Source organism: Schistocerca nitens, chromosome 6 (genome assembly GCF_023898315.1).
Source record: "Schistocerca nitens isolate TAMUIC-IGC-003100 chromosome 6, iqSchNite1.1, whole genome shotgun sequence".
NCBI classification, from domain to species: Eukaryota; Metazoa; Arthropoda; class Insecta; order Orthoptera; family Acrididae; genus Schistocerca; species Schistocerca nitens.
The window spans coordinates 57,479,862-57,551,950 of NC_064619.1; the positions used below are offsets into that span (position 1 = coordinate 57,479,862).

At 42.1% G+C, this 72,089-nt stretch overlaps 1 pseudogene; it reads right to left on the reverse strand.

Moving 5' to 3' along the window:
* Positions 1 to 42,313: 42,313 nt before the first annotated feature.
* LOC126191900 (5S ribosomal RNA) lies at positions 42,314 to 42,431 on the reverse strand (annotated as a pseudogene).
* Between the last annotated feature and the right edge of the window lie 29,658 nt (positions 42,432 to 72,089).

The window sequence follows — 72,089 nt, forward strand, 5'->3', positions numbered from 1 at the left end:
TGTATTATCTTATAGATATGTAACATATTTTTATGCAGTAAATGCACTGCAGACAATTATTGTAAATTACTTTAAATATTAATTTCTTGTTACCTTAAAGATATATAACACATTCTTTATGCAGCAAATGTCCACTGCATACAGTTCTTGTATATTATTTTAAATATTAATTTCTTGTTAAATTAAATGTAGATAACACATTTTGCAGTAAATGTCCACTGCCTATTGTATATTGCTTTTAATATTATAACAGCGACTGAATTGTCACCTGAAAGACTACTAGATGTAAGTTTAAGAGAATAAGACAAAAGCCAGTGTGGGCTACCTGTTTATGTCAAATGTCTACTATAAGTAATTGAAGTTAACGATGTTAAGAGTACGTCAGCGTGGACTGCCACCTGACATAACATGCCTTCTATGACTGATAATTGTAACTGAATGTCAGTAGGTGTTGTCATCTGACTTGATATATATATCACACTCGATACTACCATGGCTCAGTGTTTGTAAGCACCTGAGACTTCTGTTACAGGGTGAGTTATCCCCTGATTTAACAGGCAATCGGTTGCTCAGTGTGTCCCATCACCTGAAGTCTTTTATTCTTCACATTTCTTGTACTACAGCTCACTATTGGGATCAGTGTGTTACATCACCTGATGTGACATGCTGTGTACATGGACCTAATCGGTTGCTCAGTGTGTCCCATCCCCTGAGGCCAAATATTTCTATTTTCTTGCTCTACAGCTCAATAGTAAGTCAGTGTGGTCTCCCACCTGATGTGACCTGTCTTGTACAATTGACCTAATTTAGGGCTCAGGGTGTGTGATCTCCCGAGGCCATTTATTCACTTTTATCAAAGACAGTCGACATGTATCTGAGGTTTACTCCAAGATAATGATGGTAACTGAAAGTGAGTTTATACTCTCACGTAACATGACAAAGATGTAATAGTTAGCCTACTATTAATTAAAGTATCTTATTGCATATTTTATGTATTTTTTCTCATATTCTATATAGCTATCAGGTAAATTTGGATATGATTTGAGGTATTTTTTCCTCATATTTCTATGCTTATAAGTGGTAACACTCAAGTTTATATGATGTAACTATTAGGTAAACTTTGATATTTTTCGATGTATTTTTCCTTATATTTCTATGTTTCCATTTTGTAACACTTAGTATTGTGTGACATTGATGATTCACTTGTATTTCGCTATTTTACGTATTTTTTCTCACATTCTACATAACTGTTAGGTAGAGATTCATGTTATATGAGGTATGTTCCCTCATTTTTATCTGCTTGTATTTGGTAACATTTGGTATTGTGTAACAGGTATTTCAGTTTTGTACATTTCGATGTTCTTTGAGCCACTGTGACTTGCAAACCTGGACTGTTGGTAAAGTTTGATTTGATACACCTCACTTAATACCCAATTTGTCTGATGTTTTTGTCCTATATAGAGATGTTTTGGTTTAATACATTTTGATTTTCTTTGTTTCACTGTGAATAGCAAATCTGATGGTATTATACATTTTACTTAACATCCTAGGTTTATTGATCAATGTCATTGCTCTGTAACACTCTTTTCATGAGAATACTATGTATATTTTACATTGTATCTTCTATTGTAATTTTTTTTACGAATTTCGTGGGGACATCTGTGCTAACTGCACAGATCCCCCGCCAGAAAATTCTGGTCCATCGGACCAGAGGGTTGTGAAAGGTATGTGCAGAGATTCAATCAGGATATAGCCAGTGAAAAATGTCGATATTTCCCAACTGCAAGGTTGGACGAGTAGTACATCTTCGAGTAGTAAGATCTTTGACAGCTAGCAGAGCTAGGTGCATGCTGTAAAAGTTTGAGTAGAGCTAATAATTTCATTTGTCAGAGCAAAATAATCTATATGCCATTGCACAGTTGGCAAATTATTCAGAGCAGGACAGAATTTTTATTAATTAACAAACAGGGCCAAAATGAGTAAAGTTATATAGAATGAAAATTTTATGTCATTGCACTACAGCTGAGTTAAATATATGTTTTATTATCGGCTAAACGGGAAGGAGTGCACGAGCTAAGTCCACAGACGCAGTCAGATGCAGGTTGGTGACTTTCATTTATTTTTACTACTAAACTTTCATGCTATTAGATGTGTATTTTGAGTATTAATTTTCCAACAATATTTTCATGCAGTCAGATAAAGTTCAGTTCAGTTAAATACGCAGTCAGATGCAAGTTTTATTAAAGACTAAAACAGTCACATGCAGTGCAGTCTAGTTTAAATAGAAATTTTTTATTAACAACAATTTCACTTAACAACACTTTCAACATCAACTACTACTGTCGGCGTTGTTTGTTGTTGATTTTGAGGGGAAGAAACCTATCACTGAACTCTTCAGAGCAACACAGTCTTTGCCCTACCTTCCTATTCGTAACGAATCCTAATCCAGTTATACCATTTTCTACTGCTGTTGGTATTACCCTGTACTCATTTGGCCAAAAAGGCATCTCTCCTTTTCATTTCACTTCACTGACACCACTATATATGTACTGAGTCTTAGGATTCCACTTTTCAGATTTTCTACTTTCCCTACTGTGGGGCAGCGGGTGGAATCATTGTATATAAAAATGTTTTTTATTTATTTATTGCTGTTGTTTGCCGTTCTCAACACTGGCTCTCTAACCTCAATACTGGCAACCAGAAAGGGATTAGCAAAACGTGAAGCCTGTAATTAGAATTCCTAGTGCCCACTTCATCTGAGAAATACATTTATAGCTACAGCTTATAGCTCTGAGGAATTAGGAGATTGTCTGGGATTCATAATTAAAAACCATTCTCTCTAAAATGTTCACTATATTCTGAAAGTCACAGACCAAAAAGAATCCACACAATCTAACTACCAGAGCAGTTCAGAGTCTAATGCGCTGATGCAACTATAACTGTTGAAATTAAATGTTTAAGTGAATGCTCGCCATAATTTGATGATAATGTTCATCAAACGCCACGCTAAATAGTGGTAGAATGTCTGTCCCGCAACGGCACGTGAAAATACGACATACGCACACTGAAGATAAATCATTAGAGTCATCCCAGAATTAACACTTCACTCGAAAATGATTTCATGGTTACGCGCATCCCGAGTAACTTATTACGGCTTCCGAGGCTGTTTATAGCAATGATACCGACGCCACGTGACTCCCAGCACAGGTGGTGGGCTCATCAGCGTCTGGAGAGAACTGGGGCCTTACTTTCTCGTGCAGCGTTCTTATATATAAAGCCGCGGTGCGGATGGCTAAGGGAACGCCTGATCAAATCCGCTCTCCCGACTAGCTGCTGGGCTAGTAATGCACCACTTTAAGTTATTGAATAAATCATTGCTTCCTTTGCTGATGGCTGATGAAGCTCTCAATTTAAATATGCAATCAGCACACAGGTAAGTAATCATAATAAAAGTATGACGTGGGTAATTCAAATATTTTGGGCGAGAGAATTCATTTAATTACACTACACGCGGTAGACGAGCTCTGAACTTGCCCTTTGGAGATACGCTATCGCTATAGTTTTGTAGTTATTCATTTGAAACTTCTCACATAATTATGATTATGGCGGGTCTCCTTTCTACTTAAATTTAAACATCCTAGCCTTATTTATTCGCCTACATAATCTATCTTGCTTCCTTAATTTCTAAGACGAAAACCAGAAAATCATGAATTTCAACTAAAATTTTAATTTGAGAGATCTAGAATACTGTTTCTATTAAATTATTATGCAAAAGGAATCTAAATATAAATTTTTAAGTTTCTAGCCCTTTTCTGTCGCGCCAATAATTTTTACAGGAAAACGTCCAAATTTCGAAAATGGTTAAAGTTATTGAACTGATATTCAACACATATTGATTTAGTATTACTCCTGACACGCTAGAAACGTTTCAGGTTATTTACTTGATTTTTAAAGTATTGCGGAACATTTATGACGTCAGAGCTAGTTACAGCGGACTGGCTGGCACACAATGGAAAGACTGATGTGAATCTTATACGGCGTGAGTAGGCTGCTTCCCTACATCACCCTCTCCTTAATTTTTTTAACGTAAATGGGAAAAAAATTAATTACAAAAAAGGAAGCAAGAGTACAGCTTAATTCCCTATGAAAATTAAAATTGAAATGTAAACATATAGAAATATTAAAAGAAAACCGATTACCTACTTCAAGTATTGAAATTGCTGGCATGTTCACTGCCTCTTAAGCAACATTATCACTTAAAATTTAAGCAAAATCAATGAAACATTATGGCATACATATTGCCTTAGACAGACAAACACATGAAATATGTAAAATTATGAAAATCTTGAATCCATTAAATACATTTTTACATACACAAATTCAAAGAAAATAACACAGTAATTCATGATACATAAACAGATAATTATATATTAGCTGTCTTTTCTAAACCTGAAAGAGAATTTCACAAATCATGAAAATTTCATTTTAACACACATGGTTGTAGCCGCTTTGGCTGGCGTTCTACACTTCCATTCACAAGGGTAGAGGAGGGGAAGTTGCTATGGAGTGCGTCCTTCACGTTCACTCTAAATTACATGGGGAAAGGGGAGGGGTCACTGTGAGTTGTGTCCAAGTCACTCCACGCTTTCACACAGCTACCAGGCTGCCATTATCTGGTTTGTCCTGTAGAACAAACAAAAAGAGTGCCTCAGACTCTGTTCACTTAATATCTAAGGGTGGGTCACAATGAAATGGGGATATATACATTTTATCCTTTAATATGTTACTGGAGCAAAGTTAACAGAACTTTATCAATTTTACTCACGCAGTTACTTAACTGTCATAAAATCGGTAAACAAATGGCTCAAAATGCCGTTAGTCACGTACTAGAGAAAATTTATGCTCAAGGCATACAATCATAAATCCTATTTAATTTCAGTTTATCATTTCTGGGCCGGAACACTGAACCAATGCTCGGTACATTCCTGATACATTTGTATTTTATTTACATGGCTGACTCATCATCGAATACCTTATTCTTAGAGTTAGTATGAGTATATTTGATTAGCAGTTGTCTTCTCAGCTTCTTTGTACATGTGAGTAACTTGTGGTAATAGTACAGTTCTCAGTGTTCAAAACACATTACGTTTAGTTGACTACTAAATCCACTTATTGGTCCTCTGCTGCTGTGTCAGTTCCACATCTGCAATTATGTACTTACTTACTTTGAAGTGTATTTATGCTGAGCTATCAATAATGTTTCACGTCTGCCATTATGTTACTCAATTATGTTGCTAGTGTATGTACTTATTTAACACTCACTCTATTAACATTTTAAAGCATAGGATAGCACATTTATTCCATATCTATAGTGTATTGCAGCTGATCAGTTTGCTCACGTGGCAATCCATTTCCACTCGATCGGACGCTGAAACCACAGGTAGTCTCTCTCGACCTACCACTAAAGTGCATTAAGTAATTATGGACAAGCGTAATGCTAAATTCCTTAAACCTATAGGACTCCATGAGTTGCTCTGTCTCATCTAACGTAAGGGTACCTATGGTCGCATTCGCGCCTCCAACTCATAACCTCAATACGTGTAGGTGTGTTCTGTCACACACTACACCAAATAACGGCCAGCTCCAACCTTATAAATATTTCAAGGACGTATCCTTCACGTCTCAACCACAAACACTGTTCAATTCTATTACACTGCCATTCCTTGCTACACAAGATGAGTTCATTCTTACAACTTATCTGCATATTTTTCATAACACTAAGCAATCTCTTTTACTATTAATTAGTTAGCTCTAATGCATGCACTAGGTTTCATTGCCACTTCAGATCCTGCTTATAAACGAATTTATATATCTTTTTAAATTACTTTTGGTGGACCATTTCCAACAAACAACAATTTTGTGCTTATAATATTACCAGGGTTCTATACATACTTGTTACTCAAATACCTTTGTATCTTAATAACATCATACTTCTCTGTTGTTTATGTCCTGTTAGATTTGTCACATTAGGTATTTTCGTCACTAATCGGTGGATAGAATGGTTACAGAACTCATGGCTTGATAGCCATGACGGAAAATTTTTGTATTGCAAAGAAGGAGCCGAAATTTTGGTGGATAGGAAAGATGAAGAATGAGTGGGACCTGAAAAAGGAAAGAAGATCTCACACAGCTGGGACTGCACAGCTGCCACACTGTGTAGAGGTTACAGAACGACCTCCTCCCTACAGAATTCATTTGTTTATTATTGGCTTGATAACCATAACGGAAAATTTAATGTGTTGGAAAGAAGAGGTCGAAAATTTAGGTGGACAGAAAAGATGAAGAGTGAGTGAGACCTGAAATGGAAAGAAGATCTCACACAGCTCGGACTGCACAGCTGCCACACTATGCAGAGGTTACAGAACAACCTCCTCCCTACAGAATTCATTCACTACCTATGAACTTCTTTAGGTCGATCACGTTCCTGAGACCTAATAGCTTTTTACTCTTAGGGTACTCTAGCCTATATACATTGGCATGTGGTTTTCCTATGATCCTGAAAGGTCCTTGGTATACGAACATGAATTTCTTTGTTCCTGCATTTATTTTCTTTGATTTTTCCTTGGTTTTGACAAGGATTAACTGACCTATTTCAAAACTGGTGGGTACAGCTTTTGCGTCATGACGCTTCTTTCTTTCTTCTTCTGTGTTTAGCTTACTTTTACTAAGATAAACGCCTTCGTCCCAATATCTCCTATATTTGAGAACTCGTATAGGCAGCTCCCAAGTCTCATCATTAGTTACTACATGTTTATCAATAAAAGGTACCGTAATTTCTCTGGTTATCGACAAGACCATTTTTAACTGGCTTCTTTCAAAGTCAACAACACTCTGATATTTTGACAAGAAATCTATGCCAATGAAAACCTCAATACTGAGATTATTTACAATTAAGCATGGATGATCAATTAAATTACCATTAATATCCAAGGGCAGCAAAGCTTCTTACTTTACCGTTTTTGACACCTTGCCAGTAGCACCAATTATTCTTAGTCCTGATACCCTCATTACTGTAAGCTTGCCTTTACCAGGTAATGCTTCAAAGAAGGACTGAGATATCGCACTCACCTCACTTCCACTGTCTAAGAGACAACGTACATTGATACCCAACATATTCACTATTATTATAGGGTGGCTTATTCTAGTTTGTACAGGTGGTTCCTCAAACTCATCCAATAGTTCCTTTTGGATTTGTCTCCAACTAAAGTGATCGACATCTGTCTTCATTACATTTAGGTCAACGTGTGTAGGGGTTTCCTGAATTACATTTTCAGCTGCCTTTTCCAGTCGGTCTATTAATTTTAAATCGAAACACCGCACGACTTCGTTACCCTTAGTTGGCTGAACATGACCCAAATTACTGTAGTCTGAGCGATTCTGCGCCTCCAGACCGGGCATAACACTAGTTACAGCTAAACCACTTTCACTATTATCGTCGGATTCCTTCTCAAGTGACAACTGTTCACAGCTACTGGTTTGCCGGCCGCGGTGGTCTAGCGGTTCTAGGCGCTCAGTCCGGAACCGCGCGACTGCTACGGTCGCAGGTTCGAATCCTGCCCCGGGCATGGATGGATGTGATGTCCTTAGGTTAGTTCGGTTTAAGTAGTTCTACGTTCTAGGGGACTGATGACCACAGATGTTTAGTCCCATAGTGCTCAGAGCCATTTGAACCATTTTTTGAACTACTGGGTTCATCGACCCCCAACAGGTTAACCTCTACATTCTCACTTACCGCCTGTCCAAAATCTATTAGTAAAGTATCAACATCCTGCACAGGCACTTAAGATAAGAGTACATCATCCTCATCGTAAATGTAAGCATGAATTTCTTCTGCTTCTTCACCTGACAATTCAATATTTTGTAGCTCTTCCCTACCGTTACACTACGGCGCCTTCTCTTTCTCTTCCCACTTAGAAAGCGTCTCTAACACGGTATCTATCAAATACTGTGAGTGATCTAATATTTCTGTTGTATCCTTAGATGCTACCGACCTCTCATCCACATGTTCAGTCTGAGTATTATGATCTGTCTTACCAATTACTGTAATTACTGGCTTAGGAAAAGTAACCGCCTGGTGAGCGCCAGTGTCCTCATAGACGGGAACTAGTTTTCCTGCCTCGGCCTACTACTGTTTCCTTTATTTCCATTATAGTTAACTGGCACAGCATTGCTTTCCGCACTATTGTTTACCTGCATAATTTTGTTCGGAACAAAATTACTATCATTTGGATGCCATTGTTGGTTCTGATAATTATTTCTCCAATTCCTACCTCTCTTAGGATGGCGAACACCTACTGTTCTGATGTTTACATTGCCATTCTGCTCGTTCTTAAAATTACTACTAGTGTTATTAGCATTTCTGTTATTACGTGCTTGCTCCTCATTGGCAGCAACACGCTCTACACGTTCCAAATATTCAATGAAACGATCCAGATTGGCTCTAGGGGCAGATAAAATTCTAGTTTGCCAATAACATGGCAGTTTGGCTCCAAGACCTAGTATTATCATTTCAGGTTTTTGCTTTTCCGCCAAATGTGACAAATGTGAGATCCATGACTTAGCAAACTCTTTAATAGATTCCTTGCCTACATTGAAGCGTTTTCTACTCCAAAATTCTATCAACACTGAATTTTGCTTATTACTAGACCAATACTCATTAATGAAAGCTGTTTTAAATTCCGCTAATGTTTTACACTTCACCATAACATCAGCTGACCAACGCATGGCGTCACCTGCTAAATGGCTTCTAATAAATGAGATTTTCTCTCATTCAGACCAAGTTGGTGGAAACACATCTTCAAAATCGTTCCAGAAATCTAGTGGGTGGATATTTTTATCTGGATCGAACCGCAAGAACTGCCGACATCCGATAAATGCGGCGTTTGCAGCTACAACTTGTTGTATGCTACCATTACCAGAAGTTACTGAAGCTACATTACTCTCAATGTTAGCAATGTTAGTACTAATATTTTATTCTCTCATTTCAACATTATCTACTCTTTGCACAATATGAGTAGTATCAGTTTTGATTGCCTCTACTTCTGCTTGACATATATTTACTTTTATATTAACATCTTTAAACCTATCTGAGCACAGTTCAGATTCCGCCTCGATTTTTCTGTTAACTTGTGCTCCAGCTTCGCATCTTCCATTTGGAAGTCTTTGCGAACCTCAGAAACTTCGGATTTTACTGTTTTATACATTTCAGGAAATTGTTGAGCAACCTTTTTCTTTATATCCTCATGGCTGTAAGCAAGTGTAAAAATTAAACTGTCCAGATCCTCTTTCAACTTATTGCAGGCAGTCTTGAAGAAAGTTTCTAATTCAGCTTTATTGGATTCTAATTTATTGTCCATTACCTCAAACCGTTTATTAAAATTAGTTTGGCTAGCCACAATCTCGTACTTTAATTCAGCATTACTGGTAGCTATTGCTTGTAATATAGCATTTAAATCAATAGCCCCAGTATCTTTGGGTTGCTCACTAGCGAGTTTTTTATCATACTCAGGTGACAAAAAACTAGCTCCAATACCAGAATCATCAAAACGAAATGAAACATCTGATTGATCGGTCATATCTAACTTATCCTTTTTAAACTCTACCACCTCTGATGACTTTCGTTTTTAACTCATCAGATAAACTATCATCCAATAAATTAACAATCTCTGATATCTGCTTTACTACTCTATTATTTAATCATCGCCCCTTCTCACACTACTGTCAGGAGACAATACTTCGTATTTCACTTAAACATTACTATCTTCATACATTTTTACACTTGAACCGTTGTCTGGATTTACAGTTCCCTCAACAGACATAGGTTCTGATTTAAGTTTAACCTCAGTTTCTTCTGGCGGTTCCATCGCCGACAGTCTTTTAGTGCAGGTTAGTAAAAATTTTAACAGCTTTTCACTTAACTTAGTTCCTTCTGCATGACGTATGGCGTTGCCGGCGCGGCGTACCAGGATTACTAATGCGACGCGGCTCGTTGAACTGCAGACGGCACTTCGACGGCTGCTGTGTGTTTGCGTGGCACGCAACTGCAGGCACGGAACCAGTTACTCCGGCGGACGACTGCGGTGAGGCGAAACTGGCTTCTCGCGATGCCGGCAGCGCCGCTTGACTCAGCGCCAGCTCTGTCAATCCAGCTGTGTTGTTAATCCAACTGCGTCGTCCACACACACACGTAACACTATCACTGTTCTATTACTCAGTTGCGAGTCGCATTTCACTCCCGAATCCGAATATTAAAAAATCACTTTCACTTTCACTCAGTTTCTTCCCAGCCGATGCACCATATGTGGGGCGGCGGGTGGAAATAATTGTCATATCTGTTCCTATTATTTATTTATTTAATGCAGTTGTTTGCCGTTCTCAACACTGGCTCTCTAACTACAATATTGGCAACCAGAAAGGGATTAGCAAAACGTGAAGCCTGTAATTGGAATTCCTAGTGCCCACTTCATCTGAGAAACACATTTATAGCTACAGCTTATAGCTCTGGGGAATTGGGAGGTTGTCTGGGATTCATAATTAAAAACCATTCTCTCTAAAATGTTCACTATATTCTGAAAGTCACAGACCAAAAAGAATTCACACAATCTAACTACCAGAGCAGTTCAGAGTCTAATGCACTGATGCCACTATAACTGTTGGAATTAAATGTTTAAGTGAATGCTCGCCATAATTTGATGATAATGTTCATCAAACGCCAAGCTAAATAGTTTTAGAATGTCTGTCCCGCAACGGCACGTGAAAATACGACATACACCCACTGAAGATAAATCATTAGAGTCATCTCAGAATTAACACTTCACTCGATAATGATTTCATGGTTATGCATATCCCGAGTAACTTATTATGGCTTCCGAGGCTGTTTATAGCAATGATACCGACGCCACGTGACTCCCAGCACAGGTGGTGCGCTAATAATCGTCTGGAGAGAACAGGGGCCTTACTTTCTCATGCAGCGTTCTTATGTATAAAGCCGCGGTGCGGATGGCTAAAGGAACGCCTGATCAAATCTGCTCTCCCGACTAGCTGCTGGGCTAGTAATGCACCACTTTAAGTTATTGAATAAATCATTGCTTCCTTTGCTGATGGCCGATGAAGCTCTCAATTTAAATATGCAATCAGCACACAGATAAGTAATCATAATAAAAGTCTGACGTGGCTAAGTCAAATATTTTGGGCGAGAGAATTAATTTAATTACACTGCACGCGGTAGACGAGCTCTGAACTTGCCCTTTGGAGATACGCTATCGCTATAGTTTTGTAGTTATTCATTTGAAACTTCTCACATAATTATGATTATGGAGGGTCTCCTTTCTACTTAAATTTAAACATCCTAGCCTTATTTATTCGCCTACATAATCTATCTTGCTTCCTTAATTTCTAAGACGAAAACCAGAAAATCATGAATTTCAACTAAAATTTTAATTTGAGAGATCCAGAATACTGTTTCTATTAAATTATTATGCAAAAGGAATCTAAATATAAATTTTTAAGTTTCTAGCTCTTTTCTGTTGCGCCAATGATTTTTACAGAAAAACGTCCAAATTTCGAAAATGGTTAAAGTTATTGAACTGATATTCAACACATAATGTTTTAGTATTACTCCTGAGACGCTAGAAACGTTTCAGGTTATTTACTTGATTTTTAAAGTATTGCGGAACATTTATGACGTCAGAGCTAGTTACAGCGGACTGGCTGGCACACAATGGAAAGACTGATGTGAATTTTATACGGCGTGAGTAGGCTGCCTCCCTACACTACCACGTTTATATTTCTGACATTGGTCACTCTGACTTGTAGACCGTTATTCATTCGTTGGTTATCAAATCTTTAACTCATGATATAATCCCCCCTGGCAGTGCCCTCCCGGTTATCAGAATGGGGGACTAATGCGAAATGTAGAGATCATCATGACACTTTTTCATCTACAGCCTACATGTCCGGTAGATACACATAATGGGTCATTAATGCAGTGGATTCCATTGCCTTCTGGATCCTCATGCCGTTGATCATTGCTGATTCTTCCGCGTTTAGAAGCAGTTTCCCAACCCATATGCAAGAGCCCTTACATACGGAAATCTTCAGACCAGGCTATTGTTTACCAGTTGTCTAGCTTCCCATCAATGTGGTCACGAGCCCAGGAGAGGCACTGCAGGCAATGTCGTGCTGTTTAGCAAAGGTACTCGCGTCGGTCGTTTGCTGCAATATTAATGGGAAATTTCGCCGCACTGTGCTATCGGATACTTGTGTCGTAAGTCCCTCATAGATTTCTGCGCTTATTTCAGGCAGTACTGCTTGTCTGTTAGTACCGACAACTCTACTGAAACGCCGCTGCTCTCGGTCGCCAGGTGAAGGACGTATGGGGGACGTCGGCCACTGCGTTGTAGGTGGTGAGAGGCACTGCCTGATATTTGGTATTCTCGGCACACTCTTGACACTGTGGATCTAGGAATATTCAATTCCCTAACGATTTACGGAACAGAATGATCCATGCGAATGGCTCCAACTACCATTCCATGTTGAAAGTGTGTTAATTCTATTCGTGCGGCCATAATAACGCTGGATATCGTTTCACATCAATCACCTTGTAACACTTATATCGATTAGGAGTAGGTTTATTTTACGTAATTGTGTGTCTGAAATTTTAGAAGTGTGCATTCTGTGTTGTTTGAACTCCTTGAAGTATGGCAAGAAAGTTAGAGTTTTCTAACGTATACACTCCTGGAAATGGAAAAAAGAACACATTGACACCGGTGTGTCAGACCCACCATACTTGCTCCGGACACTGCGAGAGGGCTGTACAAGCAATGATCACACGCACGGCACAGCGGACACACCAGGAACCGCGGTGTTGGCCGTCGAATGGCGCTAGCTGCGCAGCATTTGTGCACCGCCGCCGTCAGTGTCAGCCAGTTTGCCGTGGCATACGGAGCTCCATCGCAGTCTTTAACACTGGTAGCATGCCGCGACAGCGTGGACGTGAACCGTATGTGCAGTTGACGGACTTTGAACGAGGGCGTATAGTGGGCATGCGGGAGGCCGGGTGGACGTACCGCCGAATTGCTCAACACGTGGGGCGTGAGGTCTCCACAGTACATCCATGTTGTCGCCAGTGGTCGGCGGAAGGTGCACGTGCCCGTCGACCTGGGACCGGACCGCAGCGACGCACGGATGCACGCCAAGACCGTAGGATCCTACGCAGTGCCGTAGGGGACCGCACCGCCACTTCCCAGCAAATTAGGGACACTGTTGCTCCTGGGGTATCGGCGAGGACCATTCGCAACCGTCTCCATGAAGCTGGGCTACGGTCCCGCACACCGTTAGGCCGTCTTCCGCTCACGCCCCAACATCGTGCAGCCCGCCTCCAGTGGTGTCGCGACAGGCGTGAATGGAGGGACGAATGGAGACGTGTCGTCTTCAGCGATGAGAGTCGCTTCTGCCTTGGTGCCAATGATGGTCGTATGCTTGTTTGGCGCCGTGCAGGTGAGCGCCACAATCAGGACTGCATACGACCGAGGCACACAGGGCCAACACCCGGCATCATGGTGTGGGGAGCGATCTCCTACACTGGCCGTACATCACTGGTGATCGTCGAGGGGACACTGAATAGTGCACGGTACATCCAAACCGTCATCGAACCCATCGTTCTACCATTCCTAGACCGGCAAGGGAACTTGCTGTTCCAACAGGACAATGCACGTCCGCATGTATCCCGTGCCACCCAACGTGCTCTGGAAGGTGTAAGTCAACTACCCTGGCCAGCAAGATCTCCGGATCTGTCCCCCATTGAGCATGTTTGGGACTGGATGAAGCGTCGTCTCACGCGGTCTGCACGTCCAGCACGAACGCTGGTCCAACTGAGGCGCCAGGTGGAAATGTCATGGCAAGCCGTTCCACAGGACTACATCCAGCATTCTACAATCGTCTCCATGGGAGAATAGCAGCCTGCATTGCTGCGAAAGGTGGATATATACTGTACTAGTGCCGACATTGTGCATGCTCTGTTGCCTGTGTCTATGTGCCTGTGGTTCTGTCAGTGTGATCATGTGATGTATCTGACCCCAGGAATGTGTCAATAAAGTTTCCCCTTCCTGGGACAATGAATTCACAGTGATCTTATTTCAATTTCCAGGAGTGTATATGAAAAAAAAACAAAAGAATATGTTCAAATTTTAAACTATTATAATATGAATATGTTTATGAAAGAAGTATTTTTGTTAAAAGCTGGTTCATGCTTAGGGCACTTGTGTTTGTAACATATGAACGCTGTATGGAAGTCCCTCCGCAACGCAAGTGGCATGGCGCGATGTAAAAGATGGGTCTGGGCAGTCACACTGAACGGCTCCTTTCTGTGAACGGTACGCAGTGTGTGGCTAGCCCTAGCACGGTACACTTTAACGGTGCTAAGAGAGGCAATTGGAAGCTACACTAGAAGGGATGTGGGTCTGGCTATTATCTGGTATTCACTGAATAGTGGAATAGCTCTATTATGTTGAAAAACCGATGCCAAGAAGAGATTTCACAGAGCATTCGCACATCAAGTGCGACGAGTACAGTTAGCCGACATTTCGCCTTCCACTATTCTTCGCCACTACTTCACAGACTTCGAACATTCAGATACGTAATGTTTATTGGATGGACCAGTTAATTTGTGTGTTGATTCAATAATAAGCACATAAATCGTTAATTCGTGTTCGAAACCGTTAAGTTCAATCCTGATCACGAACCTACGCAGGGTCCTCACGTAAGTGCTACAAAAACCGAGTATCGCTATTTAAATGAACAATTCTGGCATTCATGTGTTTAAAAGTGATTTTTTGTCTAAAGTAAAAGGAGTAGCAAGAGTTAGAGCAAATTTAGAATGCTTTGTTTATGGATTACTCCAAATGAAATTGTTAAGGTAGCAAGTTTAAGTACAAAAATTTAGGGATCAATTAATAGGAAATTGGAGACCTTAATCATTTAAAAGCTAAAACCATAAAAGTGAAGTTGTATAGGATTTTGCTAAAGCATCCATAGTTTATTATAAAACATAGGTTTTTAGGATTACAGTGCAAGATTGTGTAAATATTAATCCCAAGAATACCAGCTTCACAGGCGATTAAAGTATAAGTACATATAAATCTTTAATGAACCGATTTGCTGCAGTACTATTAGAAGTGAAGTTATGCACATTTTCAAAGACGTGTAATTTTGATACCCATCATGAATGGTTCCTTTCGAAGTTATTTAAGCCTAGTGTTGCATTTTTTTACCTTGTAAAGTGAATAATTAGCTTTTAGAGATAGTTTTTGCTTTTGCAATAATCAAAGAACCTTGGCTAGCGACAATATACCAGTTTATGGATCCCCATCATATTGTCCTATTACGATAAAACTGAACTATCACCCTTACTACGGGAAACTACTATATGTAGATCAGCTTAAACAGTGTATTTAATATGTTATTCATCGTTATTTGTGTTATTCATGTCAGTCAAGATAGAAGCTCCTCATGTCCTAATTTAGTTCTTTACTTCATGCAGTGATGTTTCAGTATTTTGATTAAGTAATACTAATGATTGTGGCTGTCACTAGCATGAGCTCGGTGCAGTTTTGCACCCCATAATTTACTGGTAACTGCTGCTACACACAGTACGGAGTGCACCGGGTCAGTTTCTATCCTGGTCGCTGTTCAAAGGGATATGTCAACACAAGTAACTTCAATAACTAATATCCAATTTTCTCAAATATAGCCTATATTTCAAAATTAATGTGTCTAATTAGGTTGGCAACCGTTAATTTTTTTTCATGCACTTATAAATTTACTACTTCCTTCTTACTCTCCCACTCTTATTATTCCCTGTTGGCTGTTGTGCCTGTTGCATCTTACCCGTCTCTCCCGATAGTTCTACCCCACGTTGCTGAGAATTTCGAACGCCTTCCAGTACTTGACGCTATCGAACAGTTCCACCAGGTTGACAATTCCTACGAACGTGTCTTGATATTTCTTTAGTCCTGCTCCCATTATCAATCGCAACGTCGGAATTGCCTCTTTTGGCCCTTTACCTTACCTAAAGCCCAACTGGTCGTTATCTAACACATCCTCAAATTTCTTTTCCATTCATCTGTATTATATTCGTGTCAGCAATTTAGATGCATGAGCTATTAAGCTGACTGTGTGATAACTCTATCGCTTGTGAGGTCTTGCAGTCCTCGAAATTGTGTGGGCGACGTTTTTCCGAAAGTCAGATGGTATGTCGACAGGCTCGTACATTCCGCACACCAACTTCAATAGACGTTTATTTTCGACTGCCTCCAATCGTTTTAGAAATTCTGACGAAATAGTATCCATCCCTTCCGCGTTATTGTGTCTTAAGCCATAAGGCTAAAGTCCGTCTGGGTTTACTCTCAACTTCACAAAATTCGAAATTGTTGTCCTATACCCTTTTCTATTACACACATGCTCGGTCGAACTCTGAAATCCCCTCAGAAGGTAATATTAGCGTTTTTCATGGGACGTTAGTGTTTTAACCTAAGTGCAAATTGTGGCTCCACCAATGCACTGCCCTTTTACACTATGCGTACGCCATACTACCGCCACGTGTACCACGCCCATGTCGCTGTCCCATGACTATCGTCACTTCAGTGTATTGTATATTGTTAACTATTAATGTGTTCAATATCTGTAGATGAAGATGAGATGGGAGATTAGGTTCTGCGCAAAGCATTTTACAGAACATTAGAAGATGTGACCCGAAAAAAAGGCCCTATAGTAGCTGACATTCCCGCAGAACTACGGATATTTTTGAGAGAGCCTGCCATGAAAAACTACTCCATTTTCTGTGGAAGATGAATAAGAGGAAAGAATGAAGTGGTGAGGGACGCGTGAAGTTCACGCTTATCGAATTAGACGCATTTTATCACAAAACACATGGTAGAAGTTTCAGGAAGCTACCTCTTTTACTTTCAGAATTATTCCGCTTATTTTAGAAAGTTTAGAAGCGCATAATATTAAAATTAGACATTTTTACTTCTGCAGCTAGGTCAACTTCGTCATAAAAACATATGGTAGAAATTTTCATGAAGATACCTGATCTACTTTTTTAATTACTCGTATAATGAAAAAATCAAGAGTTCTACCAAATTTTTATAAAACGAGTTGGATTAAATAACCTTTGTTATTAAGTTCAAAAGCCAAGATGAGGGCTCAGTATTTGTTATATGTTATAATGAAGTTGCATCAAGTTTCAAGATAACATTGAAATTACAGAGGCGTTGTTATTGTTATGGTCTTCAGCCCGAAGACTGGTTTTCCGCAGTTCTCCATGCTACTCTATCCTGTGCTAGCCTCTTCATCTCCAAGTAAATATTGCAACCTACATCCTTCTGAATTTGCTTATAGTGTTCATCTCTTGGTCTCCCTCCATGATTATTACCCTCCACGGTTTGCTCCAGTACTAAACTGGTGCCCCCTTGATGTCTCAGAGTATGTCCTACCAACCCATCCTTTCCTCTAGTCAAGTTGTGCCAGAATGGTACCGATATTAAAATGTAGCTCGTTCAGAGACCACTAACTGGGCTCACTTCCGTTTGAAAAATTCTGGAGTTCAAAATTTTGCAATTATCGGTCTAAGCATTTTATAAAACGTAAATTACTACACTCCGCCACAGAATGTGCCGTGTCTTTGTCCGCGACGGTGGCCATTTAAGCCTCTCATGGCGTTAAAGATGACTGGCATTGTGTTTCGGTCGAGTGATATATCGCGTATATCATGTGAAACTGTGTAAAAGTGAACTTATTTGGACTAAAAATGTATCTGGAAAGCCCATGTTTCGTTCTCGGTGTTTTGTTTTGTGTGCCGCGCCCGCCAGCTACATAACGTAAAACCATTTGGCAAGTTTCCAAGTTTATTCTTCACTTTCAAGGCGAGCAGTCCATCATTAGGAACAAAGAGTAGAAATCGTCCCTGAACTGTGTCGAATGGTTACTACGAGAAGACATTCTTTAATATTTTACAATAATTAATTTTTCTTGTGCATGTGAAAGTTACTGTATTGAATATGTAACCCTTTTTACTTGTTTTAGTTGCCCATTGTATTTCTGTAATCATCTTTGCTGCAACTGCTTCGTGATCACAGATACCAATTTCACAGGCGACGTCCTCAAAGAGGACTGGTCTACTTGTTGCAATTAGATTTAAAATATTTACATATATCTTTATAACTGTACATAACCCGTACGTAACTATTTGTTCTAAGAAATTTCTAGAACAAGAATTAGTATTGTTTCACAGAATATCCCGACAGGAGTACGACACTGAAGACTAAGCATTGCAGTAGTTTGCGGAATGCTTAAATCCTTGTCAAATGAAGAAAGTGTGATTTGAGAACGTAGGTACTAACGAGCCGAGGTTTCCTTCGAAGGTTTCTATTAGATATGCCGTGAGTCTGTTTGTCAATAGAAATAATTATACGTATGTGCTGAATTTTGCCCAAAGTCTCGCATGTAGGTTCAGTATCTACCTCCGTGGATATGAATATTATCTGCTGTTGCAAGTACACCACCTTCTTTTCCCCACTAGCCTATCCTGCCGGTAATCACATTGATTTCTGCAAAAACCTCATAGCTGTGAAACCCGTACCTTACTCTGCACTCTGAACCTAGTGTTGTGTGATTTTCTATATTTTTAAGAGCACTGCAAAGTCCAGGAGTTTGTTGCAAAACCGTGCGCACTAGACATTTGGGATTATAACAGTCTCATCTGTGCGGTTCATTTCCTTAGGTGTTACTCTATGCGGTTTCCTACAGCTGTCGTCTCTGGACTGCATGGTGAGGGCCTAATCGAAAGAAAACAAAATTATTGTGTACCTCAGACTCAGTCAGCTACCTGCATACCACCAGCTGATGATCAGTTGATCAGTGACACAAGCAGGGGGAGACCGTAACGTCCTAACCTCTCACAGTACCTTCCAAGTCTGTGGTTCAACGCTCCCACTCGACTCAGAAACACAGGGTCACGATCACGTTTGGGGACAATGCTGCAGACTGTGAGCATCAAACACTTCGTTAGCTTCGCTGCTATTGTCAAACATCTCTGCTAGTCGCTGTAACGACAGATGCGTGACAACGGGCCTCGTACGGTAGGTATTGTTTGCACTAATTTTCGCCAGTTTGTTGTAACCTGCTCTCACAACAGCTGCCGGATTAGCCTCTTCGTACTGTTGCTTTAGGCTTCACCACAAAGATGGCGTGCTACAGACTCCAAATTTAACCGACAGGAAGAAGATGCTGTGATATGCAAATGAATAGCTTTTCAGAGCATTCACACAAGGTTGGCGCCGGTGGTGACACCTACACCGTGCTGACATGAGGAAAGTTTCCAACCGATTTCTCATACACAAACAGCAGTTGACCGGCGTTGCCTGGTGAAACGTTGTTGTGATGCCTCGTGTAAGGAGGAGAAATGCGTACCATCACGTTTCCGACTTTGATAAAGGTCGGATTGTAGCCTATCGCGATTGCGGTTTATCGTATCGCGACTTTGCTGCTAGCGTTGGTCGAGATCCAATAACTGTTAGCAGAATATGGAATCGGTGGGTTCAGGATGGTAACACGGAACGCCGTGCTGGATCCCAACGGCCTCATATCACTAGCAGTCAAGATGACAGGCATCTTATCCGCATAGCTGTAACGGATCGTGCACCCACGTCTCTATCCCTGAGTCAACAGATGGGGACGTTTGCAAGACAACACCTGCACGAACAGCTCGACGACGTTTGCAGCAGCATGGACTATCAGCTCGGAGACCATGGATGCGGTTACCCTTGACACTACATCTCAGACAGGAGCACCAGCGAAGATGTATTCAACGACGAAACCTGGTGCACGAATGGCAAAACGTCATTTTTTCAGATGAATCCCGGTTCTGTTTACAGCATCATGATGGTCACATTCGTGTCTGGCGACATCGCGATGGACGCACATTGGAAGCGTGTATTTGTCATCGCTATACTGGCGTATCATCCGGCGTGATAGTATGGGAAGCCTTTGGTTGCACGTCTCGGTCACCTGTTGTTCGCATTGACGGCACTTCGAACATTGGACGTTACATTTCAGATGTGTTACGACCCGTGGCTCTACCCTTCATTCGATCCCTGCGAAACCCTACATTTCAGTAGGATAATGCACGACCGCATGTTGCAGGTCCTGTACGGGCCTTTCTGGATAGAGAAAGTGTTCGACTTTGCCCTGGTCAGCACATTCTCCACATCTCTCACCAATTGAAAACGTCTGGTCAATGGTGTCCGAGCAACTGGCTCGTCACAATACGCCAGTCACTACTGTTGATGAACTGTGGTATCGCGTTGAAGCTGCATAGGCAGCTGTACCTGTACACGCCATCCAAGCTGTGTTTGACTCAATGCCCAGACGTATCAAGGCCGTTATCACGGCCAGAGGTGGTTGTTGTGGGTACTGATTTCTCAGGATCTATGCACGCAAATTGCGTGAAAATGTATTCACATGTCAGTTCTAGTATAATACACTCCTGGAAATTGAAATAAGAACACCGTGAATTCATTGTCCCAGGAAGGGGAAACTTTATTGACACATTCCTGGGGTCAGATACATCACATGATCACACTGACAGAACCACAGGCACGTAGACACAGGCAACAGTGCATGCACAATGTCGGCACTAGTACAGTGTATATCCACCTTTCGCAGCAATGCAGGCTGCTATTCTCCCATGGAGACGATCGTAGAGATGCTGGATGTAGTCCTGTGGAACGGCTTGCCATGCCATTTCCACCTGGCGCCTCAGTTGGACCAGCGTTCGTGCTGGACGTGCAGACCGCGTAAGACGACGCTTCATCCAGTCCCAAACATGCTCAATGGGGGACAGATCCGGAGATATTGCTGGCCAGGGTAGTTGACTTACACCTTCTAGAGCACGTTGGGTGGCACGGGATACATGCGGACGTGCATTGTCCTGTTGGAACAGCAAGTTCCCTTGCCGGCCTAGGAATGGTAGAACGATGGGTTCGATGACGGTTTGGATGTACCGTGCACTATTCCGTGTCCCCTCGACGATCACCAGTGGTGTACGGCCAGTGTAGGAGATCGCTCCCCACACCATGATGCCGGGTGTTGGCCCTGTGTGCCTCGGTCGTATGCAGTCCTGATTGTGGCGCTCACCTGCACGGCGCCAAACACGCATACGACCATCATTGACACCAAGGCAGAAGCGACTCTCATCGCTGAAGACGACACGTCTCCATTCGTCCCTCCATTCACGCCTGTCGCGACACCACTGGAGGCGGGCTGCACGATGTTGGGGCGTGAGCGGAAGACGGCCTAACGGTGTGCGGGACCGTAGCCCAGCTTCATGGAGAGGGTTGCGAATGGTCCTCGCCGATACCCCAGGAGCAACAGTGTCCCTAATTTGCTGGGAAGTGGCGGTGCGGTCCCCTACGGCACTGCGTAGGATCCTACGGTCTTGGCGTGCATCTGTGCGTCGCTGCGGTCCAGTCCCAGGTCGACGGGCACGTGCACCTTCCGCCGACCACTGGCGACAACATCGATGTACTGTGGAGACCTCACGCCCCACGTGTTGAGCAATTCGGCGGTACGTCCACCCGGCCTCCCGCATGCCCACTATACGCCCTCGCTCAAAGTCCGTCAACTGCACATACGGTTCACGTCCACGCTGTCGCGGCATGCTACCAGTGTTAAAGACTGCGATGGAGCTCCGTATGCCACGGCAAACTGGCTGACACTGACGGCGGCGGTGCACAAATGCTGCGCAGCTAGCGCCATTCGACGGCCAACATCGCGGTTCCTGGTGTGTCCGCTGTGCCGTGCGTGTGATCATTGCTTGTACAGCCCTCTCGCAGTGTCCGGAGCAAGTATGGTGGGTCTGACACACCGGTGTCAATGTGTTCTTTTTTCCATTTCCAGGAGTGTATATTTGTCCGATGAATACCCGTTTATCATCTTCATTTGGTCTTGGTGTAGCAATTGTAATGGCTAGTAGTGTATTAGCCGATGCTTATGAAGCAAGAACAGAGTATGTCAGTCACAACTGTCACAGGAAAGCTAACCCAGACACCGTAGAACTGTGACAGCTTACTGCCCCCTGGCTATTGCCTCACAATAATCAGGTATGTTTACGACTAATACATTGTGCTCTGCGCTAATGAGTAGGGAAGCAGCTACAATCACGGCAGCAGAACATCAGAGGACAGCGTTCCATTTGTGAGCTGTAGAGGTTGTAACAAGTAGACGCGACTTGTTTTTATTTGCTGGGTGTATTTCAGTCCACGCTCTTACAATTATTGCGTGTTTGTCTATCTAAAAGCCACAGTTCTGCGTTTTAATAACTGTCCAGCGTACGAGTAAAACTCCACGGTCTGCATCGCGACTGGAATTTGTTTTCGAGTGAACGGCCAGTTACAGTTGTAGAAATCATTAGTTGGGCGATAGCTCCTGTCTCTGCAGCAGCAGACTTTTCTTTAACCGTATTCCCGAGCTTCGCTAACTGTCTAGTCTACAGTTCCGTCACTTTTAGTTTGCATAAGGATTGTGACAGCTGCCTTTCAGCAGCGAACTAAGTTGGTGACCCTTCGCTCATAGGTTCAGCTGGTGCTGGCTTCAGTCACAGAGTTTGCGACTGTTCCCAATGGCCATTTCTTTGGGTTGGGGGAGACATGATGATGCAAGATATATATAGCACGTCTCAAGTATCAATCGATCGGTCTACTACTGTGACTTCTTTCGTTACTGCCTGTATTGTGTTTGGCCACCACCAATGGTCGAGTACGACGTTGTTTCAAATTGTGGCACGCAGTAAAAGTCTTCCTAGGGGACCGATCGAAGGGTTCAAAAAATGGTTCAAATGGCTCTGAGCACTATGGGACTTAACATCTATGGTCATCAGTCCCCTAGAACTTAGAACTACTTAAACCTAACTAACCTAAGGAAATCACACAACTCTCAGTCATCACGAGGCAGAGAAAGTCACTGACCCCGCCGGGAATCGAACCCGGGAACCCTGGCGTGGGAAGCGAGAACGCTACCGCACGACCACGAGCTGCGGACCCGATCGAAGGGCTTCCACAGTTTATTTCACAAACAGGTTTAGCGCTCTGTCTGTGCCTGACAAAGATCGTACACCAGATGCAGTCGCTTGTAACGTTCCAGAGGAAGTCTCTCAGCCTACAAGATCCGGGCATTCACAGACGGATGATGGGTAACCAGAAGCTCGAATGTTACGGACGTAATGGTGTGCCATAGGGATATGGCTGCAAAGGAGCGGACGAAATCCAGAGTGCACTCTGTGTTCATACCGGCAGGAGACAATCCAGGTGTGGAACGAAAGCTTCCAGAGGCTGTCAAGAGCACAGGGTCTGACCAACTGCAGGTGGTCGCTCACTTCGGTAGTAAAGATGTATTAGTTTTTGATCAGAAGAGAATCTCTCTGGTTTACGGTAGCTAGATGAAGTGGTAAAGACTGAGAATCTTGCTTGCACGATGAAGACAGAGCTCACCATCTGTAATTGGACAGTGTGAATTAAGGAATACTGCACTCTCATTTAAATATAGGGCCGAAAGAGTCAGCCTACAGGAATTGTGAAACGAACCCTGTCGTCCACAACCGCGTGCCACAAAGAGGGTAGATTCACCACGAGATGGGGAAACTCAAAGGCGTCTATTGTCTGTTGGGGCCTAAGCGCTGTAGTGAACGAGTGAGACAGACGAGAACCTACGTCATAGGGAAACCCAGTAGAAGGCGTTTTTGGCCAGGGAGACGTAGCAGAGTTAAGTATGGTGGACCTATGATCGGCCATAAAGGGAAACATTCATGAAAACTATTTAATTTTGTAGCAGTTCAGAGAATTAAGCCACAGTAATTATAATCTACCATTCTTCATAAATTTTCATGATAATCCTAATAAGACTTGGATGTTGTTCATACCTATAATAGTTTAGGATTTACTGTTAAAGTGAAATTCACAGTTTTGTAACAACGACCTGAATGCTAAAATCTGAACGCTTTGGTCGATCTTAAAGATCGACATTTCGTATAGAAAGGCGTCATTAAAATTACAAATGTTGTAAATATCGATTCCGTAACTTTATTTACTTAAACGATATAGTAAATTAAAATTATCAGTATTTTCAGTTAAGCATCAGAAAATCATTTCCCCCACACGAAACACATTGAACGATGACAGCATGACACCTTATTGAATCATTAGGTAATAGAATATTCGTTGTAAAGTTTAGTGCATCGTAGTTACTTTCGTTCTTTATTTATTTATCAGAAAGCACATTGGTGCAAGACTACTGGCCGTGACATTCAAAGTTAAGAAAGAAATTGTAGGGTTTTATGTAAAGGATTTAACTTTTATTATGAAATGGATATTACTGTTACTTTGTTTAGAATGTGAAAGGGGTCAAGGTTTGATTATCTAAATATGTTAAAATGTAAAATAATGTAGAATAAGCTGTAGCAAATCAGGTGGACGGCTTCAGGAAAGCGAACTGCCCTAGGCAGTTGAACGATATTTGGCGTGCGGGAAACGTGGACGGGCTGAGGGAGTGTGCATGTGCAGACGCGAAAGCGGTCAGTTCGGCTGGAGACATTACAGGGCACAGTTCGGATTGCGACGCGAAGGCGGACAGTCGGTCTTTAGGCAGCTAGTAAGTGAAACGACTTAGAAAATTTAGGGTTGTGTGGTATCGCGGGACTTGGTCTCTGAGCGGTGAGCAGCCGCGCGCATGGTGTGAACTATAACATTTCGCATAGTTAGAATATTGCTGCGCGGTGTGGGATCCTTACCGGGTGGGATTGACGGAGGACATCGAAAGGGTGTAAAAAAGGGCAGCTCGTTTTGTATTATCACGTAATAGGGGAGAGAGTGTGGCAGATATGATACGCGAATTGGGATGGAAGTCATTAAAGCAAAGACGTTTTTCGTCGCGGCGAGATCTATTTACGAAATTTCAGTCACCAACTTTCTCTTCCGAATGCGAAAATATTTTGTTGAGCCCAACCTACATAGGTAGGAATGATCATCAAAATAAAATAAGAGAAATCAGAGCTCGAACAGAAAGCTTTAGGTGTTCGTTTTTCCCGCGCGCTGTTCGGGAGCGGAATGGTAGAGAGATAGTATGGTTGTGGTTCGATGAACCCTCTGCCAAGCACTGAACTGCAGAGTAGTCTTGTAGATGTAGATGTAGATAGTTAATGAGGTGGAGTATCGAACTTTTATTTGCAATAAGATTGTGAAAGAACGAACTGTGTCAAATGATGGTTGGTTGGTGGTTAGTGTTTAACGTCCCGTCGTCAACGAGGTCATTAGAGACGGAGCGCAAGCTCGGGTGAGGGAAGGATTGGGAAGGAAATCGGCCGTGCCCTTTCAAAGGAACCATCCCGGCATTTGCCTGAAACGATTTAGGGAAATCACGGAAAACCTAAATCAGGATGGCTGGAGACGGGATTGAACCGTCATCCTCCCGAATGCGAGTCCAGTGCGCTAACCACTGCGCCACCTTCCTCGGTGTGTCAAATGATTATGCGCTCGGGTGTAATAGTAATTCTAAGTACGACCACTTTCACTATTAGTTTTCTTTCTGAATAAACATTATTCTAACCAAATCGCAACTGTGAGATCTACATCATTTATGGGTCGTTAATTTAGTTCGTGATATCATTATTTCTGTTATCATATGTTACATTAACTATGTTTCATACTATTTCGCAAACATGCCATTAACCAAAGAATTTAACCAAAGGTCCTCAAAAGTCTAATTTATGGCGTATAATGCGACACATTGTGGTTGACTAGAGGGATGACAATATCCTGTAGAACAAAGTGGCAATTATATCAAAACTTCAGAAACAGTCAAAATCTAAATGCAGCAGCCCATTACAAACAGTACGGTAAGGTACTTAAAAATGTTATTAGGAAGGCAAAACGTATGTGGTATGCAGTATAGGTTTAAGTGTCAGGAAGTCGTTTCTGAAAGTATTTGTATGGAGTGTAGCCATGTATGGAAGTGAAACGTGGACGATAAATAGTTGGGACAAGAAGAGAATAGAAGCTTTCGAAATGTGGTGCTACAGAAGAATGCTGAATATTAGATGGGTAGATCACATAACTAATGAGGAAGTATTGAATAGGATTGGGCAGAAGAGAAGTTTGTGGCATAACTTGACTAGTCGAAGGGATCGGTTAGTAGGACATGTTCTGAGGCATCAAGGGATCACCAGTTTACTATTGGAGGGCACGGTGGAGGGTAAAAATCGTAGAGGGAGACCAAGAGATGAATACACTAAGCAGATTCAGAAGGATGTATGCTGCAGTAGGTATTGGGAGATGAAGAAGCTTGCACAGGATAGAGTAGCATGGAGAGCTGCATGAAACCAGTCTCAGGACTGAAGACCACAACAACAACAACATGCAGATAGAATAGCTAAGTCTCAGGATAAAATTAAAACCATATGGTCAGTCGTAAAGGAAGTGGCTGGTCTGCAGAGACAGGTCGAGGATATAGAATCAGTGCGTAGTGGGAATGTCCGTGTTACTGATAAGTCGCATATATGTACAGTATTTAATAATCACTTTCTGAATGTAGCAGGTGAACTAAATAGAAACCTACTCCCAACAGGGAATCATATAGCGCTTGTAGAAAAAAGTGTTCCGAGATTGTTACCTGAAATGCTCCACCATGATACTGACAAGAGGGAGATTGAGTTAATAATGAAATCACTAAAGACCGAGAACTCTCATGGATATGACGGGGTATCTAGCAGAATACTGAAGTATTGTTCCACGTGTGTTAGCCCATTACTTAGCCATACCTGTAACTTTTCATTTAGGAGTGGTGGGTTTCCTGACCGATTAAGGTACTCGGTAGTGAAGCCACTTTATAAAAAGTGATCGAGATGGTTGTATATACAAGGTTACAGCAGCACTGGAATTCACATAAATCGCTGTCAAATGTACAGTTTGGTTTTAGAAATGGTTTAACAACTGAAAATGGTATATTCTCTTTTCTCTGTGAGGTTTTGAATGGATTAAATAAAAGGTAGCGAACACTAGGTGTTTTCTTTGATTTAACGAAGGCTTTTGACTCTGTTGACCACAAAATATTACTGCAGAAATTGGACCATTATGGAGTAAGGAGAGTAGCTTACAATTATTTCGCCTCTTACTTTAAGAACAGAAAGCAGAAGGTAATTCTCCGCAATATTGAGAGTGGTAGTGATGTTCAGTCCCAATGGGGCACTGTTAAGTGGGGCGTTCCACAAGGGTCGGTGCTGGGCCACTGCTGTTTCTTATTTATATAAATGATATGCCTCCTAGTATTACAAGTGATTCAAAAATATTTCTGTTTGCTGATGACACCAGCTTGGTAGTGAAGGATCTTGTGTGTAATATTGAAACATTATCAAATAATGTGGTTCATGAAATAAGTTCAGGGCTTGTGGAAAATAATTTGATGCTAAATCACAGTAAGACACAGTTTTTACGGTTTCTAACTCACAATTCAACAAGAACCGATATTTTGATCAGACAGAATGGGCATATTATAAGCGAGACGGAACAGTTCTAGTTCCTTGGCGTTCGGATAGATAGTAAGCTGTTGTGGAAAGCCCATGTTCAGGATCTTGTTCAGAAACTTAATGCTGCTTTATTTACCATTAGAACAGTATCTGAAGTAAGTGATAACACGAAAAGTAGTCCACTTTGCGTATTTTCATACGCTTATGTCATATGGTATTATTTTTTGGGGTAGTTCTTCTGTTTCAAAAAGAGTATTTTTGGCTCAAAAACGGGCTGTTCGAGCTATATGTGATGTCAGTTCGAGAACCTCTTGTCGACCCCTATTCAATAGTCTGGGAATTCTGACATTGCCCTCACAGTATATATTTTCTTTAATGTCGTTTGTTGTTAGCAATATTAGCTTATTCCCAAGAGTTAGCAGCTTTCACTCAGTTAATACTAGGCAGAAATCAAATCTGCATGTGGAATGCATTTCCTTGACTCTTGTGCAGAAAGGAGTGCACTATTCTGCTGCATCCATTTTCAATAAGCTACCACAAGAACTCAAAAATCTTAGAGTAGCCGAAACACTTTTAACTCTAACCTGAAGAGTTTCCTCATGGCTCACTCATTCTATTCTGTCGAGGAGCTCCTAGAAGAGCTGAAAAATTAAAAAAATTCCAGTGTTACATTGTTGATTTTCTTTATTTAAACTTACGAATTGTCGCCTGAATACGTTTCTTATATTTCTTTTTATCTGTTTCTACTATCGTGTTATAATTCCATGTATTGACTCGTTCCATGGCCATGGAGACTACTCCTTAATTTGGTCCCACGGAACAATAAATAAATGAAAAAAAAAACATGCGGTTCAACCAGTAGACGAGTTTGAGCTAACACGTATCGACGAAGAGGAACCGCACGTCAGCCGGAAGACTTTTGGGATGTTGGCTCGTAACAGCAACAGTTGCGGACCCTCGGCATTGTGTGAGTAGGTCGGTGGGGCGCGGTGTTGGGCGTTTTGGGGGCTGGGGATTGACGCAGAGGCTCAGAGAGTTCTGCCTAAGCTGCAGTTCCTTGAATTGTACCAAAGGGTGGTGGGTTTTCGGGTTTTGCATAATAGATCAGGTGTCCATTACACACAGAAAGCGGATACATGGGCAGAGGGGCTGTGTGGACTAGTATCCAGTTCATATATTGTATCTGCAGTCCTCTCAGCTCTCGGTTGGTAGTGGATCGATATGTCGACCGCAGCTCATCAAAGAACTCACAGTAGCAATATAACGGCGAAGCAGACTCAGAAATTTGAGTGATTAGCAACCACGCAAAAATCGGTGCACCTGTCATGTAACGGCAAGCGCTGTCGCAATTTGTCGGGGAAAAACCTGTACGAAAGTGCTATCTCGGCCTTAATAAAGGACTGGATCTCGCTCCTTCACCATGCACTGTACCTATTGTGGAGTTCATTAGTGGACTGGAAAAGGCGGTGTGGCATCTCTCACAAGACGACGCCATCGACGTAAGAGTTACCACCAGCTGGATGCTAGCCTTAGCCAAGTCGCCCATGTCTAACATCAGCAGAGCAGAGAGAGAGGATCCGTGCATTGCGAAAAAAAATGAAGAGCTTCTGGTTCTTCCTCTTGACAAGGAAAATAACACGGTTGTTCTTAATACTACTGAATATTACAACAAAGTGACATCGTTCTTAGAAGATAGTATGTACAAATGCCTAAAACTGGATCCATCTCTGTCATACAGCAGAAAAATAGTAGATGTCCTTAGTAATTCTGGTCTAATAGAGGATGTTATCGAAAATCTTAGAGTAATTGCTCCTAGTCCTTCTAGGCTGCACGGATTATCTTAAGTTCACAAGGAGTGTAATTCACTGAAGCCAGTTGCTGTTTCTCCTACCTGCAGGCTGGCCAAGTATTTAACAAAGCTGACGACTCCGATAGTTGACTGCTGTGAACATCACATCAAAAACTCTCAGATGTTCGTTGACAAAATTAAACAAATTACAGATGGTCTAAGTTTTAGTCAGCCTGGTGCGTGGTCTCATTATTTAAAAAAGTTCCCGTGGTGGACAAGTTAAATCAGTTGGCAGAGCATTTTCCTTCTGAAACTATGAAGTTCTTCCGACGTGTTACGACGACCGCATGCATCCCGTATGGCGGTAAATTTTACGAAATGGCGGACGGAATGGCTATGGGTTTTGTGTTGTGTCCAGCGATGGCCAACATTTTTATGGAACATTTTGAGGAACATGCATTAAATTCGGTTCCAATTCGTCCATTTTATCGTTATGTTTACGACAGTTTTATGGTCGGATGGACGTCTCGGCCACTCAGTGTACCGGAAGCCGACGCATACTGATTTATATATTAATGCCCAGAGTTTTCACCATCCAGTTCAGAAGAGAGCAGCTTTAATTACACTGGTACACAGAGCGAAAACCGTCTCTCAGGAGCATCGCTTGGATTCCGAAATTAATCATCTGAGTTCTGTGTTCCGAAAGAACGGTTATGGGTCTCGTGATATAAAGTCAGCGTTCTCCAAGAAATGGGAAGTTAAAGTGTTGAACATTCACATGATGAGCCACCGATTGCATTCCTCCCCTTCTGCGATTCTACATGCAGAAAAATAGGCAGAGTCCTACGAAGGCGGGATATTAGATTTATTTTCCAACCTCCTAAGAAGATAAAGCAGATGTCACGCCCTCTTGAGGACAGTCTCGGCCTCAGGATTCCTGGGATTTGCAAAATCCCGTGTGAATGCAGAAGCAATTACATCGGTCTGTCCATGCCCAACATTTTCGACTGCTGTGTAGAACATCAAGAAGCGTGAAATGCAAAAGTCTGCAGTTGCTGGTATAGCCTCACAAACAAATGTAAAATACTTTTTGATGAAACAGAAGTTTCTTTCGAAGCTCCCACATGCTGGGACTCTACAATTAAAGAGGCTGTAGAAATAAGAATGTGTGACAAAAACTTCAACCGTGACGGCGGATGTAATATTGGCGGTGCATGGAAGCGAGCTCTCGATGTAGAGAAGAGCCACTGATATTGGTCGCAATGTTTACGCTATGGCGAGAGTGGTGACAACGCCTGCGCAGACGTTGACATCATCTGCGACAAATAACGTAAATTCCGACCAATTAGAAGCCCTCTTTGGGCTACATATGGCCACCACAGTAGCAATTTCGACAGTCGGCTGTTCCTGACGAAGGCGATGGTGGAAATCGTCAAAATCTCGTCGTCTTACCCGAACGGACGCGGCAAGAATTCTGAGAATGTCTTATATACGGATTGTGAGTTCCTGACAGAAAGGACATAGTACACAGTAATCGACGGAAAATCACGGAGTAAATGAAAGTGATATCTGACTTTCCCCAAGGAAGTGTAGTAAGTCTTGCGCCGTTCTAAATCTATATGAATAATTTAGGGGATGATGTAAAATGCCCGCTTAGATGGTTTGCAGATGATGCTGTCACTTACCGTACAGCGACATCATCAAACTATCAGACCAATTTCAAAACGGCAAAGACATGGTGCCTGTCCTGTGCTAAGAATGGCAACTGTCTCTTTACAAGGAAAACTGTGATGTGATCCACATGAGTAGTAAAAGAAATCCGTTAAATTGATGTTACAGGATAAATCACGGATATCTAAAGGCTGCCAAAATGGTTCAAATGGCTGTAAGCGCTATGGGACTTAACATCTGAGGTCATCAGTCGCCTGGATTTAGAACTACTTAAACCTAACTAACCTAAGGACATCACACACATCCATGCCCGAGGCAGGATTCGAACCTGCGACTGTAGCAGCAGCGCGGTTCCGGACTGAAGCGCCTAGAACCGCCCGGCCACCGAGGCCGGCCTAAAGGCTGCCAAATCAACTAAATACCTAGCAATTACAATTACGAACTACTCAAACTGTAACAATCACATAGAGAATGATTTTGCGGAAACGAGCTAAAGACTGCGTTTTATGGACAGGACACTTAGAAGAAACTGAAGAAACTGCTTACACGACGCTTGTCCATCCTTTGCTTGAGTACTGCTGTGCGGCATGGCATCCTTACCAACTTGGACTGACGGAAAATATCGAAGAAGTTCAACTAAGGGCAGCTCGTTTTGTACTATCGTGAAATAGGGGAGAGAGTTTCACTGGTATTATTAACAATTTGGAGTGGTAATCATTAAAACAAACGTGTTTTTCATTGTGGTGAGATCTTGTCACGAAATTCAAATCACAAATTTCCGCCTCTATATATGAAAATATTATATTGCGCCCTACACTGTAGGGAAAAATGATCATCGGAGCTCGCGTAGACAGATTTTAGTGCTCATTTTACTAACGCGCTGTTGTAGAGAGAAACGGTATAGAAATGGTCTGAAGGTAGTTCGAAGAACCGCTACCAAGTAGTGAAGTGTGAACTACAGAGTAGTAACGTAGCTATAGCTGTAGATTCCCTGTTTTATGCCTTTATATAGGAATATCAGTTCTAAACAATTTCCTAGATACAATCAGTACAAAATGAGCGTGTGTCATAGTTGACCTGGAGGCCCATTTCGGGGAAGCTCGGCCGCCAAGTCCAAGTCTTAATTCGGTCAAGGCCACAATGGGCGACTTGCACGCCTGTGATGAGGATAAAATGATGATAATTACAACGCAGAACCCAGTTCACGATTGGAGAAAATCCCCACCCCGGCCGGGAATCAAACCCGGGCCCGCAGCATGGGAGGCAAACACGTAACCACCGACCTTTTTTTTATCTCATTTTTTTTTCGGTTTCGTTCGTTGCATCTGATCGGGGCGGACGTCGTAAGACATCCGTTTAAATCCGTCGTTGATTGATTAACTCAGTTTTTTATTACAGAGGGCAGCCAACCTTCTGACCGAGCACGCTGAGCTACCGTGCCGGCATAAGAAATCATTATATCAAACATGTGTGCACATGTTCTTACCAAGTTAAGCATACCTGCTGCATGGAAGCGTACTCCACAAACGACATTACGGTGTATGATTGACGGTATTTCTGATCCCAGTATCATTTCACCCAAATCGTCTACTGCTAATGAATAAGGGAAACAAGTGTTAGTAAACGTACGGGCCCCAATTTCTGCTTCTACCGTCATATTTATATTGTGTGGAAGTAACATATAGTCTGATTAGTCTTGGAATATATGCATCTGGAAACTGACAATAAATCTGTCACTGCTGGATAACGCCTATTTTGTAAATACTGCCTCAGAACTATGATGACCACCTTCGTAATGCAGTCACTCTTATTTAATGAACCCGTGAAGAGAGGTCAGCTCTTCACTATCGCTTATGTATGTTATGTTTGGTAATAGTCCCAGACTGACCGACAAGCGATATTAAAGATCCGTTGTACCGAATACTTTTAACCCACTTCTTTCTTGGATGAACAACATATATTTTTGCAATGTTCTCGTGACACATTTACGAAACACTAAACACTTATGTGTTTCTACATTACATACATGCTTATGTATGTTATGTTTGGTAATAGTCCCAGACTGACCGACAAGCGATATTAAAGATCCGTTGTACCGAATACTTTTAACCCACTTCTTTCTTGGATGAACAACATATATTTTTGCAATGTTCTCGTGACACATTTACGAAACACTAAACACTTATGTGTTTCTACATTACGAGAAACATTGATGGGGAACAAATTAGTTACTACTCAATGAATTGTCCGTAGTGAAGATAGTAGGAATTCGTGGGTATGTAAAAACATCGATGCGCGAAGCATGCAACAAGTACCATCATATCTTCATTTCTTAGCAAAAGATACAGAGAGCCCCAGAAAATTACAGTCCTACGTGAAAACACTAAGCGGGTCTGAGGGTTCTATCCAGTCGCTGAATGTCCAGTCTGTTGTGGGAGTAGAAGATAGCTAGAGGAAAGCCGAAGTTTTATATATTCACATGTAAGAAATCATTCTCGCTGGAGGATCGTTCAGGCATACCATCTTTTGACCGGCGTACAGACGTACATACTTAATAATAGGCATACCTGACGCAGAGAAGCAACTGAAAAAGTTGAAAACAATTAAGACAATAGGTCCGGATGGATTCCCAAGTAGGCTTTGGCCCCTTAATTAGTTGGAATTTATCGCGAATCTCTCTCCCAATACCAAGCCCCACGCGACTAGAAAAAAGCGCACGAAATTCCTGTGTAAAAGAACGGTGAAATATCGGACCCTCAGAATTGCAGAACGCCATCTTTGACATCGGTTAGCTGCAGAATTCTTGAACATATTATCGGTAGGAACATAATAAATTTCGTCCAACTGGAACAGCTTCTGTCCCAAAATCAGGGTAGATTTAAAAATCATCGCTCGTGCGAAACTCATCGTTCACTTTTTCGCATAACGTCGTGTGAACTATGGATGCAGGGCAACAGGCAGATCCCATATACCTGTATTTCAGGAGATCGTTTGATACAGTGTCCCACTGAAGACTGTCAACGAAGGTACCAGCATACGTAATAGGTTCCCGGATAATGTAGTGTCTCGAAGAATTCTTAAGAAATATATCCCAGTACCTTGTCCTCGAAGGCGAATGTCCATCAGAGGCTTGGATGTTTCTAGGAGCGCCCCTGCGAAGTATGAAGGCACCGTCCTTATTCCTCTACGCACACATGTAATGTGACAGACAGAATGAGCAGCAGTCAGTGGCTGTGTGCTAATGGTGCCGTGGTGCACAGGTGTCATCGTTAAGTGGCTGTAGGAAGATACAAGATGATTTAAACAAAATTTCTAGTTGATGCGTTGAATGCCAGATTGGCCAAAATGTAGAAATAAGCACGTTAATGTAGATGATTAGGAAAGACAATCCCGTAATGTTCGAATACAGCACTATAGTCTATTGCTTGACACAGTCTCATCGATTAAATATCTTGGCGTAACGTTGCAAAGAGGATGGAATGAGCGCGAGGGACGGTAATAGAAAAGGTGAATGGTCGAACTCAGTTTATTGGGAGAATTTTCGGACAGTGTGGTTCATCTGTAAAGGAGGCCGTGTGTAGAAGACAGTGGAGGTCCATTCTTTAGAGCTGCACGAGTGTCTGGGAACCCTACCAAGTCGGATTGAAGGAAGACATCGAAGCAATTCAAGGGCGGGCAGTAGGAATTGTTACCGACGGGTTCCATCATACGCAAGAGTTACGGAGATGGTTCGTGAATTCCAGTGGAAATCCCTCGAGGGAAGACGACATCTTCCCGCGGAACACTATCGCGAAAATATACGAAACTAGTGTTGGATGCTGACTCTGCTGCAGACACTCTGCTGTCGCCAATGTACTATTTGCGTTTGTACTCCGAAGATAAGCGATATTACGGCTTATAGGGAGGCAAACAGTCAATCGTTTTTTCATCGCTTTAGTCGCGACTGGGAAAGAGAGAAAATGACCAGTAGTGGTACAAGGTGCCTTCCCCCACACATCACAGGGTGGTTTGCAGGGTATTTATGTAGATGTAGATATAGTGGGCCGGCAACTGTATCGTTTATTGATAATTGTGTTCTCCTTTCCAGTTTTGGCGAATAGTCAGCGCCTCTATCGTTTCAGACTCGTAGTGATTTGCACCACATTTATCAAAATTTCCAACTAATTCCACTTACAGATACTTGGGAGGCTGCTTTTTTCGCTGTTAGTATTGCGTTTCCCTACATTTTTCCATTATTTTTCGTAACCAATTGTCTCATTTAGGAAATCTTTTATTTTCGATCAAGCGGCCATTGTGATTTACGCGATAGGGGTTAAAACATCGTTACAGCCCATGCATATCTGGTAGTTACACATGTTCGTGGTCCCGGGAATGATTCAGCACCTTAAGGCATATTGTTTCAACTTTTATTCCTATAATTTTAATGTTATCTGTTGTAACGTATACCGTTATGCTTCTAAAGGCGCAATGTTTATTTGTAATATTCTGTTAGTAGCCTGTTTAGGTTTTTAGGTTGGTAACGCCACGTAGCGGTCTCTATGAAAATCACTGACTGTGCTGTGTGCAGTCTATGGTTGGTTTGCATTGTTGGAATATTTGCTATTGTAGTGTTGGGCAGTTGGTTGTGAACAGCGCGTAGCGTTGCGCAGTTGGAGGTGAGTCGCCAGCAGTGCTGGATGTGGGGAGAGAGATAGCAGAATTTTGAGAGCGGACGATCTGGAGTAAATTTGTAATACTGGATATCATGAACTGATATATATACGTTGACTTTTGAACACTATAAAGGTAAAAATATTGTTTGTTCTCTATCAAAATCTTTCATGTGCTTTCAGCTGACAATATTGGCGCACGCTGTATTGCAGTAGTGTGAGTAACGAAGATTTTTGTAAGGTAAGTGATTCATGAAAGGTACAGGTTTTGATAGTCAGGGCCATTCTTTTGTAGGGATTATTGAAAGTCAGATTGCGTTACGAAAAAAAAAAAAAGATGTCACTTTAGCGTTGATCAGAATAAGTAAAGAGAGATATGTCTGAGTACGTTCAGATTTGCTCAGGTGTTAGAAAATCAAGTAACGTAAGAGATTTACCAGCACTGTCATTCATAAATTTTTCTAAGGGGAAGTTACAATTCTAATTATCATAGCAACGTAATCATTAGACTGAATCTTCTATGAAATGATCTATGCTGCAACGTGGAAAAATGTAGCTAGTGTGACAAGCAAAACTCTGAATATTATGTGTAACGTATATTTAAATGCAATGCTCGAAATGTTATGTGGAGTGTGACCTAACATCTGTGAGTGATAACTTGGTAGCTATTGATTGTTTATGCATAACTTGTTAATGACTGCTATTGTTCTTCTGTAATGTATTAAATTCGTATACTGAAACTAATAATGTACAATTCAGTAATTGTTTGCATAATCTGTGAAACTTTGTAACGTTAGACTGGAAACAGTTATTTCCTTGTCTTTCATTTTCAGGAATTTGAACATGAGAAGGTTCTGTGAAACAAGCTACTCAATAACTTCAACAATCAAAACATAGTAAGGTTAATTGTCAGGTGTTAAATGCGCGTGCAGTTACTGATACAACTTAAGAAATATACAGAAAATAATAAATGATCACTGTTACCTAAACACATATATAATTGTTATTGAAGGTCGTTAAATTCAAAAATTAGTTTCGCAACCCAAGATCTGCTCTTTTCTGCGATAGTACCTATAATGAAAAACATAGCTTCAATGCAGAGCTAAAAATGAGTCACGCTGCTTGTGCACTGCAGTTAAATGCAATGCTTAAAATAGCTCACACCAAAGCGTAATTTGTGCCTGAAATCAGATGAAGCTAAGCACAGGCCTTACAACGCTTGACAGATATGTCAGTTTAAGGAAGTTTTAATCATCAGGAGAGAATGCAGGAATTCGGGATGAAGTGAATCAAAGCGTTTCTGAATCTAGAGTTATATTACAGCTAAGAGAACACGCAATTAACGGGTTTCTCTCATATTTGAATCGAAAGTTTGTCACTCTCTCTTAGACGACTTCGTCACTTGCAATCACATGAACACTAGCATATAACTGAAAAGTGCATTGATCCACTGAACACTTACGATAAAACGTAATCTCCACATTGGCTAAATTTAAGGAGAATAAGAGTGATATAAAGTTTTCCTGAACACACACATGACAATTGTGGGATAGCTACTGAGACAAAGCAATGAATAATTTAGCTATCACATAATAAGCCGCAATATGAATAATGTACTCTAAATGATGAAGAAATAGATGAAATGTATGACGAGATAAAAGAAATTATTCAGGTAGTGAAGGGGGGCGAAAATTTACTAGTCATGGGTGACTGGAATTCGTCAGTAGGAAAAGGGAGACAAGGAAACATAGTAGGTGAATATGGATTGGGAGGAAGAAATGAAAGAGGAAGCCGCCTTGTAGAATTTTGCACAGAGCATAACTTAATCATAGCTAACACTTGGTTCAAGAATCATAAAAGAAGGTTGTATACCTGGAAGAATCCTGGAGATACTAAAAGGTATCAGATAGATTATATAATGGTAAGAAAGAGATTTAGGAACCAGGTTTTAAATTGTAAGGCATTTCCAGGGGCAGATGTGGATTCTGACCTTAATCTATTGGTTATGAACTGCAGATTGAAACTGAAGAAACTGCAAAAAGGTGGGAATTTAAGGAGATGGGACCTGGACAAACTGAAAGAACCAGAGGTTGTAGAGAGTTTCAGGGAGAGCATAAGGGAACAATTGACAGGAATGGGGGAATGAAATACAGTAGAAAAAGAATGGGTAGCTCTGAGGGATGAAGTAGTGAAGGCAGCAGACGATCAAGTAGGTAAAAAGACGAGGGCTAATAGAAATCCTTGGGTAACAGAAGAAATATTGAATTTAATTGATGAAAGGAGAAAATATAAAAATGCAGTAAATGAAGCAGGCAAAAAGGAATACAAACGTCTCAAAAATGAGGTCGACAGGAAGTGCAAAATGGCTAAGCAGGGTTGGCTAGAGGACAAATGTAAAGATGTAGAGGCTTGTCTCACTAGGTGTAAGATAGATACTGCCTACAGGAAAATTAAAGAGACCTTTGGAGAGAAGAGAACCACTTGCATGAATATCAAGAGCTCAGATGGCAACCCAGTTCTAAGCAAAGAAGGAAAGGCAGAAAGGTGGAAGGAGTATATAGAGGGTTTATACAAGGGTGATGTTCTTGAGGACAATATTATGGAAATGGAAGAGGATGTAGATGAAGACGAAATGGGAGATAAGATACCGCGTGAAGAGTTTGACAGAGCACTGAAAGACCTGAGTCGAAACAAGGCCCCAGGAGTAGACAACATTCCATTAGAACTACTGATGGCCATGGGAGAGCCAGTCCTGACAAAACTCTACCATCTGGTGAGCAAGATGTATGAGACAGGCGGAATACGCTCGGACTTCATGAAGAATATAATAATTCCAATCCCAAAGAAAGCAGGTGTTGACAGATGTGAAAATTACCGAACTATCAGTTTAATAAGTCACACCTGCAAAATACTAACGCGAATTCTTTACAGACGAATGGAAAAACTGGTAGAAGCGGACCTCGGGGAAGATCACTTTGGATTCCGTAGAAATGTTGGAACACGTGAGGCAATACTACCTTTACGACTTATCTTAGAAGAAAGATTAAGAAAAGGCAAACCTATGTTTCTAGCATTTGTAGACTTAGAGAAAGCTTTTGACAATGTTGACTGGAATATTCTGTTTCAAATTCTGAAGGTGGCAGGGGTAAAATACAGGAAGCGAAAGGCTATTTACAATTTGTACAGAAACCAGATGGCAGTTATAAGAGTCGAGGGGCATGAAAGGGAAGGTGTGGTTGGGAAGGGAGAGAGACAGGGTTGTAGCCTATCCCCGATGTTATTCAATCTGTATATTGAGCAAGCAATAAAGGAAACAAAAGAAAATTTCGGAGTAGATATTAACATCCATCGAGAAGAAATAAAAACTTTGAGGTTCGCCGATGACATTGTAATTCTGTATGAGACAGCAAAGGACTTGGAAGAGCAGTTGAACGGAATGGACAGTGTCTTGAAAGGAGGATACAAGATGAACATCAACAAAAGCAAAACGAGGATAATGGAATGTAGTCCACTTAAATCAGGTGATGCTGAGGGAATTAGATTAGGAAATGAGACACTTAAAATAGTAACTGATGATGGTCGAAGTAGAGAGGATATGAAATGTAGACTGGCAATGGTAAGGAAATCGTTTCTGAAGAAGAGAAATTTGTTAACATCGAGTATAGGTTTAAGTGTCAGGAAGTCGTTTCTGAAAGTATTTGTATGGAGTGTAGCCATGTGTGGAAGTGAAACATGGACGATAACTAGTTTGGACAAGAAGAGAATAGAAGCTTTCGAAATGTGGTGCTACAGAAGAATGCTGAAGATAAGGTGGGTAGATCACGTAATTAATGAGGAGGTATTGAATAGGATTGGGGAGAAGTTTGTGGCACAACTTGACTAGAAGAAGGGATCGGTTGGTAGGACATCTGTTGAGGCATCAAGGGATCACAAATTTAGCATTGGAGGGCAGCGTAGAGGGAGACCAAGAGATGAATACACTAAGCAGATTCAGAAAGATGTAGGTTGCAGTAGGTACTGGGAGATGAAGAAGCTTGCACAGGATAGAGTAGCATGGAGAACTGCATCAAACCAGTCTCAGGACTGAAGACGACAACAACAACAAGCATATTGCTGGAATATTTGTGATCGCACCCATTTACAAAAGTTATGATACTTGGTTCAGTAACTTCTTACCCCACTGCATGTGTACAGATGTGAAGAAAAACAGTTTTCCTGGAATCAGCTTCACCGTCAACAGCATAAAGTAACGAGCCTGGCGCGAAAGCAGAAATAGACGTTACCCACACGTAACGAAGTTAACTCAGGTTGCCAAAAAGATATACACCACCTATTTCCTGAGGAACAAAACTTCCTGTGGCAAAAATTACACAAAATACTGCCTCTTTTCTTCACACAGATACCTTACACTCTTTTTTCACACTGTTCCCCTTTGCATTTAAACATGTATTAAATATCATATTTACACACAAACACGCTATATTGTCTGCTTTTACTTACGACTGCTCCAATCACAAATGATAGTCCTCAGACTTAAAGAGATAAAACATTTCAACATATCTACTCTACTACCCGGTCCTCCAACCCTGTGTAAAAATACATATTTTGCGAAATATAATGTAGTTTACAGATAAACACACATATGTTTCTATAGTTTGACATACTAATCATTGACAGTGTGGACGAAAGACATAGTCGGAAAATTAGTAGTGGCATTTAATAATGAGGTTGACGCAGGTATTCCAGAAACAGGAAAACTTTTTTTCTGTTTACCTATGGCAGGCATTACGAAATACAAGTAAAATGAAAAAAAATCATTATCTTTCAGCACCCATATTACTGGTTTCTGAATTCTGTGTTGTAATAAATATACTCGTAAAATTATGAGTGCTACCGATTCGAAGAGTTATCTCACTTCTGTTCCCATGCGTCGAAACGTACTAATGTACGTAGACCTGTAAGACTTTCTGCTGGTGTTAAATGGAGTGGTGTGTGACACATACAGAAATGACTGAAGCATCATTACGCTCTAATTGGCTCCGCTTTGCGCTAGTGGATTTTCCGATAAGTAATCTGCCAGCTATTAATACTGTGCAGCGCTGCTAGGAGGAAAGTTTTCGGTATGAAATGGTACTCGCGTGTATCCACTGTTATTCCGCGGATAAGGGGCGGGACTAAGGGCTCTCTGACCACGACGTATAATTTAATTGCAAAACCATTTTAACAGGCATAAAGCTACACGCAGTATTTCATCTGTAGAGCAGTTAGTTTTGCAGAAAATGGGAAATGTCCAGCAGAGCGTCAGTAACGCTGCCGTAATTACACGGTGCTAATTAGCGAAATATTTGCACAAGTGTGCATTCACATGAGTGCTAATGGGCGAACCAGCTGGTACTTTCATAGTGGCACTTCCCATTCGTGACAGCAGACCGTTACGCCTTTGTCGTTTCATTTCTGAATGACCGCCAGCGTCATCAGAGGCGCTGAGATGTTAAAATTGGAAACTGCATCCACCCGAACGATCTCCACAGCTGTTCTTAAGGTTACGGTTCAATTTATGTCCTGTACTTTACAGGCTACATTACAATGCTTGTAATACTACATGTTTGTATTGTGTGTATTTGTGTGTGTGTGGGTGTGTGTTTGTGTGTAGAGTGTATTGTAATGTTTTGTATGTGATGGTGATGAGAGAGGGATGAGGGTGAAACATTATGCAGCCATAGAGTTTACTACTAGCGAATAGCACCAAGTGGGATTCCACGGCTAGCGCAGGAACTTCATGTCCCCACCTCTCTACTCTCATTGCAGCCCAATACTAACTATGGAAATTGTTTCTGCCATTGGTTCCAAACCAGCTCAAGTATCTGTTAGCGACCTCGGCCACGGAGATGGGGTTTCATACGTCCTGTACCTGCGGTGTTTGTTCGAACTGCGTGCGTACAGTGCCTATGATTATATGTTCCTGCATCAAACGGAGACAGAAAGGCCTTCTCACAAATAAAAACTAAAAAACTAAACTAAACTCCTCCCGTACAGGCCATGAAGGCCCAAAGGTACCGACCGGCCGCCGTATCATCCTCAGCCTACAGGCATCACTGGATACGGATATGGAGGGGCATGTGTTCAGCACAGCGCTCTCCCGGCCGTTTGTCAGTTTCCGAGACCGGAGACGCTACTTCTCAATCAAGTAGCTCCTTAGTTTACCTCACAAGGGGTGAGTGCACCCGCTTGTCAAGAGCGCTCGGCAGACCGGATGGTCACCCATCCAAGTGCTATCCCAGCGACAGCACTCAACTACAGTGATTTGACAGGAACCGATGTTACCACTGCTGCAAGACCTTGACTTCTTCTGACAACTGTTTTTAATACAGTAAGCACTCCGTCTGCAGGCCACAAGTGGCCCATCGGGACCATCCGACCGCCGTGTCATCCTCAGATGAGGATGCGGATAGGAGGGGCCTGTGGTCAGCACACCGCTCTCCCGGTTGTTATGATGGTTTTCTTTGACTGGAGCCGCTACTATTCGGTCGAGTAGCTCCTCAGTTGTCATCACGAGACTGAGTGCACCCCGAAAAATGGCAACAGCTGATGGCGGCCCAGATGGTCACACATCCAAGTGCCGTCCACGCCCGACAGCGCTTAACTTCGGTGATCTGACGGGAACCGGTGTATCCACTGCGGCAAGGCCGTTGCCCTTTTAATACAGTAAGGGATAGGGGATTATATGGCACCCTAGACAGGTTACCCGAAAATGTGCCCCAACGTGGTTGGAATTGTACATGGCAACGCAAGATCAAGCCACATAAAGCTAGCAGGCAACAGAAACAAAACAAGTAAGATGGTGTCAAAAAGCATCAGTATAGGGCAGTAATATCTGCCATAATTTACAACGACTCCAGTTCTGTCACAGTGTGGTAACAACAATGGAATATCAGAAACCGCGATTGTTGTTTTTGAGCTACGTTTCACAACAGGAGAAATAGATTAAGTAACACTTCAAAAGACTGTTCAAATGAATCAAGTAATGATATTGTTTCTACAGTTGCTAGTTTTAATCCACTGTACCACATCGTTGATACTACGTGCATTGAACATAAAGAGATTTCTATTGATTCAAAAGTAGTTCGATTTTTAACTGAAGTGCGAAAGAGCAGCTTATAAAATGACTGGTGTAATACTGACAGTGTATGTGGGTACAGATGATCTGAGAACGTATATCATTCTACTCCAAGTCGCCCATTCCTAAACGTTTGTGATAGGAAAGGGAAACTTTGGAGGGACGCCTTATTTTGAAAGCAGACTGAAAGACTTGCAGGCATCAAGGCACCCCATGAGGGCGCTTTTTTGTGGGCGGAATGCGTGAGATGACACCAAAATATACTAATCTAAGAAATATACAAGACAACATCTGTTATGTATTGCATGTCATTAAAACGAAATGCAAGAAAGTGAGTCATATGCAGAAAGGGTACACACCTACGGGCACAACCATCACTAGCACTAAATTACTGGGATAAGGTTGGGGGACGGGGGGGGGGGGTACAGACTCAACAGATGGGGTATGCATCACAACAAGGCCTGAAATGGAGACACCCCTTGAAAAAAGATGAAAAACTGAGGACGTAAAACTACTTTTCGAGCGTTCTGGATGACTCAGACCATATACTTCAGTGGTGCTTAAAACTCCTAAGCTGTGACAATTTTAGTCGTATTTAGCGATTACAGAGTATAAATAAAGTATATCAGATTCACAATTAAATTTATTGGCAATGTATTTGTGATTATAATGTATTATGTCCTAAACATTGTTGAAGGGAAGAAAAAAGGAAAAATAATACCTATAGAACTTAAGTCATTACGCTATATTTAGGTCAGTTAAAAAACTGATTTGTAAAATTCAATAAACTGGAACATATTTTGTAAGAAACTTTAGCTTAGCATCAATTTTTCGCGTTTTAAAAGACAAATAATATTGACGAATTGCCTTGACTGTTCTTCACTACATTTCCTCTCGACAAATACCTCGAGTATAATGTTATTATTTGACCAAAAATGGATTGTCGAGCGGCGTTCGATTGTTATCTATCTGCTGCTGGACAACCCTACTACAAACTTACAGCAAAACCGAGCCGACTCGTCCTTTATCTGCCTCATTCCTTCGTCACTCGTAGTCGTACTAACAAAAGTCATTAGAACATAGAAAATTGCCTTTTTTGTGAAATAGAAATGCATTTGGCTTTCTGGCACGCTAGTAAATCCAGCAAGCCATTACTTTTTACTGCACAAGATCTCTTAGTATGTGTAATTAGTTAAGCTTTGAAATGTTCGTTCAACGGTGTCACTTTTGTCAATTAAAACTCAACAAGTTTAAATTGCTTTTAGAAAAATACTGGAAGGGGGAGACGTGCATTCTGACTCATCCCCCACCCCCACCACCCCCGTGGTGACGCCCACGCGTATAAGCCAAAATATTATGACTACCGTCTTTACGATGTATTGGTCTGCTTAGGAACGCTATACAGCGCTGTTCCTGTGTGCCATGGATTCGACAAGTCGTTGGTGGGTTTTAGATGGTGTTCCCATAGGTTACATTCCACTGGTTTGCGGGCACCAAGCTAGTGACTGCCATCGTTCCACATGTGTTTCATCGTGTTCAGATCAGGCGAATTTGGTGTTAAAGCATCTCCATAAATTAAGCATCATTCTGCTCAAGACACTATAGCACGATTCTGGCCTTGTGACACAGTCGGTCATTCTGCCGGAAAATCACAAACTCGTAGGGGAAGACAGTAAGCGTGAAAGCATATAGGTCGTGCGCAGTAATGTCCATGCAGGCTACAGCTGTTATATTGCCTTCGACTACTACCACAGGTCCCATGGAGGGCCTGGAGAACGTACTCCATACCATAATAACTTCGTCAGCGGCATGCGTCTGTGGTCCTGTGCATGTTCCCGTTCGTCTGGATGAGAACTTTCTCGGACATGACCACCGAAATGGTGTCACAAAAAACGTGATTTATTCCGGTTCCACTGATCCACGGTCCTAGCCAGATTATCCAGAGCCCAGGGAAATCGTAACTGACAGTTTCGTTTCGTCAACGTGGTGGACACTCCAGCGTCGTCTTCTATGGAGCTCAGTGCTTTAAAAAGTGGGCCGAACTGCCAGCACGTACATCTCGGAAATAATAGTGGTAGCACCAGTTTCGTAGTTTGTTGTCGGATCTGCCACAGACCGCCATCTACCCTGTTTTACACAGAGGTTAAACCTCTACATAACTGAAATGGTTTATTAGTTTCCAATAAATAACAATTGCGAGAAGTTCAAACGCTGCTGAACTTCACTATTATATGTTCGTTTCAACTCAAATTTTCATCAATATTAACTATCAAACACAGTTCAGAAGTAGCTGTAATATTTCCTGAAATTTTCTTCTATTGCTGTCTCTCTCTAACAAGGTTAATTAACATTAGTTTTATCTCCAGGAAGTATCATTTTAACATGAGGTATGTTATGAGTTAACTCGCGCACATATCTTAAGATTAACATGGAAAAACTGAACACTGTGGCACACTATTTGCGACTGTTTCTGTTCAGTGAAACAGTGGCCCCTTCCGGCATTGCTCGAATTATTGACCAAATTATTCTGCATTGCTTGCTAATGTTTTATTGAAACTAGTTGTACATCTACAAAGTTTAAGCTTTACTGATAAAAATCGTAGTCCATGCAAACATCCTATAGGTCAGGTGTTAAAATATAACAACTGATGACATTTCGTTAATCAAGGCTGAATCGAACATTTTTGTTGCACCTTCGTGGTTGGTAAGCTTGGTTGTTGTAAGGGTTGTATAAAGAAATTCAACAATGTACAGCGTACAGTTGATTGTTGATAGCCGTCCGAATTGATCAATGCCTCGAATGAGAGCCAAAAAAAGAAAAAAAAGCACGTATTTCGTGCTGTTATCAACATTTTCTTTTGAGTGTCTGGACTGCCGCACAAATCAAAACAGAACTGGATAAAATTCAGAGGAACCCTTCTGAAGATCATTTTCTTTTCGATTAATGAGTTTTAACATGGTTGGACAACTACCGAGGACGAACCATGTCTGGCCGTCCAGTTGAGGTCATCACAAAGGAAACCATTGACAAAATCCTTGATATGGGAATGCAAGACCGCCGAATAAAACGTTGTGAGGTTTCTGATCTCAACTGAACTAGTGCATAGTATCCTCCACGGAGAATCAGCTATGAAGAAGCTGTGCTAGCTGAGTGCCTCTATTGTTCACAGTTGACCAAAAGCGCACCCAGCCCATCAATTCAAGACAGTGACTGGCAATGTTTGATCGTAATCGGAAAGATTTGTCGCTGTTAATGAACCTGTATCCATCTTTATACAGTAGAGTCAAACCGGCGTTAAAAAATGAGGAAACGCTGGTGAAAGTGCACTGAAGAAGGCAAAGACCATTTTGTCTTCCGGTAAGGTGATGACCACTGTTTTGTGGAATCCCCAGTAAATAATTCTCACAAAAGACTTGAAAAAAAAGGCAGAACCGTTACAGGATCCTATTATACGTCATTGTTGGATTATTTTAAAGTTGAGTTGGCTGAAATTAGACCAAGGCTGCCAAGCAAGAAAGTTCTCTTTCACCAGGATAATGGACCGTTCCTCAGTTCAGAGACAACAATGCCGAAACTGAATGAATATGGCTTTGACTTGGTTCCTCATTCTACTTATACATCAAAGGTAGCCCAAAGGTACGTCTCCTTGTTCCCCAACTTCAACTTTGGATTCTGAGAAGATATTTACATGAAATGAGGAAATTTTAGCTTCATTCAAAGAGTATTTTTTAGTGTGTAATAGAACCTAATTTTTGGATGGGACGAAAAAACTGGAGGACCGCTGGAGGATAGGTTGTACCTATTAGAGCAGTTAAATTGAGTTGTTTACGAAAGAAACATTTTTTCCTCATTTTTCTTCAGACTTATGAGACCATCCCATAATTTGAAGAATAAAGTGTAGTAACCCTTCCAAAATCTGAATTGGGAAGTTAAGTTCATTACATTTTCGAATATTCTGGAAAAAAGAATCAATAGATCCACCGTAATTTTTTTTCAGAACTTACATGTAACATTTCCTCTAAGGAAGTTTAACGATAGCATATTTCAATCTGTGGTATTGCGGTAGTGACGCGTTTCATACACGACAAAGCAAATGAGTTGTAATATTAGAACATCTCTTCAATACTGTTCCGATTTCTGTCAACAGCAAACTACCATTTTACTTGCCAATTTTTACGATTGTATTTATTTCAGAACTCTGTTTTCCGTTCCACTTAAAAATGCCCCACTTTCTGCTTAATCCTTGTAATGTTGTTGCATTAATTTGCTATGAAAGCGGTACTGATAGACAATAAAAGCGGGTTAAAGCTGTGAGCTGTCTGGGGAAGTTAACCTTGAATTACTGAGCAACTGTTTCACCAGGTATCCAGTCTAGCTTACCAAATTCCCAACCAGACTAACATTAATTATAATCTTTTAATCGTCATATGACAACCGGTGATATTTGGAAATTTATTTTAACATTGATCATTGAAATCAAAAAATGGTTCAAATGGCTCTGAGCACTATGGGACTTAACTTCTAAGGTCATCAGTCCCCTAGAACTTAGAACTACTTAAACCTAACTAACCTAAGGACATCATACACATCCATGCCCGAGGCAGGATTCGAACCTGCGACCGTAGCGGCCGCGCGGTTCCAGACTGTAGCGCCTTTAACCGCTTGGCCACCACGGCCGGCGATCATTGAAATTTCAGCATATTAAACTTGAGTCATAACTAAGCTGGTGCCTTATTTAGGACTGTGAAAATGTGAGTTTGTAATCTTACGGAACACATCAAATAGGGAGCCAAGATTGGGAGACTACATACAACACTGCATTCATAAAATAACACACGAAGAACGTTGAAACATATGCAAGAGGAAATTAACCACAACCAACCGATTCAATTTTCACCCAAAGAAGTTACGTTCGTAGCACAATCCTGTCCGTCATGTAATTACCACACACTGGTATACTAAATTCGTACTCTCTGTGAAATCTTCCCGAAAAGATTAGCTGAGGGCTACTTTGATGATTACACCACAAGCTACACGTGGTCAACTTGGTTTACACAAAGAGTGTAACTCCACAATAATTTTGATAATTAAAATAAATGACATCGAAATGCAATTTACAAAAGAAAAACCTCGAACTGGTTACTATCATCTTACTATTAACATGATGGGTCAAACAATTCTTTAAGCACGTGGTACTGGTCTCACAAAGTACACCCCACATGGGATGAACATAAAGAACAGTTGCTATATTGAAAAATATTGTAAAGACGAGACGTTATAATCCCACGCAAATTCGCAATTAAGATTGACGATCTTAGTTAGAGTTACTGATCAACACGTGGTTCCACTTTACTCACAAAGTAGTGACAAAGCAACTACTGGAAGATATTCTAAACTTCGCACTCGAATTGCACTGCACTGCAATTTAAGATAACATTAGATATTTTAGAGCTAAACCTGAAATAAAGGTGATTAAATTTTCAGTTAGGCAGAACTTACGAAATCCATTGTCCTGCGGACTTAGCAGACACGCGCTTAGCCGGAGATCTTACCACTTCAGACGCTCGCCGCAGGCAGACTGCCGTGGTCCCTTCCTGAGGGGTGCCTCACAAATACAAACGGAAGCGACTAGAGAGGCAGCTTCCTTTACTATCATGACAAGGGACGGACAGGACCATACTAAGGATAGAAACCTCTTTGCTTTTAGAAAGCGTAGCTACCTGTTCCGACGTTGGTCCTACTGTTCTCTAGCAGACAGGCTTGTCTGCTACCCTCAAGCATGCAACTAGAAATACATTTGCTCATTCATCCTCTCACACAGAAGGGAAGGGGGATGACAGTACCTTATCACATACAGTATATAAAAGAAAGCGGATGAAGGTTCCGTATGAGACAGTGTGACATGAATTACATATAAACTGTGTTTTAAAGTGTAGTAGTGTGACAGATCGTTCTTGTTTATGTGTAAAAGTAAAACGTTTCACTGCTCAGCCTCCTCCCAGATAGTCGGAAACACCACAGTAAATTTAGAAGAGGAATTTATGCCGTAAATGACAACATATTTAAGAAATTAACATGAAAGGAATCCAACAGAGACCTTTCATCATGGTTTCAGTATACCCCACGCCTCTTTAGCTGACATATTTGACCAGATTTTTCTTTCATAATTTGAACAACATCATTTGCGGCTGCTACTGTTTCACAGCAATATTGTCTTTCTCAACGTCAGAGTGCTTCTTTTTTCTTGTCTGATTATATTACAGTGTCGAAGTGCCCGTTTTCTCCTCTCTTTATATTTATAATTGGTTTAACTTTGTAAGCAACAATATTAATTTATGAAAGAATGTGCATATTTCTGCACTTCCTTAACAAACCACAGTGTTAAAGTACGAATCAGTCCTGAGAAGAAGGATTTATATAAAAAAAAGGAATCACATGTCGATATTGTAACCAGTTTCGATTTTATAAGTAATCATCTTCAGACATTGCCTCATCATATGGTGAAAAGAAACGATGACTGAAGCATTGCTGAGTGCTAGGGGACATCGCTGATTACTCGTGTCATACCAATTCTCCATTCATCGTCTCTGTTCACCATCTGATGAAGGATGGCCTGAAGATGATTTCTCATAAAATCGAAGCTGATTACAATATCGACGTGAGATTATTAATTCTTAATGGACCCTTGTGATCAAGACTGATTAGCATTTTAAATACCTATCAGGTCGTTGTTACTTTCCCAATGTTTTAAAAACTTTTACAATTCAGTATATTTCACAAAATGCAAGTAATACACTAGCGTTACTTGAAATGTTTGTCATAGAAATCTTCATTTTCCGTTTACAGTGGTTTCTAAATCTGTTATTTATGAATTTTTGCAGTATTGGTAAGGAAATTCACTTTTACTGAAAGTTCTGACTGAAATTTATTTATGAATGTTAGAATGAAGCATACTGTTTGACCATTTTGATGTTGCTTGAGGCCACAGTCCGCTGTCCGACATCAGTGATGTTACTCTCACAAGTGAGCTCCGACTGTGTAGACTCAAGTGGGAAAGGCAAATTTGTGAGCTCTGTACCTGTACTGCTACGCAGATCAGCCGTTGCAACACCAGAGCATGCAAATGTGCACAGTAATTGGTAAGCAGTGTAGTATTTGAGCTACTTACTGCGGCCTGTTGTTAACACCAAAGCACCAAGTGCTCGTTTGTTACAGACGTACTGAATGGAAACGTCCTGGATCCACCAGCAGCACTATCGTTCAGTAATGTAAGTGCTAAATGTGCGAAAACGAACCAGAGTGAATAAGTACGTCAGTGTCTGTTCCGTAGTACACGTTGCAGTTACGTAATGTATTGTGGGCTTCGAACAAAGAGCCCATTTCATAGCGACTTCACCGAATACCGCTGGCCCACAGCTGACATCTTTACCTGAATTTTGCCACAACAGTTCATGTCACGAAACTATTCCAGAACCTCTTACACACACGTCAGTGTTCTATATTTCATTTGCGTCACTCCTAACCCGGCACGACGCTGCACATACACGTTGACCAAAACCAAAAAACTACAGCTACAGGCTCCCGACTGGAACTGGAGGAAAAAGTTCACATGAACATGTGCCCGGAAATGCATGGTTGCCACGGTAGATGTCACTGAAAACGACCGTTCCTCTGACCATGTGCCATATATTCCTTGTGTGTAGCAGGTTGTGTGATTCACGCAGCGTATGATAAGCAGCAGAATCGTCCGGAACATGCCGAATTGGTGTTTGTGTACGGTCGAGATGCAGCACAGATATACCAAAACAAGTACCGTCACACATACCAACAGTATAAATCAACATTTCAAGCCCTTTTTCGGCGTTTGTGTGATTATAGGCCCTCTCCGACAGACGAACCTGCAGGGAGGCGGCGGTCTGTGCGTACACCAGATTCGGAGGAGCGGGATCTACAGGATATTCACACGAATCCTAGTACAAGCTCCAGGCAAATGCCTCGCCAACATGGTCTAAAGCAGAGTAAGATTATGTGTAACCTGAATGACAACTGCTACTATCTCTGTCACCTTCAACACACAAGGAACACAAGGAAAGTGGTCAGATGTCGTTCGTCACCGCCATCCACTGTGGCAACGATGCATTTCCAGACACATGTTCATAGGACCTATTTTCCTCCATTTGCAGTCAGAAATCGGTTCCTGCAGTTTGTCGGTTTATTTATGTTCACCCTGCGTACATTTGTTGGTCAGTGCAATCCTGTACATATATCTGTAAGCTGATGGATCGTTCCCATCTCCCGGATGTGTGCTTGCTGCTGGATTTCATATGCATTCTGTGCAACAACTCTTCAAACTCGACGGCTGATGTCACTGGGTTTGCTACAGCAAACAGATGTAAGCGTGTAGCAACACAGTACTACTATACTCAAAACACCTTCAAAATTAATTGGAATAAACTCACGGGATCTCAGCGTCATTATTGATTTATTTTGTCTTGTGGTTTTCTTGCATAGTTGGCGTTGGTAATTCATTAGATATTTTTTCCACAGCAAATATTTTTTGACTGGCGTACAAAAGACAATGTTGAGTTGACTGGTAACAATACGCGATACGTTCTACTTCCAAACTGTTGAACAATCGATTTTGTTCACGTTCCTGCTACGTAAACTTATCAGCGAAAACTCTCCAGAGTCTAAAAACAACACATCTGACGGAGTTTCGAAAGTGAAAACTATTGTAAAAATTTACCTTTAAGGATGCTGATATTGAACGTGTAACTTCGCAGTTTCCTTTTGTGTCAGTCTGGGTTTCGGGCAATTTCTTTCCTCCAGGGTGCAAACCGCTGAAGATTTAAGTAACGCTAACACGTTGTTCGGTTATTCAAGCTCAAGTTTCTGTTGCTTATTCTTTCTCTCTTTCGAGTTTCGGGTGAAATTAAGCCCTGCTTATATATATATATATATATATATATATATATATATATATATATATATATATATATATATATATATATATATACCATTAGTCTCGACGATCCGCTGAAGAAGAGTTATGAAAATCAATTCCATTTTTTGAGCACCTCTTTCGTCGTATCAAACAAATTCTAGGCTGCATCTGATGTGGTTCAGGGGGAAGCTGGTTACTCTATTCTCACCCCAAAATTACACAGCTCTTCTTTATAAAATAAATAGTTACAAATGCAATAGAAAGCGCTGTTTATCGGTTCTGTTTTCCGTAATGCCGGTAAAAGGCGACTTCGCTCTAAAAATATGTTCGGGCTGGGCAAATACATTGAACGCTTGCCAGAGTTTTATTGAAGAAGAAAGGGAAGAGGACTTCTTTCCCTTTGTAACACAGGCAGCTATTGTTGCATATGGATGTACAGTTCCCTCAGTGGCTATGCTTTATTATTTTTTCATAGCAGTGTGGAGTATTTTCAGGTGTTCGCTGTCTGGCGTAATTGCGGCTGGTTTCCCCATATCTCACAGCTATAGGTGACTCCATTACTAGACACGAGATGTCATCTCACATACATCTATTTGACAGGCATCTCCGCTTACGGAACACACCAACAACAAAGTAATTAAACATTTAGACGAATACAAATCCTGTTCAGTCCTTACGCATTCTACTTCTGATGTTGACTACGAACAGTGTGAAGTCAACAATTTTTCTTCTTTATTGCCAGTAGCAAAATATATGTCTGGTAGCGGTATGATTATTAGTCTGGATCCACAAAATAGCTGCCTATAATAAGTAATCTTTATTTACGACAGACTGTTTCGGCTTTATCGCCGTTTTCAAATACCTGCGATTACAATTTGATGATAACAGATATGGATGTCAATTCCTTCAACTGTATTGTATTCACGTCTAGATTGACGTGACGTCCCTATTACGTTGTTAGTACATTGTGTCTCCGATACGATCGAAAATGCAGTACGGATTCTGGGCAGAATACGAAAAGATTTTGAAATGAACGTTCTTGAAGAATTGTAAATCTATATCTACACAAGGTAATACTCATCAGAAATATTAGACGAACAAACAGAATTTAGTCACATATACTACCTCAAAAACTTTATTGAACTTTTAGAACACGAAAATGCATAAATCGGACGTAACACATCAACAACCAAAGACAGTCGTAACTAATTTTAGTTAGTGAAATAATATCGCTGTTCATCTACACAATCTTTATAAACATATAGCGTCGTAAGACTGGAGCTGTCAGACTACTGTCACATCGTAATTAACATTTTATTTTCAACATCATTACATCATTTACCAGATTATTAAAACAAGACAGTTTTAAGACAGTCCAATAACGACGTAAAACGGATGTGACATCAATCTAGATGCGAGTACAATACAGCTACTTTAGTATAAATGACATTCACATTCAAATATGTTCTCATCAAAATTGTTATCTCAGGTGCTTGATAATGGCGATAAAACTGAAACAGTATGTCATAAATAAAGATTACTTATTGTAAGCAGCTATTTGGTGCACCTACTCTGATACTGGAGAATTTTTATAAAAGGTGAGAAAAGGAACAATACGTAAACTTACTGGATGTAGCAGGTGTCAGCATCCTCTATGCGTTTGCAGAACATTTGTTGTTCGTATATCTGTGTTCGCTCCGCTGTTTTCAACTTGTAGCTTCTTCAGTATGGCGTTGTTAAAGACAAGTACTCTTCTTTCGGTGCATAAAGTAAAGGTGACAGTGATGAGGTAATAGACGGGAAAATTCTCGAAAACTTCTCGATAAATATAGGACTCAGATATTCTACAAACTTGTAGCATTCAGACTAGTTACAGTTTGGTTACATAGCTGTGGTAATACTTAGACTTTTATGGACGGGGATGTAAACTTAAGCCACATTTCACACAGAAATGTATAGTGTAGAGCTTACAACATCTGACAGGGTATCTGCGATGGCTGGATGTGGGCGGCAATTCTGTGCAAGATGGTTGCAGGAGCAGTACCGTAGGAGAAGACTAGTTGGTCAAGCAGGAATTTACATGCGACTGCTCCTGTCTGACATTCCAGAAATGTTCACAATGGTCTGTCAACGCAGAAAAGTCTGGAACGGAGTGTGTGACGGATGTCTATCTGTTGTCACGTGGAAGTGTACCGAATAGCAGAAACTTCCTGGAAGCTGATCAGTAGTCCAATTCGTTTGCACGCAGATGTCTCACGTCGCGGGGGCAGCGACTTCTGATGGGATCCTGGCATGACTGATGATAGCGGTTGATGTTTGTTTCCAAGCTCCGCTACAGTCCATCCCGTTATAGTAGAAATCGGGACGGTTGGTAGATTTAATTCCTGCAGATAAAAGTTTGTTATCAAATACTCTTCACAACCCATTACATGTGAGTTTTGATTTTATTTTCTTTGTCAGATACGTATATTGAGTAAGTACATTTTTGTATAATCTTGCAGAAGATTTCACTAAGTGTTTCACGATTTCGCATAACGTAAATCTGCTTGGAGGGCACACAAATTTCACTTTGTGCTATACGGGAACATGAACATTAAGCGGCTGTCACCTGGCGAGGACCACAAAATTTCCCATAACTCTCCGTCTACAGTCTAAATGTTTCACTCTACAGTGGACTCCTTGTTGTTTGAAAACAATCTGAGACTTTAAAATTACGTATCGGCCCACGACTCCAGCCCGAAGTCTTGACGTCTTCACGCAAACCCTTTTATGAACTGAGGTATCCCAGAACGACTCACGACTAGCCTTCTTCATAGCTCCATAAAATGGCTCGTCAGCCCATTTCAGACCTCCTTAATACTTTCGATAGTTGTTTGTTCAAGATACACTCATCCTCATAAATTAACGGTAATGCTGATACATGGTGAAACAACGCTCTGGTGGGCGGTTTGCGGGTTAAAATCACCTCGGGGTATGACCATGCGGTGCATCTGACCTGCGGTCGTCGCACGGTGGCGCTGGCAGCAGTCCACATACGCAGAGGTGTGTTGGTGCATGTCAGAGTACGGTGAAGCGAGGAAGTGTGGAGACGTTTTCATACGTGCTAATGGTGACTATGTGTTGAAAATGGCTCAAAAACGCATATTGATGACGTTATGAGGGGTAGAATACTAGGGCGACTGTAGGCTGGTCAAATACAGCAGGTCGTAGCACGGGCCCTCCGTGTGCCACAAAGTGCGATCTCAAGATTATGGCAACGATTCCAGCAGACAGGAAACGTTTCCAGGCGCTGCAGTATGGGACGTCCACAGTGTACGACACCACAAGAAGACCGATATCTTACCATCAGTGCCAGCAGACGGCCACGGAGTACTGCAGGTAGCCTAGCTCGGGACCTTACCGCAGCCGCTGGAACAGTTGTGCCCGTACACACAGTCTACAAACGAATGAATAGACGATGATGTGGGTTGGGATTATGGTTGGTTTACATACACCCTGCATGTCTTTGACAGAGAAACTATAAGAGGTGAGGTGTATCGGGACGTCACTTTGCACCACTATGTGCGCATTATCAGGTGTGCAGTGGGTCCTACCTTCCTCCAGATGGACGATAACGCACGGCCCCACCGAGCTGCCATCGTGAAGGTGTACCTTGAAACAGAAGATATCAGGCGACTGGAGTGGCCTGCCTGTTCTCCAGACCTAAACTCCATCGATCACGTCTGGGATGCTCTCGGTCGACGTATCGCTGCACGTCTTGGAATCCCTCCGACGCTTCAGGAGCTCCGACAGGCACTGGTGCAAGAATGGGAGGCTATACCCCAGCAGCTGCTCGACCACCTGATCCAGAGTAAGCCAACCCATTGTGCGGCTTTTGTACGTGTCATTGGTGATCATATCCTATACTGATGTCGGGGTACAAGCGAAGGAAACAGTGGCGTTTTGTAGCACATGTGTTTCAGGACGGTTTTCTCAACTTATAACCAATACCGTGGACTTAGAGATCCGTCTCGTGTGTGTTCCCTATGTGTCTATGCTATCAGCGCCGGTTTTGTGCAGTGCCACGTTGTGTGGCGCCACATTCTGCAACTGTCCTTAATTTATGAGCATGAGTGTATATACAGGGTGTTTCAAAAGTGACCGGTATATTTGAAACGGCAATAAAAACTAAACGAGCAGCGATAGAAATACACCGTTTGTTGCAATATGCTTGGGACAACAGTGCATTTTCAGGCAGACAAACTTTCGAAATTACAGTAGTTACAATTTTCAACAACATATGGCGCTGCGGTCTGGGAAACTCTATAGTACGATATTTTCCACATATCCACCATGCGTAGCAATAATATGGCGTAGTCTCTGAATGAAATTACCCGAAACCTTTGACAACGTGTCTGGCGGAATGGCTTCACATGCAGATGAGATGTACTGCTTCAGCTGTTCAATTGTTTCTGGATTGTGGCGGTACACCTGGTCTTTCAAGTGTCCCCTCAGAAAGACGTCACAGGGGTTCATGTCTGGCGAATAGGGAGGCCAATCCACGCCGCCTCCTGTATGGTTCGGATAGCCCAAAGCAATCACACGATCATTGAAATATTCATTCAGGAAATTAAAGACGTCGGCCGTGCGATGTGGCCGGGCACCATCTTGCATAAACCACGAGGTGTTCGCAGTGTCGTCTAAGGCAGTTTGTACCGCCACAAATCCACGAAGAATGTCCAGATAGCGTGATGCAGTAATCGTTTCGGATCTGAAAAATGGGCCAATGATTCCTTTGGAAGACATAGCGGCCCAGACCAGTACTTTTGAGGATGCAGGGACGATGGGACTGCAACATGGGGCTTTTCGATTCCCCATATGCGCCAGTTCTGTTTATTGATGAGTCCGTCCAGGTAAAAATAAGCTTCGTCAGTAAACCAAATACTGCCCACATGCATATCGCCGTCATCAATCCTGTGCACTATATCGTTAGCGAATGTCTCTCGTGCAGCAATGGTAGCGGCGCTGAGGGGTTGCCGCGTTAGAATTTTGTATGGATAGAGGTGTAAACTCTGGCGCATGAGACGATACGTGGACGTTGGCCTCATTTGGACCGCAGCTGCAACACGGCGAACGGAAACCCGAGGCCGCTGTTGGATCACCTGCTGCACTAGCTGCGCATTGCCCTCTGTGGTAGCCGTACGCGGTCGCCCTACCTTTCCAGCATGTTCATCCGTCACGTTCCCAGTCCGTTGAAATTTTTCAAACAGATCCTTTATTGTATCGCTTTTCGGTCCTTTGGTTACATTAAACCTCCGTTGAAAACTTTGTCTTGTTGCAACAACACTGTGTTCTAGGCGGTGGAATTCCAACACCAGAAAAGTCCTCTGTTCTAAGGAATAAACCATGTTGTCCACAGCACACTTGCACGTTGTGAACAGCACACGCTTACAGCAGAAAGACGACGTACAGAATGGCGCACCCACAGACTGCGTTGTCTTCTATATCTTTCGCATCACTTGCCGCGCCATCTGTTGTTGAAAATTGTAACTACTGTAATTTCGAAAGTTTGTCCGCCTGAAAATGTACTGTTGTCCCAAGCATATTGCAACAAACGGTGTATATCTATCGCTGCTCGTTTAGTTTTTATTGCCGTTTCAAATATACCGGTCATTTTTGAAACACCCTGTTGATTTTTGGCTCTGTTACCAGAAAGGAATGAGACTTTAAATGCAGTGGCTGTAAGTAAACTTTGGGTACTTGATCCAGTGTATACGGTAAACTGTTCGCCTTATAGTCTATAAGAATGATACTCATACTGTACGCTGTAGTTTCTCCGTTGCTAGTAGTGCTAGTGCCTTGACTTGCCGTCAGGCGCCGGTAATGGTGCGGCGACAGTACCGATATGCATTACAACTGGAGACAGTCAACGTGGGTCTGACCTAGCTGAGCGGGGCTTTATTCGTGAAGCTGTTTTATGAAAATAACAGCAATGACGCTGTTGTTCTTCACGAGTATCGACGCATTGAATGAATACATGAAGGTGCTCTTTCCATTGAAAAACACGGTCAGGAAGGTCGAATTAACTGGCGATTAGGAATATTATCCTGGGAAAGGCGGACGGTCTGTTGGTTTATGTAGTGTGACGCTCAAATATCGTACTACGTGGCCATTACTTACGGTGTAACGGGAACATTGGATGAGATAACCTTTACAGCGCGGAAGCGATGTAACAAATACGTCTGTAAACGCTGCGCAGAGTTTTTTTAGGTGGTGTGTGGTGGGAGGGGGGGGGGGGACGGGAGGTGGACGGTGTTCTTGGTGTTCGGTTCTTATCTGAGCTAGGAAAATGGGGCAACAAGTAGTTTTTTCAGCCCCGACCAGCGGCTGTTTGTGCAGCCATTCGAACATGTGTCTTACTGTATCTGTGTTACAGTATATTAAGCAAGGTTTGAACGACGAACTGGAGCGTGCGGACTGTCGCGATCGATTAATTGCTTTTGCAAAAAATTTTGAGCTGAAATTAATGCTCTGCTAATGACACCATTTGAATGTGCATCGTTCCGATTTTACGAGTAAAAACATGGAGAGAAGCCATTTTTATGGGAGGCTTTTGAAGCGTTACGCTTCTGTACTTCATACTTGTGCCGAATCGTTTCAAAGTTTGTAAAACGCATGAACGTAATTAATGGTCGTCCTGTCTTTTTGTAACAGCTTCATGCGTTGCCACGATGCAAGGAACATAGTTCGAAAGACAATGAAAAAGCCTGTACCGGATCAGTCGTTACCCGAATGAACAGAAATCAACGTCGGATGCCAAGATACAGCCATCTAGTGACAAAATTATGGCAGAGGAAAAGTTGGAAACCCGAATGAAGAATGCTCTTAATCATAACACAGAAAGGTGAATACATCCCGGACAGAGTTAGGGATTTTAAAGAAGGGAAATAGCTCTTCGACTTGGTGAATCCTTAGCAAACAATGGCTGAGAGGACAGATGTAATTGCCAAAGTAGTTTTTCTTGTGGTATGAAATTCATGGTGGTGGATTTGTTCCTGGGGAGACGTTGAAACATGGATGGGCGGGTGGTTGATTTTTTTTCAGAGGGCACATTTTCTTCCCAAAATCCCCCCTCCTCCCCCCCCCTCCCCTGTTACATGTATGGTTACGGTTGTAGGAGCCAATAGACACAAACTTTTGTGCTTGTAGAAGGTTGGATGCGTCTGCAACAGTAAGTATACCAGTCTCATTACTCATATATAGTAAGTAGTATCCCAGAGTGGGAATGCACGCATCTTCAACTTTAATGACCCATTGTATTATATTGCAAGACGTGACAAATGCCATGTTGGATGACCTGATGGCGTTTTTCATGTTATAAGACGTGACGTCATGCATAATGTTTCCTTACTTCAAGCAATGCATCCTGTAACACGATCTGGATACTAATTTGAACAAGTAAACAAGCACGAATATGTCAAGATGTTTCGAAGTAAATGCCAGAAAAGTCGAAAAGCTTATTCCCTTCTTTTACATTCCTAATTCTGGCAAGGTCATATTCACCTTTTATTTGTCGTAAGACAGGAGCATTTTAAATTCTTTTTACAATATAAATGACTGTTGACGTACATGTTAATATGTACATAAACCTTAAAGACAGTTTCAAGAGTAAATTGGACAACAGTTGGTGATTAAATCTAAGTCGTGTCGTCACATACAGCCATAGCGAACGAGAAAGATGTCTTGCTACATGTAACTGCTCATCCGTAGAAAATAACATATTCTTAAGAATGACGTAGATTCTCAGTTAGAAATTTCCGAGATTGCACATTATATCTTTGGTAATACAAACCTCTCGGGTGATCAAAAAGTCAGTATAAATTTAAAAACTGAATAAATCACGGAATAATGTAGATGGAGAGGTACAAATTGACACACATGCTTGGAATGACATGGGGTTTTATTAGAACAAAAAAAAATACAAAAGTTCAAAAATGTCGGACAGATGGTGCTTCATCTGATCAGAATAACAATAATTAGCATAACAAAGTAAGACAAAGCAAAGATGATGATCTTTACAGGAAATGCTCAATACCACCACCATTATTCTTTAACCATAGCTGTATTCGAGGAATAATGTTGTGAACAGCACTGTAAAGTATGTCCGGAGTTATGGTGAGGCATTGGCGTCGGAAGTTGTCTTTCAGCATCCCTAGAGATATCTGTCGATCACGATACACTTGCAACTTCAGGTAACCCCAAAGCCAATAATCGCACGGACTGAGGTCTGGGGACCTGGGAGGCCAAGCATGACGAAAGTGGCGGCTGAGAACACGATCATCACCAAACGATGCGCGCAAGAGATCTTTCACTCGTCTAGCAATATGGGGTGGAGCGCCATCCTACATAAACATCGAACGTTCCAGCAGGTGTTTATCAGACAGGCTGGGGATGATGCGATTCTGTAACATATCGGCGTACCTCTCACCTGTCACGGTAGCAGAATTGCTGTCCAGCGACGTCTATCGGATATTTTGTGAACTTTTCTTTTGTTCTAATAAAACCCCATGTCATTCCAAGCGTGTGTGTCAATTTTTACCTCTCTATCTACATTATTTCCTGGTTTATTAAGTTTTCAAATTTATACTGACTTTTTGATCACCCGGTACACTGACTGACATCTCGGCATTCTCATTATAAAATATTTTTAGGACCCAATTATTATTAGAAACCATAGTTGTTTTATGGTCGTAGATATCGAACCAAGAACGCGTTCTCTACATTTTTCCAGGAAATTTTTCAAATCTTTTTAAGATGAAATAGAAGATATTATGTGACACACATTGCGCTGGAATTCTCCACGGGTAGCACAGGCATTAAGTACATGTGTTGGACTGCATATTTAGTAATTACATAACTGTTTCATTTTCCTTACATAGGCTTCATGAAATGAAAGTTATTTCGATCTTATCAATTGCCTTTAAATTTTACGCCGGTATTACATGGGCTAGATCCAACTGAGTCAAGCGCTGCTAAAGCAGGGCTGTTGTAAGTAGACTGTTTAGGTTTTTATATTGGTAAAGCCACGTAGCGCTCTGTATGAAAAATCACTGGCTGTGCTGTGTGCAGTCTGTGGCTAGTTTGCATTGTTGTCTGCCATTGTAGTGTTGGGCTGTTTGCTGTTAACAGCGCGCAGCGTTGCGCAGTTGGAGGTGAGCCGCCAGCAGTGGTGGATGTGGGGAGAGAACTGGCGGAGTTTAGAAATTTTTGTAAGACTGGATGTCATGAACTGCTATATATATTATGACTTTTGATGACTATTAAGGTAAACACATTGTTTGTTGTCTATTAAAATCTTTCATTTGCTAACTATGCCTATCAGTAGTTTGTGCCTTCCGTATTTTGAATCTTTTATTTAGCTGGCAGTAGTGGCGCTCGCTGTATTGCAGTAGTTCGAGTAACGAAGATTTTTGTGAGGTAAGTGATTTGTGAAAGGTATAGGTTAATGTTAGTCAGGGCCATTCTTTTGTAGGGATTATCGAAAGTCAGATTGCGTTGCGCTAAAAAATATTGTGTGTCAGTTTAAGCACAGTCATGTATAATTTTTCAAAGGGGACGTTTCACTGTATTAACCACATTAAATGTATCAAAATGCATCCAAGCAAACCATAGTCAAAAATGGCAGAAAGTAATTCACGGGGTATCCGAATCAGCAATCACGTAGCTTTTTGATCCGTACACAGCCAATATTGATAGTGGTCTTACTTTTGTCGTAATTTTTGACAGCTTAGAGTCATTCTAATTAAATATTGAATACTAAAAAACATGTTACCCATTCATTATGTGGTCGTTTTCGTTGTTCTGGGAAATTATGAACTATATTTATTGCCTTTCTTTACTATACTACTTGAATCTAATCGCACTGTGACTAAGTATCGTATATCTGCATACACTTAGTCGGTTCCCTCTTAACAGCGAGATATACGGTTCTAGAAACTGCACACTGAAACGTTCAAGAAATTAATTCGAAAGACAATCTCGAAATTATTTTATACTACGAGTATAATATGACGAAATATTAATAAGTCTGACAATTTGTGACTGCATGTGCTTCTTGAGCATAACAAAAATTACAATTCGAGTAATAGTTCCTAAATTTGTTACAGCGTTCGAGGTCTCTGCACCGGAATGAACATGAACGCCAAGGGCTCTTGCTGGCTGCATCAGAATCACCCGCACGAGTGAAATCACCGTAGCTGGGGCCTGCAGCGGAAATAAGGTCCATGGTTGTGACACGAGTTTCGATCGACATTAAGCGAACCGCTGTGCGTAAGGTCGGCCGCGGTCCGGTGAATTTAAGCGCTGCAACAGGGGTCTTGTTTTGTCGGCAAGCGCTGCAGCTGACACTCCAACATGTTCACAACCCGCGTTACACGCTTGCTCCCTCATTCACCAAAATGTCGTACACAGTGAGCCGCCCCTACACGGGCGCGTTGTCCCTACACCGATGTCCGCATTGCACATTAGGGATGAATGAAAGGCGTGTGCGAAAAAAGTGAAAACGCTATCTGCGACATCTTCCTAAGCCTTACGTTTATCCGCTAATCTGTCATCCAGTACCAACTGCAATTACGTTACTCTTTTAGGAGTGGGATCCGTATGCAAGCTCCATTGACGTGTATGGCGGAGAATACTTTGTGTACCACTATCAATACCACGCCCCTCGTCCATTTTTCACTGTTACTACGGCCAATGATGCAATAGAAGAACGACTGTCGGCAAGTTTCCGTAGGAGTATTGATTTTCCCTTCATGGATTTTCCAGAGATGTGCGCAAGGGTATGCGATATACGGGGTATCCCAGGAGGAATCACCAATAATGAGGGGTATGACAGGCACCACAATCTGAAGCAAAAAACTTCGTATGGGCGTATGTCCTACACGGAATGGTTTCCGAAATAGAATTCATTTAATGCACATTTTATTTATTTCCTGAATTATTCAATACATCGTCAAGATTACACACATGCAACAGTTAGTAAACATTGCAACGTGCCTATTAAAAGTATCTCTTTAAAAATACGTATTTTTAACATATTCACCCATAAACATTACCATACGAATAACATTGCAGCCGTTGTAAAGTCCACAATACATATTTTTAAATTGTGCTGTGTCATGGGCACGGGGAAGGTTTCCGTTTACTCTTTATTTGCATCTACATCTTCATCATCATACTCCGCAAGCCACCTAATGATGTATGGCGGAGGGTACTTTCGGTACCACTATCTGATCCCTCCAACCCTGTTTGAGAAGCGAATAGTGCGTCGGAAGAAATATTGTCAGTAAACCTTTGTATAGGCTCAAATTTCTTGAATTTTTTCCTCGTGGTCAATACGCGAGATGTATGTTTGTGTGTGAGTGTGGGCGGTGGGTGGGGCTGGGGGATGGGCTGGGAGAAGTAATATGCCGGGATGGTTCCTTTGAAAGGGCACGGCCGACTTTCTTCCCTAATCCGATGAGACCGATTACCTCGCTGTTTGGTCTCTTCCCGCAAACAACCCAACCCAACCCCCCACCCCGGCCGGCATAGATCGGCAGACGCTGTCTCCAGCTGTTTGTCATCAACAGTGTAACTGTACGGTAGTAGATTTCTTTCACTCTGTATGATCAACATGTTGCATATATTTATGTTCAGGGTCAACTGCCAGAGCCTGCACCATTCATCAGTTCTATGCGGGCCGTTCTGCAAATTCTTACTATCTTCTGATATTACTACTTTTGTGTAGACAACTTCATCATCAGCGAATAGTCTTAAAGAGCATCCAACGCTTCCTACTGTTGTTGTTGTGGTCTTCAGTCCTGAGACTGGTTTGATGCAGCTCTCCATGCTACTCTATCCTGTGCAAGCTTCTTCATCTCCCAGTACCTACTGCAACCTACATCCTTCTGAATCTGCTTAGTGTATTCATCTCTTGGTCTCCCCCTACGATTTTTACCCTCCACGCTGCCCTCCAATACTAAATTGGTGATCCCTTGATGCCTCAGAACATGTCCTACCAACCGATCCCTTCTTCTGGTCAAGTTGTGCCACAAACTCCTCTTCTCCCCAGTCCTATTCAGTACCTCCTCATTAGTTATGTGATCTACCCATATAATCTTCAGCATTCTTCTGTAGCACCACATTTCGAAAGCTTCTATTCTCTTCTTGTCCAAACTATTTACCGTCCATGTTTCACTTCCATACATGGCTACACTCCATACAAATACTTACACAAATGACTTCCTGACACTTAAATCTATACTCGATGTTAACAAATTTCTCTTCTTCAGAAACGCTTTCCTTGCCATTGCCAGTCTACATTTTATATCCTCTCTACTTCGACCATCATCAGTTATTTTGCTCCCTAAATAGCAAAACTCCTTTACTACTTTAAGTGTCTCATTTCCTAATCCAATACCCTCAACATCACTCGACTTAATTCGACTACATTCCATTATTCTCGTTTTGCTTTTGTTGATGTTCATCTTATATCCTCCCTTCAAGACATCATCCATTCCGTTCAACTGCTCTTCCAAGTCCTTTGCTGTCTCTGACAGAATTACAATGTCATCGGCGAACCTCAAAGTTTTTATTTCTTCTCCATGGATTTTAATACCTACTCCGAACTTTTCTTTTGTTTCCTTTACTGCTTGCTCAATATACAGATTGAATAACATCGGGGAGAGGCTACAACCCTGTCTTACTCCCTACCCTGTGGTCACCTGACCAGAAATCTTGTTCCTCCTGCCACCGAACTTCACTAATTCACACTATATCTAACTTTAACCTATCCATTTCCATTTTCAAATTTTCTAACCTACCTGCCCGATTAAGGGATCTGACATTCCACGCTCCGATCTGTAGAACGCCAGTTTTCTTTCTCCTGATAACGACATCCTCTTGAGTAGCCCCCGCCCGGAGATCCGAATGGGGGACTATTTTACCTCCGGAATATTTTACCCAAGAGGACGCCATCATAATTTAATCATACTAGATCATTTATATATATTTGCTAACAGCAACGGTCCTATCACACTTCGTGGCCGAGCGGTTCTAGGCGCTTCAGTCTGGAACCGCGCGACCGCTGCGGTCGCAGGTTCGAATGCTGCCTCGGGCATGGATGTGTGTGATGTCCTTAGGTTAGTTAGGTTTAATTAGTTCTAAGTTCTAGGGGACTGATGACCTCAGATGTTATGTTCCATAGCGCTCAGAGCCATTTAAACCTATCACACTTCCCTGTGGTACTGCGGATATTGCCTTTACCTCTGTCGATTTAGTTCCGTTAAGAGCGACGTGTTGAGTTCTATCTGCAAGAAATTGTTGATTCCAATCGCAGGTCTGCTCAGATACTCCGTAAGCTCGTACTTTTTCCATTAAAAGGCAATGCGGGACGCTGTCAGGTGCCTTACTGAAGACAAGGAACACGGCACCAGCCTGAGGGCTGTTGTCCACTGCGCTGTGAATCTCAATGGAGAAACAGAGAGAGCTGCGTTTGGCAGGATCTCTGTTTGCGAAGTCCATGTTGATTCTCATAGAGGGCCGCGCGGGATTAGCCGAGCCGGCTGGGGCGCTGCAGTCATGGACCGTGAGGCTGGTCCCGGCGGAGGTTCGAGTCCTCCCTCGGCCATGGGTGTGTGTGTTTGTCCGTAGGATAATTTAGGTTAAGGAGTGTGTAAGCGTAGGGACTGATGACCTTAGCAGTTAAGTCCCATAAGGTTTCACACACATTTGAACATTTTTTCTTATAGAGGAGATGTTCATTTTCCAAAATCATCATAAATCTTGAACGTAAAGAGTGTTCTGTAATTCTACAACACATTGACCTGAACGATGTAGGTCTATAATTGTGAAACTCTGTCTTACGGCCTTACTTAAAAACGGGAACGACCTGCGGTATGTCCCGTCGGTGTTCGGCATCGAAGTGCATATGGGTCTGGAAACAAGCTTTTTGTATCTAAAAATTGTGTATTATATATATTGCGCATGTGTGTTGTAATACTGTTGTAGATACAAGTTCGTTGTAGGCCAAAAGGAAATCAAATCACGAAGTGGCAGCGAGGCAGTCACCGGTCGTCGCAGAAACGAGATCTGTTTCGACACGGTGGAATAGCTGGCCACGGCTCGTACTTACCGAACACCGATGAATGACAATGAAATTGCGGTCAAAAGTCGAGGTGGCGCTACGTGTTTGTTGACAGTGATGGTTCCAAATGACTTTTACTGGAGAAGGATAGGCAGTGCACGTATGAGCTTCATAAAAGCCAGTTCGTCGAAAGACGGCAGGTCATAGTCCACCTTGGTTGAGGTCTGGTGGGGACAGACTTTCTGATAAGCAGACTTACGGGTTCGGTATGTCGAATATTGTGAGCAGAGTACCGTTAAATGGAGTGGCAGCGAGGCTTTTGTTCCCAAGACCGATTTATTCGATAGGTTCCGCGGGTAGTGTTTGCTCCCACGAATTTTTTAGTATTTGCAAAGGAGATCTTTATTGATGAATAGTATTTTGTGGGCGGAAATAATGAATGATGGTTTACATGGAAGGAACTTCGTTGGTGGTAGTTACTGGTGTAATTGATTGTGTCGGAATTTATTTGTCCGTGTCGTCCTGCTAGCTCGTTGGAAGCGCATCCAGAGATAAGTGGATAGTTGCTCTTATTTTGTGGAGATTTGGGTGGTTTTGTGATGCCTCGAGCTAGGTACAGACTTATGTGCGTATTGTTGGATGTGTAGGGGCTATTTGTGGCTGGTTGGTCTGAGTACCTCTGAATGTTCGCTAATGAAGGTAGCAGCGTCCATGATGCGACGAAGCAGTTCATCTAGCGAATTCACCTTTCGTTTGTACAGTTCACACCTCATTCAACCTCACTGACAGAGACGTAACGGCGTAGTGTAGGGTCTGACAACCTTGGTGGGCAGTGAAATGTACTGGGGGAAAATCACTTAGGTAGACTCACATGGCTAAATTTTTGGTCAACGTCTACTCCTTACACATGTATTCTATCTCGGAAAGCGTTCGAAATAGGGCATATGTCCATATGACGTTGTTTATCTCAGATTAGCCTTTGTGTTATATACCTTAATACTGACCAATGCTCCTGCGACATGCTATACTGGTTAAGTCAGCTACAGATGAAGATGTCGTAATATTAAGCCTAATCTTCACCAGATGCACGACGTTTCTCTTGTAACCTTCATTCACTGGAATTGGATGAACGCGTCTGTGTCGATTTTACCCTTACAAAGTGAACAAGTGATGGAAAGAGCAGTTGTTCTTAGGATTATTTCTGTTTCCTCTATCAGTCGCCTCTGTTACAGTTCATAGTCTGAGGTGCACTGGTCAGGTATCAGTCGAATGAGGGTTTTGTAATCTACCTCCCTCCTCAGGTTTTTGCTAATGAATATGTCTGGACTCTGCCTACCTTGTGACTAACTGGATGTGGTCGTAACTTGTTCTACAATCGTGTGATCACGCAGTAACGCGTCTTTTCGGCAGTTTGTGGGTAGTACGTTAGTTTTGTTGTTGTTGATGCTAAACTGATAATCCCTGAACTAATCGTCGATCCTCTTTAGTGAAGATGCTTATTGAACTAACAGCATTATTCACTACGTCATTTGTATATACACTGAATACACATGATCCTATATCACTCTGTAGGAGCACGCCAGAAGATACTTTTGCAACGCTTTCTCCTTAATAATGTAAAGTGACAAGTGCGGGACTACATATATAGTTGCAGAATCTGATGTGAAGCATCAAGAAGGGGTGGAGGAAACGAAATGAAACGTCACGGACTCAGGTGATATGCGATATTCCAGAGTGAGATTTCCACTCTGCAGCGGAGTGTGTGCTGATATGAAACTTTCTGGCAGATTAAAACTGTGTGCCGGACAGAGACTCGAAATCGGGACCTTTGCCTTTCGCGGGCAAGTGCTCTACCAACTGAGCTACCCAAGCACGACTCACGCCCCGTCCTCACAGCTTTACTACTGCCAGTACCTCGTCTCCTACCATCCAAAGTTTACAGAAGCTCTCCTGCGAACGTAGCAGAACTAGCACCTCTGAAAGAAAGGATAATGAGGGGACATGGCTTAGCCACAGCCTAGGGGATGTTTCCAGAACGAGATTTTCACTCTGCAGCGGAGTGTGCGCTGATATGAAACTTCCTGGCAGATTAAAACTGTGTGCCGGACCGAGACTAGAACTTGGGACCTTTGCCTTTCCCGGGCAAGTGCTCTACCAACTGAGCTACCCAAGCAAGACTCACGCCCCGTCCTCACAGCTTTACTTCTGTCAGTACCTCGTCTCCTACCTTCCAAACTTTACAGAAGCTGTCCTGCGAAGCTAGCAAAACGTCTTTCAGAGGTGCTAGTTCTGCTAGGTTTCATATGCAATATTATTTCAGAGATTACAATATCGATGCAAATGCAAAAACAAGTTTGCCACAGGATCCAATTTCTCAGTACGGCGTTGCACCCCCTTTGACCAGGAAGCATACACTGATCCGGTAGGGAAGGGTGTGTTAAAGCCGTTGAATCCACTCCTTAGGCCAGATGGCCCACAACTCCTGAAACTGGTCCTTCATTTTCTGGAAACTGTCGATGGAACGGAACTGACGTCCGAGGTGGCCCCACAAATGTTCTGACAGTGTCAGATCTGGGGATCTTACCAGTGCCTTAAAATAACACAGACAGTTCGTGTGTCGGTGGGCAATGTTTTGTTGAAAAATGGCACCACGATGTCGTAGCATGTGGGGTAACACCAGAGGACTCAGTATGTTCGTGACGTACCGTTGTGCTGTCGAAGTACAGTCAGTCACTACCAACGGTGGGTGACCTGCAGGCACACGCGATGGATCCCAGTGAATGACACCAGGAGTAAGACCCGTGTACCTCTCCAGTGGCCCTTGTGGATCCAGGCAGCTTCGATTCGCACCGGTGATGGCGAACCAGGGTACTGCGGAACCGTGATACATCGCTGCAAAAAGTGCGATGCCATTTATCAGCAGTACGTTCGTCCCGGTCACGGCAGCCACTTAACGCAGCCGTTTGCGTTTTGTTGTTGACGGCAGCCACCTCATGGGGCGGTAATTCCCTAATCTGTCTGCTGCTAGTCGCCGACTTAAAGTTCGGAATGGCACAGACTTTTGCAGGGATTCTATTATTGGTTTTCCGATGGCCAGTGCTACTATGTGACTTCCGAAATTTTCCCGGCGTATTTCTTCTTCTAATAATTTCCGGGTATGCAGCCGGATCCCGTCGACATTCTGCCACGATATTTCGGCCCAGAGACGTCCGGCCATCATCAGGTGAGTACACAACTACTGAAGAGTCCAGGTGCAGTCGCGGTATTTATGCCGATTCTCGCGGATGTGAAATGTACTGGCATCCTACAGCGCATGCGTCAGGTGTTGACATGCGCAGCATAGCCGAGTTGTACGTGCTGCCCTCGGTGGTGAAAATAAAAGTTCATCTAGTCATTGAGTATCGAATGACACTGTCGATTCCGCTGTGATTGTATAATTTTAATAACAGGATTCCAATTTTTATCCAGCTGAAAGCCGTTGTCACGATTTATAAGATTATTGGCAAGACGTATTTCCACTGATTCCTTGATTACGGAATCCCAAAAACCGGAAACCGGGGATAAAATTTTTGTTCCATTGTATTCCATTGAATGTCCCAATGAAATACAGTGCTCTGCTACTGCCGATTTTGACGGTTGCCGCAGACGGGTGTATCTTTCATGTTCTATACATCGTTCATGGACAGTTCTTGTCGTCTGGCCAATATATGCAGAACCACATTCACAGGGAATTTTGTAGACGCCTGCTTTCTTCAGTTGTAAATCGTCTTTAACGGATCCAACCAGGACCTGGTTCTTTGCTGGTGGACGGAAGATAACCTTGATTTTATTTTTCTTCAGTAATCGGCCTATTTTCGACGACACATTCCCGGCGTATGGAAGGAACGCAGTTGATTTAAAGTCGTCATCTGCGTCCTCAGTGCGTTGCTTCTTGTTATGATAGTTGCGCATGGCCTTCCTTATTTGGCGAGAAGTGTAGCCATTCTCTTTGAAAACCTTCTCCAAGTGTTCTAATTCTGCGTGGAGGTTTTCATCATCCGATATTATATGCGCTCGATGTATTAAGGTACTGAGAACGCCGGCTGTTTGTGCTGGGTGATGGCAGCTTGACGCCTGGAGATACAGATCTGTGTGAGTCGGTTTCCTGTACACAGAATGTCCTAATGACCCATCATTTTTACGGCGTACTAGCACGTCTAGAAATGGTAAAGTGCCCTCTTTTTCAATCTCCATCGTAAATTTGATGTTCTCATGTAATGAGTTTAAGTGATGAAGGAATTTCTCCAGTTCCTGTCTGCCATGAGGCCATACAGCAAAAGTATCATCTACGTACCGCCAGAAGACCGTAGGCTTTAAAACAGCAGACTCAAGTGCTTTCTCCTCAAAGTCCTCGATAAAGAGATTAGCTACCATAGGCGACAAAGGGCTCCCCATGGCGACGCCGTCTGTTTGTTCAAAGAATTCGTCATTGAATAAAAAGTACGTTGAGGAGAGTATATGTTTCAAAGAGAATGGCTACACTTCTCGCCAAATAAGGAAGGCCATGCGCAACTATCATAACAAGAAGCAACGCACTGAGGACGCAGATGACGACTTTAAATCAACTGCGTTCCTTCCATACGCCGGGAATGTGTCGTCGAAAATAGGCCGATTACTGAAGAAAAATAAAATCAAGGTTATCTTCCGTCCACCAGCAAAGAACCAGGTCCTGGTTGGATCCGTTAAAGACGATTTACAACTGAAGAAAGCAGGCGTCTACAAAATTCCCTGTGAATGTGGTTCTGCATATATTGGCCAGACGACAAGAACTGTCCATGAACGATGTATAGAACATGAAAGATACATCCGTCTGCGGCAACCGTCAAAATCGGCAGTAGCAGAGCACTGTATTTCATTGGGACATTCAATGGAATACAATGGAACAAAAATTTTATCCCCGGTTTCCGGTTTTTGGGATTCCGTAATCAAGGAATCAGTGGAAATACGTCTTGCCAATAATCTTATAAATCGTGACAACGGCTTTCAGCTGGATAAAAATTGGAATCCTGTTATTAAAATTATACAATCACAGCGGAATCGACAGTGTCATTCGATACTCAATGACTAGATGAACTTTTATTTTCACCACCGAGGGCAGCACGTACAACTCGGCTATGCTGCGCATGTCAACACCTGACGCATGCGCTGTAGGATGCCAGTACATTTCACATGCGCGAGAATCGGCATAAATACCGCGACTGCACCTGGGCTCTTCAGTAGTTGTGTACTCACCTGATGATGGCCGGACGTCTCTGGGCCGAAATATCGTGGCAGAATGTCGACGGGATCCGGCTGCATACCCGGAAATTATTAGAAGTGCTACTATGAATTGGGTGTAATGTGGTTGCTGCAAATACGACGATTCGAACCCGCTTTATTCAGACGTGGTCGACCAAAAGCCTTGACGACGATTATACCTGCACTCGCACTTCCATGCGTTGTAATACTGGGACACTACTAGCCGAATGTCCAACTAATCCGAATATTGCGCGATACGAACAGCCGGCCAATGTAGACCCACAGTTGCTGACAACGCTGATAACCCGGCATCTCCTTATACTGGACACCGACCGCTCATCGTCTGACGCTGTTCTCGTCCCTTATACAGGGTGTTCGATTGATCGTGACCGGACCAAATATTTCACGAAATAAGCGCCAAACCAAAAAACTACAAAGAACGAAACTCGTCTAGCTTGAAGGGGGAAACCAGATGGTGCTATTGTTGTCCCGCTAGATGGCGCTGCCATAGGTCAAACGGATATCAACTGTTTTTTTTTAAATAGGAACCCCCATATTTCATTACATATTCGTGTAGTACGTAAAGGAATATGAATGTTTTAGTTGGACCACTTTTTTCGCTTTGTGATAGATGGCGCGATAATAGTCACAAACATATGGCTCACAATTTTAGACGAACAGTTGGTAACAGGTACTTTTTTAAAGTAAAATACAGAACGTAGGTCCGTTTGAACATTTTATTTCGGTTGTTCCAATGTGATACATGTACATTTGTGAACTTATCATTTCTGAGAAAGCGTGCTGTTACAGCGTGTTTGCCTGTAAATACCAGATTAATGCAATAAATGCTCAAAATTATGTCTGTCAACCTCAATGCATTTGACAATCCGTGTAACGATATTCGTCTCA